The 72,089-nt window shown below is 37.1% G+C and overlaps 2 protein-coding genes and 4 long non-coding RNA genes across 7 annotated transcripts in view; 2 read left to right on the plus strand and 4 right to left on the minus strand.

Annotated features, from left to right (window-relative positions):
- LOC111393452 (ubiquitin carboxyl-terminal hydrolase 14) overlaps positions 1–11,074 on the minus strand; it is an 11,197-nt gene extending 123 nt beyond the window's left edge. Inside the window, exons 1-20 of one of the 2 annotated variants that reach the window (XM_023018987.1) lie at positions 10,826–11,074; positions 10,465–10,636; positions 9,777–9,889; positions 9,364–9,700; positions 8,220–8,314; positions 7,560–7,693; positions 7,429–7,485; positions 7,235–7,312; positions 5,835–5,889; positions 5,719–5,760; positions 5,391–5,471; positions 4,657–4,855; positions 4,511–4,568; positions 4,316–4,438; positions 3,855–3,943; positions 3,679–3,768; positions 2,325–2,483; positions 2,094–2,224; positions 1,855–1,978; positions 1–400 (exon numbers count right to left, since the gene is read on the minus strand). The exon at positions 1–400 is cut by the window's left edge and continues 123 nt beyond it. In XM_023018987.1, the coding sequence (XP_022874755.1) occupies positions 222–400; positions 1,855–1,978; positions 2,094–2,224; positions 2,325–2,483; positions 3,679–3,768; positions 3,855–3,943; positions 4,316–4,438; positions 4,511–4,568; positions 4,657–4,855; positions 5,391–5,471; positions 5,719–5,760; positions 5,835–5,889; positions 7,235–7,312; positions 7,429–7,485; positions 7,560–7,693; positions 8,220–8,314; positions 9,364–9,700; positions 9,777–9,889; positions 10,465–10,636; positions 10,826–10,921 (2,412 nt within the window). In that variant the 5' untranslated portion in view covers positions 10,922–11,074 and the 3' untranslated portion in view covers positions 1–221. Of the gene's footprint in view, positions 401–1,854; positions 1,979–2,093; positions 2,225–2,324; positions 2,484–3,678; positions 3,769–3,854; positions 3,944–4,315; positions 4,448–4,510; positions 4,569–4,656; positions 4,856–5,390; positions 5,472–5,718; positions 5,761–5,834; positions 5,890–7,234; positions 7,313–7,428; positions 7,486–7,559; positions 7,694–8,219; positions 8,315–9,363; positions 9,701–9,776; positions 9,890–10,464; positions 10,637–10,825 lie in introns of both variants that reach the window. The other variant, XM_023018986.1, reaches the window with a different exon arrangement.
- A 6,677-nt stretch (positions 11,075–17,751) lies between these two features.
- On the plus strand, positions 17,752–19,306 carry LOC111392970. Its single transcript, XM_023018381.1, has 4 exons — positions 17,752–17,838; positions 17,957–18,244; positions 18,323–18,601; positions 18,734–19,306. The coding sequence occupies exons 1-4, from the start codon at positions 17,752–17,754 to the stop codon at positions 19,304–19,306; spliced, it is 1,227 nt and encodes a 408-aa protein (XP_022874149.1).
- A 9,986-nt stretch (positions 19,307–29,292) lies between these two features.
- LOC111393453 lies at positions 29,293–30,401 on the plus strand. Its single transcript, XR_002702421.1, has 2 exons — positions 29,293–29,897; positions 30,070–30,401. It is a non-coding gene; the product is annotated as an uncharacterized LOC111393453 (long non-coding RNA).
- LOC111393454 lies at positions 30,146–33,402 on the minus strand. The gene is made up of 3 exons (XR_002702422.1): positions 32,863–33,402; positions 30,665–31,126; positions 30,146–30,284 (listed from the first exon to the last, which is right to left on the minus strand). It is a non-coding gene; the product is annotated as an uncharacterized LOC111393454 (long non-coding RNA).
- A 1,332-nt stretch (positions 33,403–34,734) lies between these two features.
- On the minus strand, positions 34,735–38,319 carry LOC111393455. The gene is made up of 2 exons (XR_002702423.1): positions 35,888–38,319; positions 34,735–35,148 (listed from the first exon to the last, which is right to left on the minus strand). It is a non-coding gene; the product is annotated as an uncharacterized LOC111393455 (long non-coding RNA).
- Positions 38,320–44,391: 6,072 nt separating this feature from the next.
- On the minus strand, positions 44,392–54,076 carry LOC111393456. The gene is made up of 3 exons (XR_002702424.1): positions 52,140–54,076; positions 51,858–51,980; positions 44,392–44,805 (listed from the first exon to the last, which is right to left on the minus strand). It is a non-coding gene; the product is annotated as an uncharacterized LOC111393456 (long non-coding RNA).
- Between the last annotated feature and the right edge of the window lie 18,013 nt (positions 54,077–72,089).

Genomic DNA, 72,089 nt, shown 5'->3' on the forward strand with positions numbered 1-72,089 from the left:
GAACGTCAATACCACCTATTAACTCCTACCTTATATTATACTGTACCACGAACAAACAAGTGATTTTCAAGTGACATGCAGCTAAATTGAAACGGATCAAGTAAAATGAAGAGAATTTTCACATCCCAAGTAGGCTCTAGATTAAATCTGGTCGACAGAACACAGGAGGGCAAGCTAATAAATTCCAGAAAATTTCTTGATCCAGCGGCTGTATCCTAGATTCAACTATCAATTCTCTCGAAAAAGTACAAGTATCCCATGTCAATTGGTGGGTTTTTCGAAGCCCCAACTTTGTCATCATTGAAAATCACCCACCTTCCATCTTTGCGGATATGAGCAACATAATGACCACAGTGGGTAGATGTACCAATGTGGCTCACTAATCCAATAAGCCTGTATCCTGTGCAAGCAATAAGAAAGTTTGTGAGTACAAAATACCAGAAGCACATGCTATCAGCTCCCGTGAATTCCATGAGTATCATCACAAAAAGAGGAAAAATGAGATAGATCTAAGGTTCCGTTTAATTGCAAGAATGAAATTTGGATGGAAAGAAAACGAATTTTAAGGAATTGAATTGCCTAAAACTTGTTTCACTAGGAAATGTCAATTAAATGTGTTCAATTGGTATAATTTTTCACTTGAAAAATGTTGAAATTTTAGATCTTTTAGTTTTCATTTGGCTTTATTTTTTATGAAAATTGTCAATTAAAGGAATAAAATTTGTTTCCATTGCCCTAAAAATAAAAATAAAAATAAAAAGAAAGAAAAGAAAAAAGAATAAAAAAATGGAAAACCCATTTCCCACCAAAACCAAAGGAATTTATTTTCCTTTAAAAGCTAGAAAATGGATCACGTGGGGGGTAGGGCAGAAAAGCAATTCCATGGAAAATTTTGGTCATCAAACAACACATTTGGGGCGGAAAATGGAGATATTAAACAGGCCCTAAGCGTATGTTTGATTGACTTTATCTTACATGGAAAATGTCATTTTTTCCACCCAAAATCCTACTTTCGGGTGTTTGATTGTCAATTTTTTTATGGAAAATATTTCTAACTTTTGGTCACCTGACCATAATTTTCCCAAAAAAAAAAATAATAATAAAATATATATATAATAGGGAGAGTGATTTTTGTTTTTCAGGTAATTTACTCTTTCTCCTTCTCATCTATCTCCTCTCTATCATATGCCCACCAATAAAAAATGGACAAGTATAATATTTTCTAAGTTAAAATCTAAATCAATCAAATACTTCCAAACAATTAAGTTCTAGGAAATTGAATTGGTTATAATTTATTTTCTTTCTATGCAAATGCCACGCTCGCAATCAAACATAACCAAATGTCTTTTCACATTAGAAAAAAACTAGCAATAATAAAGATAACAACAATAATGAAATTTTGATTCAGAAATAAATGCAGATTATTTTTTTTCCTTCTATAATTATGTCAAACTACAAACATTTCTAGATTTGCTGAACCACGTTAAGGTGTTTGAGCCCCATTTTTATGAAAAAAATGCATTTTAGAATAATGTATTGATGGAAATGTGTGGTTGAAAAATAAGAAAAAGTTTTTTGATTTATGTGTAATATTATTTTAATGAATAATGTGTGGATGAAAAGAAGAGAGAAAAAAATACATTTTGGGAAGAATAGGAATCAAACAATGCCTAAATTTTTGTAGTACTTAGAGACTTGTTAAAATTACTTAACTAAAAAATATGTCAAGTATCTAGTTTTGATAAAATGTAACACGAGCACAATCTTTAAAGAAGAGGAGCAGCACAGGTAATATAATAATATCAGGTGCAATAGCGCATTGCAGATCCACAGGAAAGGGTATGAGAAACTTACTCCCATCTCCATCGGGCAGAACTGCATCAACCACAGTAGTACTACTACTCTGACTAGCGTCCATATGAGATGTACCAGTAGGCGGATTAAATATCCATTCAGTAGCTTTTTCAATATCACCATCCTGTAAGAATTCAATGTAATGATCTGAGGTACTCCAGCATTTCAGAAACAAATGAACCTATCTCCTTTTCTCATGTAGTAATATATGGAAAAAGCTCCAGCCACAAGAATTTTACCGAAGCCAGAAGCGCCTTTCGAGCAAGTTCTTCCTCAAAACCAAATGACACCAAAGTATCAACTTTTGTCGGGTCAATATCTGAATGCTGGGGAGCACTCTTAGCTTCTTTTGTGATGGGATCATCAATATCTGGAAACAAAAGTTACAAATCAAGATCATTGTAAGTTCAGAAACCACAAGAAAACTGACATAGATAAACTGCCTTCTACAGCCAAAGGTGACTGAATACCGGGATCATTCATGTGGCTAAGTAACCAATTCATTGCTGCCTCAACTCCAGCATTGGAGGTATTGATAGCAGCCTTTTGGCAGTGAAGATAATTGAATCCCATTGACAAAAGCTGGGTAACAATATCCTCGTTGGCGACAAGTTTAACTCCGCTATCCCCTTCAGATGTACACAAAGAAGAAAATGCCAGACATCAAGTTTCTAAAAGGTGCTTGCAAAGAAGGAAAAAGCAGTGCAATATAGTAGTCGTACAACACTTGAGGAGTTATTATTTTGTTGTTAACTTTTTCCATAGCTTTAAGAAGATTTGATATAATGAACGATGACCTAGCGCACAAAATTTAGAAACAGCTAAGACGACAGCAAATATGAGTAATCTTCGCTAAATTAAAATATCTACGTATTCAAAGCATGTGCTCTCATGGCATTATACCCCCCACCCCACCCCACCCCCCCAAAAAATAATAATAAATAAAAATAAATAAAAAATAGAAAAATAAAAGGTGCTTGTTAACCACTCATAAAAGATTATTCCCATATTGAACGTGGCAGGATTCTGCCTTGGATTAATAATTTGAACCATTGCCATTGAAGTACCAAGTCCAAACAGATATGCAAATAAAGATTGAGAAATTGAAAACAGTGTATACCCAGTAGCATGCAAGATTTAGTCATTCCAGGATGACTAAGAACAATACTATTTTTTCAGAAAATGCAAAATAAAGTCATACTACCAAAAAAGTGAATGCCAAAATGATATCGCAAACAAGCCAAGCCAAGCCAGGTGATTAAAATAGTTACATGTTTGAGATTAAAGAACCCCTCATATTCAGAGCTTAAGCTTGTTTTGATTCAGCATATTACAAGCAGGCATGGCTGTGATAGGCCCCCGATTCAATTCATGTATACAAGGAGGAATGGGAGGAAGACCAAGTCAGCAGCAGGCCCATGTGACGAGGGAGGGTAGTTTGTTGGATAGTTTCAATTAGTTAGGAAGTTGTTAGGAGAGGAGTTAATAAAAAGGGGGAGGGAGGGAACCTTGGGGTACGTTTTTACTCTGAATTTTGGGGATCAATTAGGAGAGATCAGGCCTCTCGAATAGCCTGAATCTTGTGAACTTCATTTCCACTTTGAATAATATACTTAATTCTGTGTTTTGGTTCTTTCATCTTGTGAGGTTCTATCAGGCTGCAGCAAAACTTAGCCTCATTCAAGCTAAGTTACAGGCCAGTATTTACTAAATCCACATATGACATACCTTATCGAAATCAACTACATAACTGAAGCAAAGACAACAAATTTGGCATCAACAGAGAAAAGAGTGAACAAAGAAAAACAGAGAGATATAACATACCTCCTTCTGGCAACAATTCCTCCCCAGGTTGAAGACCCTTACTGCGCATATGACTTATGTCTATGGTATCAGGAACGTCAATGTACACATCTACAAAATCATACCCAAAGAGAGCAGTAATAACTAATACCGTGTCAAGTAAACAGGCAAAGAAATTAAAGCCACATTAATAGTACCGAGTTTTTTTGGAACCCAGCCTTCCTCCATGACAAATTTTCGCATGTGCAACACCAGATAATCAGGAAAGGAAGTCAAACCCGCAGTTCTGCAAACATATATAAGAAATGCGTTGGATAGAAAAGGGTGAATATAAACTAGATGTAAAATCCATTTAAACAATATCCCTAGAGCAGTCTCATCTTTCAACTCTCAAATATTAAAAATTAGTTTTTAGAGTGATTAATGAGCAACTTCAACTTGAAAATCTGATTTAGTACTTTCCACAACATAAACCTGAGTCTCTGAGAGAGTAAGAGAGAGACTAACATTTAATACACAATATCTAAAGTCGGTTTCCAGGATGATGAATTTTCAGTGATAGGCAACTTCATCTTGAAGCCTGATTTAGTACTTTTCATTCTATAAACCTGAGAGTGGGTGTGTGAGCCAGAGAGAGATAGAAGACTAGAGAGCTCACTTTACAGCTGTTGTCCTGGCATCCAGTGCAGTGCTGTAAAAATCGTGCACCTCCTCAGGAGCAGAGAAGCAATCCAGGCAATCCTTCAAGAGCACCCTTGGCCGTACAATTTCATCAGCAGACCTGCCAAAACTTTAACGTATTTAGCAAAATGTTACATGGAAGAGCTTGTGCAATGGCAATGTTTCAACTTACAATTCCTTCCCTTCTGCATCCTTCTCGGCTCGTAATTTTTGGAATTCTTCTAATTCCTCTGAATTTCGAAACATGTGATGTTAGATTGATGTCTACATAATTTACAAAAGCAGAATATTCAGACAATAATAACAAGGTAAACTCACTTTTGTTGGTAGCTTTGTGTAGCGGAATACTCAGTGAAAGAATATAATCATGTCTCTTGTTATAGGCAACTCTGCCAGAGGGACATTGCAATCGCTCTTCAATGCCAAACTTGAAACTCCTTGAAGGATCAAAATTAGGATTCCCAACATTGATCCTCTCAACTTGGTCGATGAAGTGCAGGAAGAACTCTAAAGCATCCTAGACATAACTTCCTGTCAATTATCTATGCAACTAAATCCGGCAATCAAAGTACAAAGAACAACGGACAGAAGAAATAGAAAATTAGCAATGCGGGACAATCCATCCAGCAAGTCATTGTTGTACAACCCCTATGCTGCAGTATCCCAGCCATAAGCTGACAACTCGACATAACCATACAAGAACAGAAACAGTTGCGACTAACATATAGCCGTACTAACACTGTAGCTGACTAACAGTTTAATCAACCTACACTTTCAAACATTTCTTTGTGCATTTTACACATTTCATAGTAAAATAGGAACTATAACTCGCATTTCATAAGACATTCAAATATTTAGTCAACCCACTAACAGATCAGGTTACAACACGTTGCAAAGAATATGCCCATAACATCAAAGATCAGAAATCACCTAACCAAAAAATAATAATTCTGGACAACAAATTTTGGTATCCAACTTTCAAGATTATGATAAAGCTGGCAACAATAACATTCTCGAGCCTTATTGGCAACAATCAAAACATGTAAGCATACCTGTTGTCTCATAGTTGAAAACTCAGGGTGGCTTGCAGCAATTACTGACTTGAACATACGTGGAGGAATGCCCTCTTGCTTCTGAAAGTTTAAGGCAGTCAAGTAGTTAGAAATCGAGAGCCAAAAGACATCTTAATATCACTGGGATTGATGTCTTACATCATCTGAAAGATTTTGATTTACATCAACTTAATAACTGGTCAACGCATTGAAAATATGTAGCGCAATATGCTTCAGCAATCTTACATAAATTATAAGCTTTCATTATGGTTCAATTTGATATATAATAAAGACGACCTATAAATAAGTAGGTAGCATGCTGACTTACAGCAGTTAATGTAGAGTTCGTCATATCCCCAACATCATCTTTCTGGATGACAAAGGCTTGCTGTTACTCGTATGAAAACAGATAAACAAGCATAAAGAAATATATACGCAACATACCTTGGTAGCTGGAAGGGAATATTTACCAGAAAGCAAGCCATGAGCAAGCTTTGCTCTGCCAAGAGAACGAAATGTATTAACCAAGCAATGGAGCAACAATTGGCAAAGTGAAAAGACATTGTTACCTATCACACCCAAACGCCCCTTATATTAACGAAACAAAAGCTTTTAAACTTCAAGTACTACTGCAATAGAAACCATGTGAAACAGATGATAAAAGGAACCTGATAGCTAGAGAAATCACCTGTTGAGATTCAGGATAAGTTACTAAAAGAATTTACCCTGGAAAAAGGCATTACTTTTTTAAGGCATGTCGGCTGGCATATGGCAATTATCACATATAGAGCAGAGGCATCCCCATATTCTAATAATCTTGCAACATAGTGCTTGTCGCATATAATTTAAATGCCCGTCAGTCAACGGCGGCTTCAATTTTCCAATCTGTATCTAGCTTCCAATATCCCCCCAATTACCCACCACCCTACCCCCCCACCCCAAAACCACAAAAAAGGGGGAAAGAATAATAAAGAAAACTGTCCCTAAAAGGTGCAGAGTTTTTTTTTTTTTTTTAGATTGATTCCTTTCTTCATGACTTCCCCTCTTAACATTCAACTTACAAAGCATTCAATATTTTCATTGTATTGCTGTCGTGAGGTCCTCTTTACAAATTTCATTTTTAGGACAACCTAAATCCACAAAGCTTGCAGGAAAAATAACATCCAATAGCAATGATTTTAAGGGGTGGGTTCAACCGACAAGAGTTTTAACACAAGCGCAAAAGTCCCGAGATCAATTACCCTCCCCCATTCTCTCCCAAACCCTTAGGACCAAAGATTTTCACCCCATAGGTAAGAGAACGGAAAAGAAAAATAGAAAGGGAACAACTTTTAACAGAAATCCGTTATCTGACCAATAATTGCTTCCTAGGGCAGTAACCTCGAGTATCTTTGAGAAATACTTGCTGATTACTTCCTCTTCTTAGAGTTCCTAGAGCAAGCAGAAGTTCCATTGATTTTAGGATTCTTGGTTGCTACACAGGCCAACATATTCTCAATCTAGAAAGTTTCTTAATTTGATGTATATTCCTCACGAATAGCTCCAAACGAACAACCATGTTACCATCTACCCATGATAGGACGAAGTATAAAGAGGAAAATTAATGCAATTTCAGAAGGCCACACATGAATTACAGAGAACATAGCATCAACAAGAATTTCAAACAGAATGTAGTGAAATTATTGTCTTCCAGTGGCTAGTTCCCTAATCAGAAAAGAATAATCCGCAAAACAAAAGGGAGACTACAAAAGACTCTTGAAAACTAAAATTCAAGGAGAAGACTGAGAAATGATAATACATATATAACAGCATTGGAGATAAAAGAGTATAATAAGGTTCCTTACAGCTGCATATTTAGGTCTACTGTTGGATCAGCCAGTGCATTGTCAAAAGCCATTTTCAAATTTTGATTCAAGTAGTATCTGAAGGAAAAATCGCATAAAACGTGGATATGGAATTAAGATCATCTGAAACTAACGACTACTCTATTCCATATCAAAATTTAATTATTATAAGACTGCCAGTGTATGGTACTGACCGGGTATAGAAGCCACGAGTCGAAAAGACAACTTGCATAGTTGCTGCCAAATAACAACTGAAAAGAGAACAGTTACAAGAAAGAAAAAATAGCATGACTGCAGCAGCACAACTTTCGGAAACCAAAAATACCTGTTGCCAAGATTCACAAGTCCTGTATAACCTGGTCCAAATAGCGGTTCTACCTCCTGTCCACTTTCTTGAATACGGTTCCAGTCGAAGTTTGTGTTTTGATCAAGTTCCCTCTCAGCAGTTGTCATCTCAGTCTGAAATATTAACCACCATGACACTCATTACCACTTGGCGTCGATGATGATGACTACAATAACGACAACAAATACAGGACAGGTACTGCTATTTTATGTAATTAGTAAAGATATGATAAGTGTGGGAATGAACACGCAAAACTTAATAATAAAGAAATACCCTTGAAGATTTTATCGAACTTTAACCAATTTGAATTGAGTGACAAAAGAAAAGTGCCTGATCACTTAGCAAACAAACTCAACGCGTTCGCATCTCTTTTTTGAATTGGGAACCGAGCAAGGTGTTAATCACCTAGATCATTAGAAAGCGAACCTATGTATTTATTTAAATTTAAAAATCAACTTGCCCCTTCACACTTGTTTTGGATCTATGCAGTGAGAACTCACAATTGATCAAAGAAATTTGTGACAGATTGCTAGGAAACAACTATATAAGCAAGTTCTAAAGAGCACTAACCTAAAATAGAATAGAGCATGCATTTGACAGCGAAACATAATACACACGCCGAAGGTTCTAGTCACAAACCTTTTGCAAGGATGAAAAATCAATGCCAAAATGGAGCAGATGCTGTGCAAGAAGTGGATCCACAACACTTTCATCCTCGTCGTAAGAGTAAACATCTGAGCTGCCAAATTTGGATTTCATGATTGTATTTGAACAAAATAATAGTAGAAACTAACATATTCAAATGCTAAAAAAAGTAAGCCAGGAATTTTATTTCACTGTAGCACATCGTGTTTTAAATACATGCAGATCGCTAAATCCTAAAACCAAATTACAGTAACTTTTTTCACCAAAGAATAATAAAGCACCAAATCTGCGACACATCAATGAAGGAACTTCAACTGTTATGCTATTTCCCAGTGATAATGCTGATAAAGTGTAAACAATAAACAAAGCATCTCATATACATGCACGATAAAACCAATTCAATTCAATTTTCACTCTTCCATGCACATTTTGAAGGCTAAGATATTTTCCAGATACCAATAGAAGAGGAATAAAGGAAACTTGAGATAGATTTTAATGAATATGACTTCTCGTATTACATCATTTGAAAGTTATCCCCCTACACTATGTGGTGTGTTTCTGGTGCAAATTAATTTTAGTCTTAGTTAAAGTGTCAAAGAGTAAATGTCTAGTTTTATGCAAAGTCTTTGTTTCAAATACTTGTGTTTTAAAAGTTGTGTAGTCAAAGAAGTCTATTAGTTTGCCTAGATTAATTTATTTGAAGTTTAGGTATACTAAGAGTCATTACTGGTGTCAAGAAGTCATTTTTACTTTAAATAGAGTCACGAATGTAGCTTTGTGATCAGTTTTATTATCAATATTATTGAAAGTTTATCTAAAACCCTCTTAAAGGCTTTTTCCAGATTTGCATTAAGAAATCTTGGCTCCAATGGTGTTTGGAGTATTTTAATCTTGGTTACTTCGCTTTCAGCTGTCATTAGTTTCTCTATGAAGCAAAAAACCCTACTGCTCATTTTAGGAAATATAGGAGTGATCCTAGTCTGTAGCGTGTCAGAAAATTGACACTACAAGAAAATTTCAGATAATATTCATAATTATTGGAAACCAACACTTTCCTGTAAAAATCACTGGGAAAAGCAGGATAAGTAATGAACAGGATAGAAAGTAATCGTTTGACCTATAAAAAGGAGGGCAATACCTGCTGCCTCTAAATCAGCCGTTATTGTTCCAAGCTTTACAGCCAGAGGATAACCTGTCACATTGTAATGGTTAACGGCATGGTTGTTGCCTCCACTTCCATCCCAATTACTTCTACCGCAGAGTATTGATCCATCAGTCAAATTTAGCCAAAGATTCTCAGTCTTATCACACTTTTCACACTTCCAACCAGATGGAGGAACAATCACCCCATTATCAAGCTGTTTCAAATCCATTGCATGTTTACTAACGAGCTTCTTATCGGCAGTCCAAGCAGAAATTTGCTCTTTTCTCTCGGCACCAGCAGCCATTATAACAGCATCAACAGCCAATCTTACCTGAAAATACAAATAAAAGAGACATTTTAGGACTGACTCTTGATTTTATTAGCCTGTTTACATATAATAATACCACCTTCTCCGGCAACTCTACAGATGGAAAGGGGAGAGTGACATAGTCTGGCAAAATAACTATTTCATAGCTAACTTCATATTCAGGTTCATTGTTGTCAAATCCTCCTTCGATACCTACAAACGTAAAATGAGAGCAGTTCAACATATATATAACTATGAGAATACGAACAAGAAGAATTGCAAAATACTAGCTGGGAGCTACTTAAGAAAAGTAATTACGAAGTCTGACAAAAATTTAAAAGGTAACGAGCAGTCTCACACGAAATCTAACACAAAATCCTTAACCAGCCAGGTAACCTAAATTACAGGGTACACCATGTACATCCCATAGCCAAGGATTGATGAAGGATGCTAGAAAATAATGTGCGCAATTTTTTCACTCCTTTTCTGCCAATGACCCTTTCCTTGTTTCTTGGGTTGGCACGAGATGAGATAATACCCTTATTTATAACACTGAAGATTCTAAGAGCACTGATAATCACCAAATGTGCCAATTAATAGCTTGAGTCAAGTTACTAACACTACATCAAATTCAGTCAAGGGTATCTAGGAGCTATTAAAGTGGCAAATTTACTATTTTGGTTTTTTTCTCGCAAAGTAAAGAAGGTTGAAGAGCAGACATTAAAAATAGTCATTGCACATAGGATGAAAGAGCTTCATATAAATTCTAGGACATTTATAGTCAATACCTATGGCTAAAAGAGTTGGCTTTTTGGAAGGCCTGTCCTCGGAAACTGGCTTTATTGTCTCCTTAATATGCAGATAAACTGGGTTTCCAGTCTTCTCATAGTTCCAACCGACATAATCCTTACCAAATGCAAGAAACGAATTCATATCCACAAACAGTCCACCCTTTGATTTCTGCAAAATCAATATGGCGCTATAAATAAATAACAGTAACCAAAACGCAAAGTTGGGCTAATAAAATTACAGTGAACGTAGTCCATAACAACAATAAATTCAGAAATTCCAGCCTTATCAGCATCAAATAATTATAAAGTCGGTATGAATATTAGTACGAAACATAAAAAATTAAGTGTTAATAATTACTGGCGTCTCGAAGGAAACACAGCATTCTTGCTTGTAGATGCGATTGGTCGGTTCGGGGATCCGAACCCGTGATAGATACGATCGCAGCAGCTCCATGGGGTTTGAGGAAAAATGAAAAAGTATCAGAAATTTAGATTTCAGTGGGAAAAGGGCGATGGAGGAAGAAGACTGATGAGCATATATTCTTTGCCCTAACGTTTTGCAAAAGCTAAAGAAAAGCTCTTGAAATGGTTTTGCTTGAAAGTCCTTATACTCACTCTCACTGACTTTTGTTGCTTCAACTATAGTCGCGTTTAATGAAACTGGACTCTGGTTTAAATGGTAGTCGCGTTTACGGAAAAAAAAACGCGTTCTGCATATAGGCATTATTTTTATGAAAATCTCATAGTAATTAATGGAGTTAAATGTTTAATTGACGATGGAACTTTACAACATATCAGGACTTACTCATTGAACTTTATAAAATCTCCCGTTGGCCACTCAACTTAGCTCCGTCCATCTCCATCACTCACCCGATTCAAACCATTAACGTGGACGACTAAAAAATGAGTTGGCCGATTAAATCCTTCCGACTGGTATTGAATTGCCAAATCATATTTGATGTAATCAAAATTGCATCCAAACTTTACATTTTCCTAATTACACACACGACTTTTACCAATTGAAATGAAGAACCGGTAAGGGTGAAAAATAAATCCAACCCAAGAACCCCTAAGCTACAATCGATTTTCCCCAAATCCACACCCCTAAATCAAACCATTAATCATGAATTCCATTTCCCCCAAATTAGATTTCAACACAAATCTCCCAAGAACCCTAAGTTCACCTCAATGACCATCTACTCGAAGACAATCATTCTTTCAAAACCCTAAGTTCATTTCAAGTGGCTCAGCGAAGAAGATCTTTGGCAATTTGAGGGCCAATCAAGTTCCATATCAGAAATTAAAGAGTTGTCAAGTTTGTTGACGAATGTTGCTAAAATAACCGAAGAAAATGATGTGGATATCTCGGTAAAATTTACATTCTGCGAGGGTAAGGGAGATAAAGATAACGGGAAGAGTTTCGTGAAAATTAGTTTAACCGCTTATGTTATTGTTGAGTTTGTTGTGGCACTTGTTTATTAATCTGTTCGTAGACTTATGGAATGTAACAGGAAATGAAACGGAGGATCTTTGTGAAATGAAAATGTAACCTTTCATGTTGACAGAGTTTGTTGTAGCACTGGTGTCATTATAATGTGTTGACAATGGCTTCAAAATTTGGAACGTTTTGAAAGTATTTTAAACGTGGAGTGACCAACATATCATGTTTTGATATTGATGTTTTAAGTAATTGATATGATGTCAATGGAGTTATTGACACCAAAATGAGATTTTGAAAACATAAAGACAAAGTCGTGTGGGGTGTTGCAAAGAATAGAGTCACTACACTTCAATGCACCTTCTATTTATACAATGTGCATATCTATACAAAGAAGTAAAACATTGAATAAACTTGTCGGTACAAAACAAATTCAAAAACTGTGCCCATCCATTGATATCATTAAGCATCCATCAACACTATCACGAAGGTAACATATTCAACAAAAAAGGACCTTCAAACTCCTCTACCCAACTGCTAAATTATCCCCTCCCCAAAAAAAGTACACCAAGCTGTTGTTCATATTGCAAAGAGTTTACAAGTTATTTACCAGCAACCTAAACCTAAAAACAAAAAAACCACAAAGCCGATTTCACGTTAATTATCGTGGTAATACCCTTTTTGATTTTGCAGATTTTGCCTGACATCGTGCATGTGCCCTGGCCGATCTCAATTTGGCTTATTCGGCCTCTGCTGTGTCCTGCCATTCGTCAACATATTCTTCTTCGAAGTTCACAATTGATGGTTGCCCGTTTGAATGCAAACTGTTGCTGCTGGCTCCCGTTGAAGATGTCGTGGTCACAATTCATGTTCTACCATTGGCGTCAGCATGAATTGGAAAGACTGTACTTCCGTATTAGCTTGTTGAGATGAAGCTGATTTTCCCCTTCTCCACATACCACATTCAATTATTAGTCACACTTTCCAATCAACATGGAGAAGTAAAAAAGTGGAAATTGACATGTACTTACTTTTTTGTCTTGGCCTATGTTGTGATGTGATCCAACTAGTTCCAAATTGCCTTCAAACCAATCCCATTGGCAAGACAACTAGAATTAGAATACTTAAATTAAGTTCCTCCGACAATGGCATTTCCAAATCATCTACCTCGATATCATTCACCTCTTCCATTTTGTCCATTACTTGATCTCCACTGCCATGCAATCCCATTTCAACAACAATCACAAACTAGGAATCCACACATACACACACACACACAATCCACATATATTACGTATCATACACTCCCATGTACGCAAAACCCACAAAGATAAGCATTAATATTCACACATCAGCAACAAAATCCATCTTTTTCTCAATCTTTCTCTTTAGAATTAAACTTGTTACGTGTTCACACACTTGAGCAACCCACCGGGGCCCACAACCAACTCATGCCGAACCACGTGATACTCAATCCGAGGTGATTTGTATAGTCGAGGCCCACAAACAGAGGTCCACAAATGCCTAGGCCCATATACACCGAGGCCCATTTATTATTGTCTCATGAAGAGCTTCCGAAGCCCATATGCCTAAGCCCTTTGAAGGTGGACGAGGCCCTATTTGCCGAAGCTCAGTAGCCAAGGTGACAGCCTCCGAAACACAAAGCAACATCTTCCATAGACACCTCTCTCAAGAGATCTTCTGCACAAAGATCTTATTTGAAGATTGATAGGACGTTTGTTATGAGTGTAAATGTTAAGTCTTGTCACTGGTAGAGACGACTCTGCCAATCAATAAATGTATAACAGACTAGGTGCGGCTGATGCCTACAATTTGACATGTAACTCAACCGGATGAGGCCACGTGTACCCCGAACCAAAGGTCACGATCTAACCAATGACACTATAAATACTCCCCCATGTACCCCATACAAAGGCTAATGCAAGAATCAATACAAGAAACCATACTTTACTCAACTTACTCTCTCTTTCTATTTATCTTGCAACATAAACAAGTTCATACATATTTAGATACACATTAGCTAATATCGATTGGTAATTATTGTACAATCGGTCTACGATCATCTCGTCGAAAGCTGAACGTTCTTGTTCCGCGTCATTGAGCTACCCCCACGTCCTTAATCTGTCACTTTTAGACCGTCCACGTGTCTTTGCATGTTGGACTTTCGCTTACATGAGCGCGGGCAGGTCTGGTATCTGTTGGCAACATTTGTTGGGGTCAACAGATTGACACTGTCTGTGGGAATCATACTATAACCACGAACAACTTTGTGGTGAAAACTTATCAAAGAGGAACATTCGGGCATCCCCCTTGAAAACAGATTTGTTCATAAAAAAGAACAAGAGGAAGTCCCCCAACTTAGCAAAAATCTGAAGGGTAAGATACAAGGAAAATGAGTTCAAACGAAAATACACCCCCAGGAGGGTAAGAGAAAATGCTAATGTGCCCCCTCAAGCAACTGCCCCAGCAACTTGACATAGACCTCACCACAACCACAGAAGAGGTGGAATGCGTGCGACGGCCCGGCTGTTGAGAGAAATGGCCGCCATGACAGCTAATATGAGATACATTGCTAGCCAAAACGTGGCTATGAGAGAACTTATGGCCCAAATGCAGGGCCAAGGAGGCTTCCTTTTTCTCCATACGCCCCTCAAAGGCACTACCAGTAAGAAGATGAAGTTCAAAGTTGTAGGGCTACCTCGCCGGACTATAGCCAAGTGAAAGTCCATTTGAAAGGAAAGTAGAAATTGACGTTTCCATCAACTACGCTTCTGGCCGACCCACCAAGGTCCCTCTGAACCATGATAACTTCTTACCTCCATATGAGCAAGAGCAAAGACGTTGGAGGTCAGGCAGTGTATTTCACAGAATTAGCCCCACTGAATCGAGACTCAGACAACAATAGCATCACGAGGCTTGGACAAGGCCACCGCTTCCACTTCCAATGCCTCAACAGTCGGAGGAAAGGCATGAAAAGCCCCCCGTGTTGCTCCGCCTAGAAATAGGTGCCAAAGGAAGGAGGAAGAGGCTAGGAACCGTCCTAAACTCTCTCACCAACAACCGAGGTATGAGGTTGAAGAAAACGATTCAGATGAGCAGCAGAGGTCCTCTGACTTGGAAGATGATGATGAAAACTTGCCATTCTTAAGGGAACTAAAGAGTGCCCAGGTCCCGAACTACTATGTTATGCCAAATACCCCAAAGTATGATGGAAGAGGCAACCCAGAGACGTACCTGAATGCTTTCAAAACTCACATGAGCCTAAGGGATGCCACCCCAGCTGTGAAATGCAAAGCTTTCCACTTAACACTTAGTGGAGCAGCTGAATTTGGTAAAGTAGGTTACCACCTGGGAGCATAAGAAGTTGGTCCGAATTCAAGACGACTTTCTTGAAGAGGTTTGCTGTGAGCAAAGAGAGAGATGCCCCCATCCAACGTCTCCGAGACATGAGATAGGCACACGGGGAGTCTCTAAAGAGCTTCCTATCAAGTTTCACCGATGAGATGACATATTGTGTGCAAGTCACCTATCGTGAGGCGTTATCTGTGTTGAGAGGAGGTCTGAACATGAACACCCTGTTCTGGAGGGACGTGCAAAATCAAGATCCCACCACCTATGATGCCCTACTCGAGATGATGAGATGGAAAATCATCAACGAAGAATTGATTGAACATAGGAACAGGGCAAATAGAGGCCTCCCACCTCCTCAAAAGTAGCATGTTAGAGGTCCGACCTCCCACTTGATGGACTACCAAATGAACCAAGCTGGTAATGAGAGTTCTGGGCAAGCACTGGCCACCACTACTCTTAACATTGGCGTATGAGGATATCAATCCAACCACCAACACCCAGCAGATGGGAACTCCGCAAGGACCCCGTAGGGGTAGAGGTCGAGGCCGGGGTTCAGGACCTAGAAATAGGTCGAATCAAAACCCGCCTGGATACTGTGTATACCACCGGTCCTATGGACACGACACAGCAGATTGTCGAGACTACGCTCACTACTCCCCACAGAAACTCCCTAGGGACAGAAATGAATCGCCCCATGCAAACAAGCCCTCGCTAAGTACGATAACCGACCTGGGCATGAAGAAGTCGCTCCACATGAAAGGGATGTCTCTCCGCGATGAAGGGAGCGTAATGCAGAAAGGCCCAGGGAAGGGCGCAGACATCGAAGAAATCGACAAACTCAGGATGAGGCCTCTATCCACGAGGTGGATACCATTTTTGGAGGTCTTTATGTAGGCGGTGAAACAAGGAATGCCAAAAGAAATTATGCCCGTGAGGCCAAGTGCCCCCCGCTTACCAGCTATATTGTGGGCAACAACTTTCGGAGGGATCAAGTTCCACGTATTGTCTTCGCCCAGGAGGACACTGAAGGGGTTTACTATCCCCACTGCGATGCACCTATGGTAAGAGCAGTCATAGCCCGGAATGGGCTCAAACAAATGTTAGTTAACAATGGTAGCTCTATCAACATTTTATTCGGATCCACCTTTGACAAGATAATACTGGGCCATGAGTTAACATCCACCACCACTCCTTTGTACTGATTTACCGGAAATAGCATCACTCCGAGAAAAATCACACTCACAGTAGAGATGGGGGAGTCTCCCCAAACCACAATGAACTTCATGGAATTCCTTGTTGTCGACAGTCGATCGGCCTACCACGGAGTATTGGTAGGCTAGCCCTAAAAGAATTAGGTGCCGTCACTTCCATCCACCGCCTATGCATGAAATTTCTTACTGAAAATGGGGTGGCAACGATGAGAGGTGACCAGAGAGGCTCAAGAGAATGTTATCTAAGCTCCATCAAAAAGGTAGAGCCCCAGAACGTCCATGTAATTATTGCCAACGTAGTCATGACCGATGTCTCAGATGATGCTCCCGCCGAACCGAAAGATATCGAAATGATTGACGCACCACCCAATCCGGAGGGATTGGTCATCGATGAGATTGATCCCCGTATAATTGAACACGAACCTCAAGCATCTCCTATTGAGGAACTTGAGAGTCTCTCGGTGGACCCACGAGACCCATCCAAATTGTTGAAGGTGGGCAAGGGCTTGTCTAGTACTGAGAAAGAAAAGCTCAAGGATTTCCTAAGTAGGAACCTCGATATCTTTGCTTGGAGGCATGAGAATATGGTAGGCATAAAGCCCAAGGTGAGTTACCACCACCTGAAAATTGATCCTAAGGTTACCCCGCATAGACAAAAAGGAGAGCCCTCAATCCTGCGAAGCCCTGAAGGAAGAAGTTCAGAAGCTCATTCAAAATGGCTTCATCAGAGAGGCCACCTATCCGAGGTGGGTCTCCAATCCAGTTTTGGTGAAGAAACACAACGACAAGTGGAGGGTGTGCATTGATTTCACTAACCTCAACAGAGCTTGCCCGAAGGACAGCTTTCCACTTCCAAGGATTAACTAACTGGTAGACTTCACGGTTGGGCACGAGTTATTGAGCTTCATGGACGCATACTCCAGCTACAATCAAATCCCCATGTACCCGGCTGATGAGGAACACACATCTTTCATCACAGATCGAGGCCTTTACTACTACAAGATGATGCCATTCAGGTTGAAAAATGCCAGAGCAACATATCAAAGGCTCGTCAACAAAATGTTTGTGGACCTCATCGGCAAGACAATGGAAGTTTACGTAGACGACATGCTGGTAAAGAGTTTGGAAGCTGGGGAACACATAACGTACCTCAGCAGCACCTTCCGAATCTTGAGAAGATATAGGATGAGGCTCAATCCTCTCAAGTGCGCATTCGGAGTGGCCTCTGGCAAATTCTTAGGATACATGGTCAACTGACGTGGTATGGAAGCCAACCCTGAGAAGATTGAAGCCCTATTCAAGATGAGGCCTCCCCAAAAGTCAAAGTTAGTACAAAACTTGACTGGACGAGTAGCCGCGCTTAGCCATTTTTTTCTCCAAAGCTACGGACAAATGCTTCCTATTTTTCAAAGTGTTAAAGGCTGGGAAGAAGTTCCAATGGAATGAAGAATGTGTAGAGGCCTTCCAGAGCCTGAACAGGCATCTAGGGCAGGCCCCCCTCTCCAAACTGAAGCTCAGCAAAATCCTACAGTTGTATCTAGCCGTCTCCAATGAGACCATCAGTGCGGTTCTAATCCGAGAAGAGGGAACCACCCAACTCCCCATTTACTACACAAGTAAAGCACTCCTATCGTCGAAAACACGCTACCTCGATATGGAGAAGCTCGCTTTGGCCTTGATCACGATCTCTAGGAAGTTGAGGCCCTACTTCCAAGCCCACACCATCCATGTGCTGACAAACTTTCCCCTAAGACAGGTACTCCAAAAGCCCGATGCCTGAGGGAGATTATTGAAATGGGCGGTGAAACTAAGTGAATTTGACCTCATGTTTAAGGCTAGGGCAGCCATCAAGGGCCAAGCCTTAGCGAACTTCGTGGCAGAATTCGCCAACTTACCCGAGGTAGATGAAATCATGGAACAAGCCGAGCTTCCTACGTGGAACCTATTCGTTGATGGGTCGGCTAGGGACGCCGGCTTTGGTGCCGAAGTTATCCTCATCAACCCGAAAGGTCACAAGCTAAACTCGACGGTGAGGTTCGGGTTCAAGGCCACCAACAATATAGCAGAATACGAGACACTTCTCGCAGGCCTCAGGCTAGCCAAAGAATTGCAAGTAAAGAGGCTACTCATCAGTAGTGACTCCCAGCTGGTTGTTAGCCAGGTCAACGGTAACTTCTCAGTCAGGGACAAAACAATGGACTCCTACTTGAAAATGGTGATGAACCTCATCCCATCCTTTGAAAAGTTTGAGTTGATTGAGATCTCCCGCATCGAAAACACACATGCGGATGCACTCTCCAAACTTGCAAGAAGCAAGGATTTCGAACTACTTACAGTAGTCCCTATAGAACACCTCCTCATGCCGTCAACCGAGGCCCCTAATGTAATGTGGGTCACTGGGACTCCTACCTGGATGCAGCCCATCGTGGCATACCTCAAGGACCAGGTACTTCCCTCTGACAAGCATGAGGCCTACAAGCTAAGAAGGAGATCAGCCCATTTCCTCTTCATTGATGATGTACTCTATAAGAAGAGCTTCTCCTCTCCACTCTTACGATGCGTCGGAGAAGAAGAAGCTACCTACATCTTAAGAGAAGTCCATGAGGGTGTGTGCGGCAACTACTCTGGAGGTCTGTCTTTGGCACAAAAAATACTGAGGCGGGGGTACTACTGGCCTACCTTGAAAAGGGACGCCCTCGAGTTTGTACGAAAATGTGACAAATGCCAACGATTTTTTTCTGTCCAAAGACAACCATCGCAAGATTTAACCGCGGCTCCAACCCTTGGCCTTTCTCGAAGTGGGGTATGGACCTCATAGGTCCTCTACCAAAAGGTAAAGGAGGTGCGAGCTTCGCAATTATGGTCATTGATTACTTCACGAAGTGGGTTGAAGCTGAACCCCTGGCAAAAATTACAAAAGCTAACACTTCCAAGTTCTTGTGGAAGAATATTATATGCCGATTCGGGATTTCCTACTCGATCGTCTCAGACAATGGTAGATAATTCGACAACAAGAAGGTCAAAAGCTTGTGTGAAGAACTTGGCATCAAGAAAAACTTCTCCATGTCTCACCACCCACAAGCAAATGGCCAGGTTGAGGCTGTGAACAAGACCATCAAACACGTTCTGAAAAGGAAGCTTGATGTATCAAAAGGGGCCTAGGTGGATGAGCTACCACAGGTTCTTCGGGCAATCTGAACCACTGCGAGGACCCCAACGAGGGAAACACCTTTCCTCATGGCATATGGGACTGAGGCGATGAGCCCCATCGAGGTCGAACTTCCATCTCCACGATGTCTGCATTTCAGTAAGATAACAAATGACGAGCTTCGCAGGTGCGACCTCAACTTCATTAAGGAAAAGAGAGATGACGCCCAGCTGAAGCTCGGCACATATCAAAGAAAGATGACGAAGTACTTCAACTCAAAGGTAAAGAAGAGGTAATTTCGAATCAACGACTTGGTCCTTAGATGAGTCTTTCTCTTCTCGAAGGAACCTGGCACCAATTCCCAGGGCCCGAACTGGGAAGGTCCATATGAAATCAAAGAGGAGATCCGACTCGAGACCTACTGGATTACCGACATGAACGGCAAGCACAACCTCGTCTATGGAACATTGAGCACCTCTGAATCTATTATCAATGAATGTACTACCTTACTGGACGATCTTTCCCAACTTATGTAACATTTTCATGATTCAATAAAATTATCCATGATTGAATTCATGTGTCACATTACATCGTCACCTTGGAGGAGAGGTCAGCGTCCCATCTTTGGGCTACCTCATTTGAACTCCAATGCACATGCACTTGCCTCCCTTTGGCGAGGTTGAATGCCACTGGGAGAAGCTTCAGCATGGCTGAACCATCCACCATGTTGGGAAACGTCGTCACCTCGGAGGAGAGGTCAGCGTCCCATCTTTGGGCCACCTCGTTTGAACTTTGAAGCGCACGTACTTGCCTCCCTTTGGCGAGGCTGAACACCGCTGGGAAAAGCCTCAGCATGACTGAACAATTCACCATGTTGGGAAGTGTCGTCACCTCGAAGGAGAGGTCAGCGTTCCATCTTTGAGCCACCTCGTTTGAACTCCGAGGCGCATGCACTTGCCTCCCTTTGGTGAGGCTGAACACCGCTGGGAGAAGCCTCAGCATGACTGAACAATCCACCATGTTGGGAAGCGTCGTCATCTCAGAGGAAAGGTCAATGTCCCATCTTTGGGCCACCTCGTTTGAACTCCGAGGCGCATGCACTTACCTCCATTTGGCAAGGCTGAACGCCACTGGGAGAAGCCTCGGCATGGCTGAATCATCCACCATGTCGGGAAGCGTCGTCGCCTTGGAGGAGAGGTTAGCGTCCCATCTTTAGGCCACCTCGTTTGAACTCCGAGGCGCACGCACTTGCCTCCCTTTGGCGAGACTGAACGTCACTGGGAGAAGTATCAGCATGGTTGAACCATCCACCATATTGTGAAACGTCGTCATCTAGGAGGAGAGGTCAACGTCCCATCTTTGGGCCACCTCGTTTGAACTCCGAGGCGTATGCACTTGCTTCTCTTTGGCGAGGCTGAACGCCACTAAGAGAAGCCTCAGCATGGCTGAACCATCCACCATGTTGGGAAGCGTCGTCACCTCGGAGGAGAGGTCAGCGTCCCATCTTCGGGCTACCTCGTTTGAACTTCGAGACGCATGCACTTGCCTCCCTTTGACGAGACTGAACGCCACTGAGGGAAGTCTCAGCATGGTTGAACCATCCACCATATTAGGAAGCGTTCTCACCTCGAAAGAAAGGCAAGCCTCCCATCTCTGGGCCACCTCGTTCGAATTCTGAGGCGCTCAAGGCTCAACCACTACTAGCTTCACGCAACTACCTTTCAAATCAGATAATATTCCCAGTTCGGCTGAAACACGGTCCATTCAGGATCCATTCAAGTTACAATTATTAAACTTAAATACAGTTTATTTGCTTAAGTCCAATATTGGTCGTGGCTCGTGAGGCTTGCATTCAATTTATTTGCTCAAGTGATTGGAGTTAGGATACCAAGTTAAAGTTATTTAGTTCTTCAATCAACATAAAGTTTAATTGCTTGACGAGACCAATACACTTTGGAAAAAAAAACATTGAATGAAAGAAGATATTGCATTGATTTTTTTATCAAGATTACAAAAGGAGGGCCTGAGGCCAGTACATCAGAAATAATTGAAAAGAAAATTATCCTAAGCCTGTGACGACGATGGAGGTGCTTCAATAGCCGGGGCCTCCGCAGTCTGAGCATTAGAACTTCCTTCTTCTGTCTCTGCTACTTCATTTCCAACTACTTTATCAGCTAGGGTTTGAGGCACTTCATCTACAAACTCCGACCTCAGCTGTGACAGGTCTTGATTTAGGTAAAGCTCCTCAGCCCTCTCCATCATCTCGACATAAGTAAAATTCCTCCAGTAAGTACTGAAACTCTTGTACTCCTCGGTATTGTGGAAGTTGGCGATGTAGTCTTTCACCGCCTCTTCCCTCGTCTCATGGGTCTCTTCCCTGGCCTTAGTCGCATCATCAACGTACCACTTTATCTGGTCCTCCAAGAACTTGTACGCATCTTGGGCCCCTGCTAGCTCCATGTTTGCCTTCTCCAAAGCTTCGGCAGTCACCTTCTGGTCGTCATTGGAAACCTCCATTTTCTTAGTCAAGGAGGCTACCTCACACTGAGACTTATACACTTCCTTCTTCAGCGCCTCGATCTAAGCCAAGGCAGACTCCATCTTGGCCGCATCTTCAAGTTTTTGGGCCCTCACTTCCTCCGCTTCAGCTCTAACCCTCTTCAGCTCCTCTGTAAGAGAGGCCATCTTCTTCTTCGAGGACTGGGTCCTCGTTTGAAAGTCAGTAAAGGCCTCCCCGCACTCCAGTGCGAGGCTAAAGGTCCTCACACTTTGGCTCACGAGGGCTCTTGTCAAGTCTGTGGCGTCACATGAGGAGGCATGCAACTGCCACCGTTCCATCCAGAATTTGTAAAAGCTTTCTGTAGCACTTCGAATCTCAGGTGGCAGAGCCTCCACCAATGCTGGAGCCAGAACCTCCTCCCTTCCGGCAAGGAAGTTTAGAAACTTCCCTTGCACCCTCACAGGCCTCTGTTTGGCGGCCTCCTCCTTCGTCGCCTCAGCTACCCTCCTCGCAGCCTCTTCCTTAGCCTCATCAGCCTCGGCTCGTCAAACCATTTCAATCTTTACCGCTTTTGAGGCGGCTGCAAGGAGCTTCGGTTGAGTAGCTTCTTTGCCTTCATGGGACACAGAGGTCCCGAACTTTCCTGATGAGTTGGTGACGTGCACCAGCTTCCTTTTCTTTGGCTCATCGAGGACCTTCGTCTTCCCCCAAGGCTCCTTAGCCTTCTCCGGCCTCTGAGGTGCCCCCTCTTCTGGAGCCCTTGAACTACCGTCCTTAGAGAGGTGCTCGACCCTACCCCGAACCTCTTTGGCACCACTAGACCCCTGCTTCAGGGGCCTCGCCTTCACAGTAGATGTGGCCCTAAGTATAGAGGCCATATCAGGGGCTAGATATTCCCTCCTCTTGAACTTGTCTACAGAACATGTCAACGCATCAGCATCAAAACAAAAAGCAAGAAATACACTAAGTATAGGAGCTTCTTACCCTTAGAGGCCATCAGTTCGAAATCAAGGAAGTAGCGACTTCGGTCGAAGTGGCGAAGCTTGAGAGATCTCTTGTAAATGTCCTCTATCACTTCGAACTTCTCCTTGCTCAACTCGAACCTCGTACTTCTATCTGTAAACGAAGCCTCAACAGTTAGAGAAAAAAGAAATTTGAATACAGAATGCAAGCTACTTAGGTTGGGAGACTCACGAGCTTCGTAGTACTGGGTCGGTACTGTGCAAGCCAGAGCTGTGTCTTCCTCCACCGCCTACCACCCGTCCCTCACCCTTACCCAGAACCACGACTCCTTTCACCCCTCAATGGAAGAAGGCAGCCCCACCACAAATGGTGCATGAGCCCCCAAGGAGTCAAGTAATACCACATCCTTGACTCCTTACCTATTACCCTAGGCTGGAATAGGGTCATGAAGACGTGGAGAGGCATGTCCTCCCCAAGTGACAGTTCCTTCCATAGGAAGTACGAGCCAACCAACTAGCTCCACCCATTTGGCAGAACCTGAGTTGGCGACAACATGAAGTTCCTTAGTACCGCCCTGAAGAAGGGGTACAGAGGAAGATGCATACCTGCCTTAAACAGGTACTTGCTTACCGCCACGCACCCAGGCCTCGGATAGCAGGCTCGCTCATGGGCCTCGGGTACTAACATCTCTACATAATGAGGTACACAGTACCTTTCCCTAATCTCCCCCAACCTCTTCCCTGTTATATTCGAAGGGACCCTAGACGCCCCCCGCTCCACACTGTAGTCTACTGCCTCCTCGATCATAGCATACTGCTCAATCTCGGAGCCTCCCTGTAACTAGCCCCCTGACCGAATGACGCGACAGTGACTAACTCCCTATCCGAGGTGGACTCCATTTCAAAAAACGACTAAGAATGCAATACAAGTGATTTTCTGTAAAAATACATACGAGAATAACTACGCCGACGGAATGGTATCGGAAAATCAGGGAACAAACAGCTTCAACACGGAAAAACTTAAGCTTTGGAAGAAAAATTGGATTGCAAGGGGTAGAAAATCTAAGACAATGGGGGTCTCTCGCCTTTTATAAAGGGCCAGGAAGAACCCCAACCATCTTATCAAAGCCCATCTAATCTGGACCTTTCATTCTTAATCAAATTCGAGGCATAGAATTCAAATGATTTTTCAAACCTACGCCTCAGATTTAAGCGTGTCTCCCACGCACCTCCTCCAACGCATCTGCTTCTAGAAGCTCCAACTGTTCTCATGATTATGATTTTAATTCGACGACAGCAGGCGCCTTGGAAGTTGTAACGATTCTGTTACTTTTCCTCGAAAATATGTACAAAACATCAAATCATTGACACAGTTGCCGAGGAACAATTATTGTCAATGTGCCTCAGAATTCAGCCATCAAGCCTCGTAGGTTCGATTTTTCAACCAACTCGACTCCCTCTTCATCACTCAGCCAGCAAGCCTCGCAGGTTCAGTTTTCTTAACCACCTCTTCGGCTCCTTCTTCATCATAATTCAGCCATCAAACCTCGTAGGTTCGGTTTCTCAACCACCTCAGCTCTCTCTTCATCACTCTCTCTTCGTCACTCAGCCAGCAAGCCTTGCAGGTTCGGTTTTCTCAACCACCTCGGCTCCCTCTTCATCACTCAGCCAGCAAGCCTCGCAGGTTCAATTTTCTCAACCACCTCGGCTTCCTCTTCATCACTCAACTAGCTAGCCTCGCAGGTACGATTTCTTAACCACCTCGACTTCATCATTCTCATCACTCCTCAAACAACAACGACAAATCTCTAACTCCAACCATGATATAAATATCTATACTTGGACTTGGGGGACTATTATTTGGGGTACAAAAATTTCAAAAATTTCTTTCAACTTAATTGGCTGGCTTTACTTCATCAAAGTCCTCGCATTACATAAATTACTATACTTGGACTTGGGGGACTATTGTTACGTGTTCGCACACTTGGGCAACCCACTGGGGCCCACAGCCAACTCATGCTGAACCACGTGACACTCAATCCGAGGTGATTTGCATAGTTGAGGCCCACAAATCGAGGCCCACAAATGCCTAGGCCCATATATACCGAGGCCTATTTATTATTGCCTCATGAAGAGCTTCCGAAGCCCATATGCCGAGGGCCTTTGAAGGTGGACGATGTCCTATTTGCCAAAGCTCAGTAGCCGAGGTGACAGCCTCCGAAGCACAAAGCAACATCTTCCATAGACACCTCTCCCAAGAGATCTTCTGCACAAAGATCTTACTTGAATGATTGATAGGACGTTTGTCATGAGTGTAAATGTTAAGTCTTGTCACTGGTAGAGACGACTCTGCCAATCAATAAATGTATAATAGGCTAGGTGCGGCTAATGCTTACAATTTGACATGTAACTCAACCGGATGAGGCCACGTATACCCCGAACCAAAGGTCACGATCTAACTAGTGACGCAATAAATACTCCCTCCTGTACGCCATACAAAGGCTAATGCAAGAATCAATACAAGAAATCATATTTTACTCAACTCACTCTCTCTTTCTATTTATCTTGCAATATAAACGAGTTCATACATATTTAGATGCACATTAGCAAACATCGATTGGTAATTATTGTATAATCGGTTTACGATCATTTCGTCGAATTTCGAACGTTCTCGTCCCGCGTCGTTAAGCTATTCTCACGCCCTTGATCTGTCCCTTTTAGACCGTCCACGTGTCTTTGTGTGTTAGACTTTCGCTTACGTGAGCGCGGGTGGATCTGGTATTTGTTGACAACATTTATTGGAGTCAACAAAACTAAAATAAGCCGTAAAAATATATAACTCAGCAGTGTAATGTTCATAGTCAATTAAGGTTCATTAGGAGTGTAATGTTCATAGTCAGATATAATAATACAAATTTAAACTCGGACTCACATGAAAAAATTTAAACAATACAGCCGTACAGGTTATTTAATAAGCCACATAAGAACTTGTTTTGAAAATACCTTAAGGTGAACCATCCATGTGGACGCCTTCCAGAAAGTTCAACAATGATGGTTTTTTTGTTTATAGCGACCAAGTATATTCGTTTAGGGTTCACACCCTCACAACGTAGAACAGTTAAATTTGGGAAAAATAGATTTCACGCTTAATGGTTCGATTTGGGGAAAATGAAATTCACGATTACATGTTCAATTTAGGGATATGAATTAGGGGTAATTGATTGCTGCAAAGGGTTTTCGAGTTGTATTGATTTTCACTCTTACTGGTTCGTCTAATAAATTGGTAAAAAATCGTGTATTTAATTGGCAAAATGTGTTGTTTAGATGTGATTTTGCTTATGATTTGGCTCATCAATAACAATTGGAAGGATTTAACTAGCCAGCTTATTTTTTCGTTGTCCACGTAGGCATTGTACGTTAACAGTTTGAATCATGTGAGTGATGAAGATGGATGGAGCTAAGTTCAGTGGACGGGACAATTCATGAAGTTTAGTGAGTAAATCGTGAGATGGTGTAAGGTTCGGTGCTGTTGAAACGTTTAACTTTAATTACTGTGACCTGATCAAAATCGTAAATAGAAAAATAAATAAATAATAATGATAATTGATTATAAAAAATAAAATAAAATAACCAATAATCTTGTCAAGTAAATAGTTAAATCTTAACTAAAATACTGCAACTATTAATTTTTTAACCCTTTCTAATTTTATGGGAGCCTAAAAAGAGCAAAGCACAATTCAAAACCAATTCGAATGGCCCACAATTGCCGTGCGTTTTAATGTTCGAGATTACTATTTTCCATGATTTTGGACCGATTTCTAGTCAACACATAAGATTTGATATGATCCCCAGTTCTTTTATTCATCGTCCACGTCCTTAATATCATTATGCCTTCTTGTAGTAATGGTTCGATTACGCGAACAGTTATAGTGCTTTATTTTGCCATTTGGACAACGTTTGGTGAGATGAGCCTTCTCATTCTCGTTCAAAAAATCCTCCCTTGTTTGATTGACAGGAATTAGAAGTTGGGCTCCCATTCTTATTTGTATCACTTTCGTACCACCATCTTTTCCTGCAAAATTCTCTTTTTCCAGCCACTTTAGAAACTCATTCTTGAATTCTACTGATAACGGAGGCAGTGTTTTCAAAGATTACTAATCCTTAACTTTTCAAAGAATCCTTCATCAATTGTCGAGGGGGCAGCGCCTCCTGTGGGGGCTCGGGGGCAACGCCCCCGAAAGAGAATTTTGATTTCTCTGCATGTATTGAAGGGTATATTTGGCATTTCGAAAAATCAATATCGGATGAATGAGAAATTACGAAAAAGGACAAAAATCAGGTCAAAATATTTGACCGTGCGACTGGTGAATAGACACCTTTTCATAAAGGTGCATTGTTTGGAAAGGGTGCATGATTTGGCCTCAACAATTTCGTCCACACCCTTTTATGGTCTATAAATAGGACCCTTTGGGTGTCTTATTCCTCACAATTTGATATGCAAAACATCTCTCATCCTCTCTTCTATCCAAAATCAAAATCATTTCATTTATTTTGATTTTCCTTCATCCTTGGAGTACATAAGCCTAAATTTGGTTCGTTGTACTTGTGTTTTGGAGTGCTACAAACACAAGTGTAGCCGTTATATCTTGAGATTCGATTGCCGAAATCCGTAGGCACCATTGCGGGACAAATTCGACTTAAGGACAAAGAGTCCAACTCTTGCCTCGGCTTTGTCCCTACTTTCTTCTTCTTGTTGTTTGTGTTTTCTTCGCCATTACTCTGTCCAATTTCCGGCACGGATTTAAAAACCATCATTATACTTATTTTGACGTCAGTATTCACAAAATTCTTCCAACAGGTAATACTCATTTTCTTACATATTTTCGTCACTTGATCTACAACTGGAGGCAGTGCACTCCATTTATTAGAGAGTTTATAGGTACCATTCATATCTTTCAAAGTTAACTTCCTCATCACGATTTTGTTTTCTACATCTCAATGAAAATATGTAAAAGAAAAATTTGAAGAAATGAGTTTACAAAAAAAATGTCTTGTAACCAAGAATTATGAGGAATCCAATCAATATGGTGGATATTTACTTACATATATATGTATATATATAAACATACGAGATCTCAAGTTTTATTCTATGCACTAAATGAATGTCCTATACGTTGATGCTAAGTGGGAGCTCTCATTAATTAAGTTCATCGTGATATAGAAAGGATAGTGTGATATGTGTCACATTACAATGCTAGTTCTGATTTATTAGGATGTAAAAAGATAAATATTTATCTATTTCTCTTAAATTAGAAATATAAATTTATGCTTTTAATTGAATTTTGATCATGTGTAGTATCAGGTTGTAGTGATTGACCATGGGCGGGCTGTCTAGTCCGGGAAAATTCTAATGTTGAACGTGTCATTAAAACCCCTAAACCTATAAAAGAATGGAAAAAAACTCTAAATTAATATTAATGATGGTACATTCGAACTACAAGATAGATTCTAAAATATACTAAGTCCATGTTGGAGCCTCATTTTTAAAATTTATTTTCGTGGAACTCATTTAGAACTACACACATTTTTCGAATAAGATAATTTTATACGTAAATTTCATATATTTTTTTTTTAATCACACATTCGTAAAAAATTATTTTTTATAAAATATATTCTCAAACGTTGGGCTAAAAAGGAGCTACACATAAATGTGAAGAACAGATTAAGCCCCTATTTGACCCTCTTTTTCTTTCAATTTTTTCTTCTCATTCTTATTTTCAACCACACAGTCTTCCATAAAATAATATTACACGTAAATCGAAAATTTTTCCTTCTTTTTCAACCACACATTCTGAAAAAAAAAACTATTCCACACATTAAAAATTTTTAAAAAAAAAGGGGAGTCCAAACGGGGGCTAAAACTCATGCTACCTTAGGCATGTAAGAAGGCCCGTCGTGGTTATCTACAAGTGATGTGATATGAGGTATTTTCTTGGAATAAAAAAAAAAAAAAACCTTGATCTCCTATCCTTGGAATATTATGATTTTGACTGATGTTAAAGTAGATTTCATTATAGAATGTTGAATAAGAGAAAGTGTATTATGAATGGAGAGCTCTGAAATACTGCATGACATCAAGAAGTAGTACGATCAGAAATTTATAACATTCAGTGCTAGCGAATTCCCTCAAAACAAAGGGGGGGCCACGAAGAATAAAAAAATCGTGGACCCCCCTATTGCGAGGGGTCAGTTAACCCCGGTGTACCAGTAGCATGGTCTTAATCTATTCAAGATCAACTAAAATTTATCACTCTTAGTTCTATAATTCAATGGACGACGGCTAAATTATATGAAAAATCCCGCTTATTGGGCTTTATGGATGAGTCTCACCTTTCTTGAGTTTTTTCATAAATGAGACTGCTTGTCCTGATAAAATGTCTTGAAATAAGAGCAATGCTGGGTGAACAATCCCCTAGGCGTCCAGGGGATTGTTCAAATTCCTTTACCCCTGAAATAATGTAATAGAAAGTGGTGGATAAATGAAAAATAGTCACAAATCCTATAAAATGTGTCACTAAAATTAATGTTTGACATCAACCATTAAACTTTAAGAAAACTATAATGTTTCCAAAACATGAACTAAGATGTACAATGGGTGCAAATGATAAGTCATTCTGTCATTGTCTGCTTGACTAGAGCCTGTGTTCTTTTGCAGTTTGTGATTGTCTCTCTCTCTGGATGGGGCTTGCTCCTTTTCGGAGGTTACAAATTCTTTAGCAAGAAAGAGAAGAAAGAAGAGGTATAACTATATTGCTGCCAATACTGATTCTACGTTTGGACATGTCTAGATCATCAAACCGGCAAACATTCTATGTTTGTTTTGAAGGGTTTTAATTTTCTTTCAATGACGTATGGATCGTTATTCTTTTTCAACATGTTATCATCGTGATTTTCTTTTCCCGTATTGGCAGAAAGTTGACGGCGCTCATTAGGTTGGGTCTGTCTCGACACTTTTGGAATAAAGTGGTTTACTTTGGGTATCACTCTTTAGATTCTAGATCGGATGCAGATTATGATCTCTTTGAGATGTCACTTGTTGTTGATAACCTCGGATCAGGGTGGAAGTGTTAGAAGCTCCTTTTCTTCATTTTTCTTTATAATTGTATGTTGAGATTCCAGTAGTAACCTGGCATTTCCATAAATAAAAGGGACTTATATCTTGCTTGCCATTTCCTATTGTAAATTGAAGAGATGAAATGATATACATCGGGAGGAGCGTTCTTCCTACACATGGATTTGACAAGTATTTTTGATAAATAATCGTGACCTTTAGATTAAGCAAATTCAATAGTCACTATGTATTTTATTAGGATCATGAGAGAGTTAATTATAACTATTTGAGATTCATGAGATAATAACCGTTGAATTTGCTTCATCTAAAGATCACGATTATTTGTCAAAAATACTTGTCAAATCCACGTGTAGGATGAACGCTTTCCATACATCGGCACACATTTATCAAGTCATAGATGTGACGTCTCGTTTTGAAAATTTTACATCTCTCACCTTGTGTTGACTGGAACGAGCGCAATTGACCCTCGTTTAGTTCATAACAACTAAAAAACTCAATCTGCATCTCTTATTTCTGCTTCAACGTCAATAACTTAAAACAGATGAATGCTTCCCTGGATGACAACGAAAGTTAGAATCTTGATAAATTTTGGGTTTTATTGCCAAACTTTAAGGCAAAAATTTCGTGACCTCATTCTGTAATCAATCTGATGTACAGAGTTGAAGCAAATCTTTCTTTGTAAAAGGAGAGAAGTCACTGAATGCTTGGTCGAATATTGTGGATTCATTGGAGAACTTGACCTGCTACAAACTCATCACCTACCACTACAAGAAGTAAAAGAACGATGCGAGGCACATACAAATCGGATATGGTTGGCCTAAATCTACATCTCTTACCTGAGAATGGCTGACTACAAAAAGGACACAGCTGCAACAAGTAAACTGGGAATTAACCAGCTGAAAGGAGAATTCACAGTGAATTATTTGTACATGAAGCAACAATAATAAATCACATATAAGTACGAGAATAAAGCAGTAATGCTGTAAAGGTTGCTCATATGCACTTCATATAAGAATTCACTAACAAAAAAATTTATCTGATTAAAGAATAACAATCTGAATCAACCAGAATTAGGAACAATTTGATTTAGCACTTCTATTTCTTGTAGAAGAGCTTTCTGATAAACTTACTTTAATTAGTGTTTGAAAGAACTTTCTCTTCCAGATGAGCTTTTAAAGGAAGTCACATTAGGTTAACATCATTTTTTAAACGCTTTTAAAATTAATCAAATAGTTCAAAAGTAGCTTTTTAGTCTCAAAAGTCATGTCAAATTGGCCCTTGCTCTTTTTTGAGATGTATACTAACAACAGTCTTAGGAGACACTAGTTTTTCAACATATGCAAAGGATCAAATATTACATAAGTTGCTTAATGCATTATAACACGAAGAGTAGACAGTCCTAACAATTTGAAAGAAAGTTGTATGAAATTGAAATAGCTTAACTTTGGGTAGAAATAGCAACGGGTCGGGGAAGTCTTGTTTATTTTATCTTTCATGTCTTTGGTTAATGAGTTTTTTTGCAATCCCTAACTTTGGACTATTTGATCGAGTAAACTTTATGAATTTCATAACATTTCAATATTGTTATCCTAAGGGTTTCTTAGCCTATGTTTGTTACCATTCTCCAAAAACTCTCTTTTCTCAAACTCATTAAACCACACGTTCTCACAATAAAATATTTCATACGTTAGCCTACAACTTTTTCTTACATTTTAGCTATACATTCTTCAAAAATTCACTATACCAAAACAAATTCCCCCCCCCCCCCCAACAACAAATACATTTTTTAAACAATATCAAACAGGCGCTTAATATAATCCTCATAGATAGTGGTTTAAAAGTGATAAAATCACTAAATTTGTTTACAGTATGAGCATCAAATCCTGTTTCAAATGAGTATAAAGACTGAAGTTAAATATCCTTACACTGCCTTGAACAAGATTGATATAGACAGTATGATAGCTGCTATCACTCAGCAGTGATACACGGACGACCTACTTGGTGTACAACGTTGTAAAATTAACCGAAAGGCTAGAATCCATTGAAAAACACAAAGGATAAAACGTCATATCATGGAGATACGTCACGACTATAATTAGCTTAATTGCAGCTATTAAAATACTTCGTGCTGATGAATGATTGGCATACCATTTTGCATTTGCACCAAGAAAATCAAGATAGAATGATTTGCAACGGTGATTAGCATGCCAAATGCTTTTGTGTTTTTTTTTCCATTCTTATTTTTCAAAAATAGCTCTTAAAAAAAGTTTTACAAAATCAAACACAACTTCTCAAAATCTGAGGCAGAATCACAATTCACGACGGCCTCTACTTTCAGCTCCTTTAACATCGCGAAAAATTCAAAAGCTCTACATTGCATCTCTATCCACCCAAGGGATAGAAGGGCAGAGAATGTTGGTATCCAATCCGGTCAAGAATATAACATTCCATGTATACAACGAAATGATAACAAAAATTATAGTTTTGATTGTAAGGTGAAACCATATCCATGATAGAATATAAAGCCAGTATACTTTGCACTTGGATACGTGGAAGGAAAAATCACACTGAGCCACACATCTGATACAAGAAAAGAATACATATCTGAGATAAGAAAAAGAGAGAGCAATACCCAGAGGGCCACAATAGCATCGAGAAGCCAACCCACTTGCCCAATCATAAAGAGATATGTCAAGAGAATTGCCAAAGCATGATTCCCCAAAACTCGCGCAATTTCACTTTTAACCTTCCCACAACTGCTGCCGCCACCTCCTCCTACACCAATACCGTTAAAGCATTTTTCGAATCTCACCGTAGCCACCCTTCCCGTCCTCTATAGAGTCCCATTTTTACCCCTCCTTGACTCCCAAGAATGACACACTCTCCCTCAAAGCTCCTATCTGTAACCTGCCTTTATTCAAAGACTCAATATTTGTTCTAAAAAGAAGATAATAATTTACTGGCTGTGGAAATTTGAACTTATATATTCTATGTATTGGGTTTAAATCATTGTGGAGAGGGTTTAAGGCAGAGAAATTGATGGAAATTGTACAAATGATTGCATGACAGTCTTATTATAGTTGAAAAAGTAGAAATTCTTTAGTGTGTTTGCTTGGAGATACAGGACTCCATTTGATGGCTTTTAAAATATCCAAGAAAGGATAATTTTTTTCGTATGCCTCGATGTTTGTCTCAGTATCTCTAGCTTTTGTGTCGTTCATTATTTTTCCCCAATAAACCATCTTGATTGAACCAAATCCAACTCGAGCCATTTCTTAAGTACCACAACTTTCTCAATGCAAGTGTTTTGTTATAAAATATCCAAGAAAAAATAAATATAACTGCATCTCGATGTTTGTCTGTCTCAGTATCCTAACTTTTGTATCGTTCATTATTTTTTCCAATAAACATCTTGACTGGACCAAATCCAACTCGAGCCACTTCCGACGTACTAAAACTTGCTTAGTGCAAGTGTGTTGTTATAAAATATTCAAGAAAAGATAAATTTGCCAGTACCTTAGTGTTTGTTAGTGTTTGTTTGTCTCAGTATCTCTAACTTTTGTGTCATTCATTATTTTTTCCCAATAAACATCTTGACCAGACCAAATCCAACTCAAACAATTTCTTAAGTTCCACAACTTTCTCAGTGTATGCATTTTGTTAATCGTGTAGTAACCCACTAATTTAGTAATAAGATTGATATTGTTTTAAGCTATGTTAGTTGTGTGTCTCGCCAAAGTGTTCCACTCTTTACGATGCCACATGATAAAGATCGAGCATCAAAACGTACAAGAACGGACCTTTTCAAGGTACTTTATTGATACTACAGGGTTAGGTAGAATCCTAAGAGAAAGGGAAGACATTCGAAAAATATAATTCATGCACTGTATTGTAGTAGTTGAGGATTCAGTGTACGACATCACAAGANCAGAAGTAATCATGAAAAATACACATGAAACTATAACTTTTCCTTCTCATGTTTTTTTCCCATTTCAGATTGACCTGCAACATTGATGAGGAACTAGAATACCAAATGGTGAGTAGACCAACCAAGATCTGCAAAATGCGTGGGCAGCATTATGTGTTTTCTCAGGTTGTAACATGTGTTAGTTTGAAGATTGCACATGTCAAACATGTTTCGATTTCATACAGAACATATGATTTTATTCTTAGCATTGGCTTTAAGTAACTTGTGACACAGAAAATCCAACTGGATCCATGAGTCCCCACATCTTTCCCGTTGTGTGGTTCTGTTCATTACCAGTTTAATATAGTTGTAAGATTTAGGCTGTTTGATCTGTGGTATCTGCGTGTCTCCCCTAAATATCAAAGTGACGTGACATTAACATGCCAAATGATGAAGAGCAAGAGTTAAAGATGTAGAAGATACACATCTTTCAAGGTACTAACTACTATGGGATAAGTTAGGGTAACAAAGGAAAGGAGTTTGGGAAATACAGTTTGTGCACTGAATTCTAATGGTTGAAGATTCAAGGCGTGATAGTACAGGAATTAGAAAACTATGATGGCAACTTTAAGAATCAGCAATCATGAAAAAGTACAATTATGTTCAACAGATTAACCACGCGTAGATGCAAAGTTTAATGGACATAGAAAAGTAGTTGCACCTTATATCCCTCTAGCTACCATGATTTCAGCAATAAGCTAGCTTCCCCAGTAACAATAAAAATATATATATAATGACGCTAAAAATAGTTATTGAATAAGATGACAACGACGACGACGACGATAATAATAATAAATGGCCACCTTTATGGATTCCCCAACCATTTGCAAACAAAGGACCGAACCCTCGAAAATCTTCGTGTCATTTCTCAAGGAGTCTAGCTACGAAAAATTCCCTGACCTGGAGCAGAGAGATGAGCAAGTGCTGCTTCTACCAATTTGGGTTCTGAAACTGTATGAACACACACATGCACAGTCAGTTTACTAGCATGATCAATTCAAGAAAGCAACGCAGTAAACAATGACTGCACGAGTACTTGAGAGAAGCTGGTGATTTAGAAGAAACATAAATTAAAAAGCAACATAGTTCACAGTGACAAGTTCTACCAAATATGCTTAACAAAGATTTCAAAGCAGACACCACTTCCAGCCGAAAACTGGATCTAAGAACTAGGAATATGGGCTACCGAGAATGTCAGTTCTAGATAGGAAGGGAATTCTATCACTAGGTTAAGGCATGGTTTGAAAAGGCAGTACTGAATTGTGACTCAAGGCGCACCTAGATTTGACATGCAAGATTCTGCCTTGAGGTGCTACTTTAATTGCATTTTTCGGGTGGCAGACAACTCAATGCCCAAGCCTCATCAACCACCAAATCCCATGATATAGTAAAAGCAAATAACAGCTGCTCCTTCAACAACTCCATTGGCTGGTGGTACCTATAGCACCACCAGCAGCTCCGATATCAAATTTTCTGACATTTGGTTCTTTTTTCTTCTCTTTCTTTCTTCTTATGTCTTCAGCTTTTACTTTTCATTAATGCCTCCATATGCTTCTTTAAGTGCATGGGAGGAAACTAATGTGTATGCAATTAAAACTTTTAAAAGCTGAAGATTATTTTAACAACATTCTTAAAAAATGAGAAGATTATTTTTTACCGTGAGGCTTACTCAAATTGCATCGAGGCTAACCTTCATGTAATTAACCTGAACCTCTTCAACTATTTCGAGCAGTCAAACCCCTTAGGCGAGCCCTTTGCATGGGCGACTCGTGTGGTTGGCCTTGAACCTCTTCAACTTGTTTGTGACCCTTTCTTGGTCAGATCTCCTCTTACTGCTTGGTCACATTTCCTCTCTGTGGATGCAAAAATCCTAGCTTGGTGGTTGTGAGTATCCTATTTTTGTAATTACTAAAAAGTAAACCTTAGTTGCCAAGATTAGGGCTGGGAAAAAAAAATCAAAAATCCGACAAAACCAATCAAACCGAACCAACTCGAACTGGTTCGGATCAGTTTGACACAAGTTATTGGTTTGATTTGATTTTCTTTTAAACAAAACCATGGTGGGTCGGTTCAGTCATTGTTTGAAATCTCAAACCACTCAAACCACTGGTTAACCAACCAACCCAACACACTTACATACCATTTTAAAAAAAATAAAAAAATCAAAAGATAAACCCTAATCTCATAACTCTATCTCAATTCCCTTCCATTTACGATGTTGCCGATAAGTAATAGTACTGAAAATTTCTTATCAGAAGCTTATTATGTTATACTTAGCATTTTTTCCCTATTTCAAGTTGTCAGGCTACATAATAGATAAAAGAGCAACAAAATTCTTACATTTTCTGTTCATCCGTCTCTATTAACCCGATTTTATTTGTTATTCAATAATTCTTGTAATATGAAGTTATTTAGTTATTTTAGTCTTTGTAAACTAAGTCAGCCCAAAACTAGGACAATTTTTTAAAGAAAAAATCAATTTGGACTAAAAGTCCAAACCGACCAACCGAATCCAACTAATTTGGTTCGGTTCGATTTAAGAACTAGAGCGAGTTAGTTTGTGTTGAAATTCACCTAAATTGACTAATTTGGTTTTGGTTTCAGGTTGTAGTCGAAACCGACTCAAACCAAACCGTGCTCATACCTAGCCAAGATGACTGACACAACTAGTACGAGATGCATATTGTGGGTTGGAAGAAAAAGGGTTACATCATGTGATGAAAAGATGCATCTGCTAATGATGAACCGCAGTATGAAGAATGGGAGGTTGAAGATGCTTTAGTCATCTCTTCGCTCATAAATTCCATTTGATGTTGCATTTTGTATAATGTGGAATGGCTTAGGAACTTTTGGATAAGATAAAAAGGAGATATCTCGATGTTTATGACTCTTTAATGGAAGTATAAAGGAATCATTCCGATCGAGTTAAGGTGGTTGGCCTCTTACTGAATCCTACAACTGAATTCCATATTAATGGAACTAAGTGGGCCCAAAACTAGGACAATTTTTTTTAAAAAAAATCAATTTGGACTAAAAGTCCAAACCGACTAACCAAACCTAACCGATTTGGTTCGATTCGATTTAAGAACTAGAGTGGGTTGATTTGTGTTGAAATTCACCTAAATTAACTAATTTGGTTTTGGTTTCAGGTTGGAGTCGAAACCGACCCAAACCGAACTGTGCCCATGCCTAGCCAAGATGATTGACATAACTAGTACGAAGTCTTCTAACATCAAGGTTGTCTCTCTTGTGACTGTTCATGACACTTCCTCTCCAATTTCAGTAAATTAGATGGTGCTAATTATTGGATTTTGTCCACGATTTTGGAGATCCATATTGTGGGTCGGAAGAAAAAGAGTTATATCATGTGATGAAATGCTGCATCTGCTAATGATGATCCATAGTATAAAGAATGGGAGGTTGAAAATGCTTTAGTCATCTCTTCGCTCATGAATTCCATTTGATGTTGCATTTTGTATACTGTGGAATGACTTAGGAAGTTTTGGAGAAGATATAAAGGAGATATCTAGATTTTTGTGACTCTTTTAATGGAAGTATAAAGGAATCATTCCGATCGAGTTAGGGTGGTTGGCCTCTTGCTGAATACTACAACTGAACTCCATATTAATGGAACTAAATTGTCAGAGGCCTAACGACATGACACATGCTGTGAGAAACAAAGGAAGCCTATTGTTGAAGATTGGGTCTACGTGTTTCTAGCAGGTCTTAACCACATCCTCATTCATGTTAGCAGTAGTGTTTTGGCTACTTCCCATCTTCCAAATCTCGTAAAGGCCTAATTACTAGTCCATTGTCAAAAAAAGAGACAAGTTACATAAGTCCACTCAAACGCTTCAACTTTGACCAGCAATAACCTTTGGCCCACTACTTCAGCTAATTCTGTCAAGCTCTGTGCTTACTAACACAAAACTAGACACACAAACAATCTTTGTTGGAAGCTACGTGTAGGGTGAGCAAATTCTACATAATTCTTAAAAGAAAACAAGACTACTTAGAATATGTTATGTTGAATTTCTCTAAACAATCATAAATTAAATAAGAAATTACTCCTAGATAATACGAATCTAGCATCAGGATTAATGTCTAAACGATGATAAATTAAATAAGAAATTACTCCTAGATAATACGAATCTAGCATCAGGATTAATGTCTAAACGATGATAAATTAAATAAGAAATTACTCCTAGATAATACGAATCTAGCATCAGGATTAATGTCTAAACGATGATAAATTAAATAAGAAATTACTCCTAGATAATAAGAATCTAGCATCATGATTATTGTCAACATGCTTACAAAATATGTATTTATCACTTATTTTAGAATTGTCTTTAATGATTATGAGAATCCAAGTCATATTATTTCATTAATTATTTTACGCCATTGAAATTTCAAAAAGGAAATATACACTAATGAACATTGTTTGAATTGGTGTTGAATCATATTATTTCATTTATAGTTTTATGCTGTTGGAATATTGAAAATTAAAAAACCCTAAGGGGTAGCTCAGTGGTCAGGCATTGGGTTTGCTCCCCAATGGTCACCAATTGGAATCCCCTCGGGATCATTAAGGTGAATACCCGACTGTAAACTTTAGGATCCCATGGAATTAGTCTAAATGCGTGTAAGCTGGCCCGGACACCCATAATTATCAAAAAATAATAATAATAATAATACACTGTTGCATAGTGCAAAACTCTGGACGCATTTTTTCAGTTGTTTAATGTTGGCAAAAATCTTTTATTTTAGTAGCTTTTTGATTAAGGGGTCAAGTTCTATATAGCTTTAGTTCCTTGATTCTATAAATTATTGGGTCCAACTTCAAACTAGAATTTTAGCTTTTTAGGGATTTTGATTCAATTTTGTGTGGGTTTCGGAGCATGTAATATAAAGTGAGGGTATATTAGCTGATCCAAGTATAGTCCTATCCTTTCGATTCCATATGGTGCTCTTCACTTTATGCTTTATAGTGTTGCTTCTAAAAATGGTCTAGGATGTTGTTGATACAAAATAGTAAAGTTATTGCATGTGCATTTAGGCAACTTAACGAATATAAAATGAATTATCCTACACATGACTTGGAGCTTGTCTCAATTACATTTGCACTTAAAATATGAGGCATTATTTATGTGGGTACGGTGCTAGATTTATACCAATCATAAAATTTTGAAATATTTATTCACATAAAAGGAGTTGAATATGAGACAAAGTAGGTGGCTAGAGTTGGTAAAAGATTATGATTGTGTTATCAATTGTCACCCTTTTAAGGCTAACTTAGTAGCTGATGCATTGAGTAGAAAATCGATATCTTGGGTTGCAACTATAATTGAGACTCAAAAATTAGATTTGGTAGACTTATAGGAAATGGATATTACTGAATTGTATCGCAAGGATCCATGAAGGAAAAACTTCCAGCATGGATACTGTAGTCAACTTTATGGAATAAAATCCAACAAGGGCAACAAGAAGATGATTATTGTTCGAAGGTCATTGATATACATGCTGGAAAAGTTTCAGACTTTTATATATCGAATAATGCTATGTTACAATTTACAGGACAATTGTATGTGCCTGATAAAGAAAATATCCAAAGAGATATTCAATCTGAATCACACACAACCCCTTATTCTATTCATTTGGGAGCTACTAAAATTTTTAACATGTCAACCGATAAAGGCATTCTATCAAAGGCTAATAGGAACCTTGTAACCATTACCTATCCCAGAATGGAAGTGAGAAAGAATCACAATGGATTTTGTAGTGAAATTATCGAAAACAACTAGGATACGATAGTATTTGGGTTATTGATAGGTTGACTAAATCAACTCACTTCATCCCAGTTTGCTCCACTTATTCCATGGACCGATATGCACAACTTTACAAGAAATAGTTAGACTTCATGGTGTACCACTATCTATTATTTTTTATAGAGATTCTAAGTTCTTATCTCTCTTTCGGAAAAGCTTAAGGCTTTGGGAGCACATTTATCTTTTAGCACAACACAAACAATCAGAAAAAACAATACAAATAACAGAAGATATGTTGAGCTGTGTATTGGATTTCCAGGGCCCGTGTTGGAATTTGCATACAAAAATAGTTATCAGGCTGTTATTGGAATGTGGTAGAAAAATGTAGATCTCCAACTTATTGGGATGAGATTGGAGAAATGAAATTTTTAGGTCAAAATACGATTTGTGAATTAGTTGAAGTTGTGCCACTAAGGATGCAAACTACTCAAAATTGACCAAAAAATTATGCAGACCAAAGAAGCAGAGTTCTAATTCACAATCGAAGACCAAATATTAAGGTAACACTGTTGAAGGGTGTTATACGGTTTAGAAAGGAAGAATAATTGAGCCCAAGATTCATTGTCCATTTTTTATTACTGAGAGAATTGGAAATGTTGCTTACAAGTTTGATCTTCCCTCTTCAAGGTGCACAATGTATTTCATGTATCCATGTTGAGAAAGTACATTGGAAATCCGTCTCAAATGCTGAAGAATGAACTGATAGAGATAAAACCAGATTTGACTTATGAAGAAAAACAAGTAGAGATTCTTCAACAAGAAGAAAAGCAACTTAGAAACAAGAAAATTCCACTAGTTTAAGTATTGTGGCGGAATCAGACAACAGACGAAGCCACTTGGAAAACGAAAGATGAAATGCAGGTTAAATATCCCGAACTTTTTGGTAAAGCAAATTTCAAGGATGAAATTTTTATACGGAGGGGAAGATGCAATACCCCCCCCCCCCCCCCAACAACAAATACATTTTTTAAACAATATCAAACAGGCGCTTAATATAATCCTCATAGATAGTGATTTAAAAGTGATAAAATCACTAAATTTGTTTACAGTATGAGCATCAAATCCTGTTTCAAATGAGTATAAATACTGAAGTTAAATATCCTTACACTGCCTTGAACAAGATTGATATAGACAGTATGATAGCTGCTATCACTCAGCAGTGATACACGGATGACCTACTTGGTGTACAACGTTGTAAAATTAACCGAAAGGCTAGAATCCATTGAAAAACACAAAGGATAAAACGTCATATCATGGAGATACGTCACGACTATAATTAGCTTAATTGCAGCTATTAAAATACTTCGTGCTGATGAATGATTGGCATACCATTTTGCATTTGCACCAAGAAAATCAAGATAGAATGATTTGCAACGGTGATTAGCATGCCAAATGCTTTTGTGTTTTTTTTTCCATTCTTATTTTTCAAAAATAGCTCTTAAAAAAAGTTTTACAAAATCAAACACAACTTCTCAAAATCTGAGGCAGAATCACAATTCACGACGGCCTCTACTTTCAGCTCCTTTAACATCGCGAAAAATTCAAAAGCTCTACATTGCATCTCTATCCACCCAAGGGATAGAAGGGCAGAGAATGTTGGTATCCAATCCGGTCAAGAATATAACATTCCATGTATACAACGAAATGATAACAAAAATTATAGTTTTGATTGTAAGGTGAAACCATATCCATGATAGAATATAAAGCCAGTATACTTTGCACTTGGATACGTGGAAGGAAAAATGACACTGAGCCACACATCTGATACAAGAAAAGAATACATATCTGAGATAAGAAAAAGAGAGAGCAATACCCAGAGGGCCACAATAGCATCGAGAAGCCAACCCACTTGCCCAATCATAAAGAGATATGTCAAGAGAATTGCCAAAGCATGATTCCCCAAAACTCGCGCAATTTCACTTTTAACCTTCCCACAACTGCTGCCGCCACCTCCTCCTACACCAATACCGTTAAAGCATTTTTCGAATCTCACCGTAGCCACCCTTCCCGTCCTCTATAGAGTCCCATTTTTACCCCTCCTTGACTCCCAAGAATGACACACTCTCCCTCAAAGCTCCTATCTGTAACCTGCCTTTATTCAAAGACTCAATATTTGTTCTAAAAAGAAGATAATAATTTACTGGCTGTGGAAATTTGAACTTATATATTCTATGTATTGGGTTTAAATCATTGTGGAGAGGGTTTAAGGCAGAGAAATTGATGGAAATTGTACAAATGATTGCATGACAGTCTTATTATAGTTGAAAAAGTAGAAATTCTTTAGTGTGTTTGCTTGGAGATACAGGACTCCATTTGATGGCTTTTAAAATATCCAAGAAAGGATAATTTTTTTCGTATGCCTCGATGTTTGTCTCAGTATCTCTAGCTTTTGTGTTGTTCATTATTTTTCCCCAATAAACATCTTGACTGAACCAAATCCAACTCGAGCCATTTCTTAAGTACCACAACTTTCTCAATGCAAGTGTTTTGTTATAAAATATCCAAGAAAAAATAAATATAACTGCATCTCGATGTTTGTCTGTCTCAGTATCCTAACTTTTGTATCGTTCATTATTTTTTCCAATAAACATCTTGACTGGACCAAATCCAACTCGAGCCACTTCCGACGTACTAAAACTTGCTTAGTGCAAGTGTGTTGTTATAAAATATTCAAGAAAAGATAAATTTGCCAGTACCTTAGTGTTTGTTTGTCTCAGTATTTCTAATTTTTGTGTCATTCATTATTTTTTCCCAATAAACATCTTGACCAGACCAAATCCAACTCAAACAATTTCTTAAGTTCCACAACTTTCTCAGTGTATGCATTTTGTTAATCGTGTAGTAACCCACTAATTTAGTAATAAGATTGATATTGTTTTAAGCTATGTTAGTTGTGTGTCTCGCCAAAGTGTTCCACTCTTTACGATGCCACATGATAAAGATCGAGCATCAAAACGTACAAGAACGGACCTTTTCAAGGTACTTTATTGATACTACAGGGTTAGGTAGAATCCTAAGAGAAAGGGAAGACATTCGAAAAATATAATTCATGCACTGTATTGTAGTAGTTGAGGATTCAGTGTACGACATCACAAGAACTACTAAAAACATGATATTATGGGCAACTTCAAGAAAACACACTTTCATTGAACCAGCAATCTTTCATAACTGCAATTATATACTAACAGAATAAACATGTGGAGATGCTAAGTTTTATGAATAAACATGGACAAAATTGAGACATGGAACACCGAAAACAACAGATTAATTGCTCTTTTATCACCTAGCTGCCGTGACTTCAGCAATCAGAAAGCTTGCCCAAAATTTGTAGCAGCAAAAGCTTTTCAAAATGTCTATAAGCAAAGCTTCAAGTTTTTCAGACAGATAACGGAAGAGTATTATTTCTCAATTATAGGTTTGTATGATTGTATCAAACTAATCATGGGATTGTACACCATACCTCTAGAGTAGATACACCTCAACAAAAAGGAATAAATGGGAGGAAATATATGCAACCTGTGATTATGAAATTCACTCTAGGAGTGGAGTTTAACACAATGCACGAGGAATATGTGAGTGGATGTTGTTAAAGACATTGCTCTCAAAGAATTATAAGTTGCTGAGATGGAAACAACAGAGCTCAAGTCTCATAATTAAGCTACCATCAACATTGCTCACAATTCTGTTCAGCATGACAAAACTGAGAATATTGAAATTGACATACACTTCACCGAGGAGATGGTTGAAAGCGGTCAGATTCCCTCTCCATATCAAGAAGCTCAATTTATAACAGAAGTAATCATGAAAAATACACATGAAACTATAACTTTTCCTTCTCATGTTTTTTTCCCATTTCAGATTGACCTGCAACATTGATGAGGAACTAGAATACCAAATGGTGAGTAGACCAACCAAGATCTGCAAAATGCGTGGGCAGCATTATGTGTTTTCTCAGGTTGTAACATGTGTTAGTTTGAAGATTGCACATGTCAAACATGTTTCGATTTCATACAGAACATATGATTTTATTCTTAGCATTGGCTTTAAGTAACTTGTGACACAGAAAATCCAACTGGATCCATGAGTCCCCACATCTTTCCCGTTGTGTGGTTCTGTTCATTACCAGTTTAATATAGTTGTAAGATTTAGGCTGTTTGATCTGTGGTATCTGCGTGTCTCCCCTAAATATCAAAGTGACGTGACATTAACATGCCAAATGATGAAGAGCAAGAGTTAAAGATGTAGAAGATACACATCTTTCAAGGTACTAACTACTATGGGATAAGTTAGGGTAACAAAGGAAAGGAGTTTGGGAAATACAGTTTGTGCACTGAATTCTAATGGTTGAAGATTCAAGGCGTGATAGTACAGGAATTAGAAAACTATGATGGCAACTTTAAGAATCAGCAATCATGAAAAAGTACAATTATGTTCAACAGATTAACCACGCGTAGATGCAAAGTTTAATGGACATAGAAAAGTAGTTGCACCTTATATCCCTCTAGCTACCATGATTTCAGCAATAAGCTAGCTTCCCCAGTAACAATAAAAATATATATATAATGACGCTAAAAATAGTTATTGAATAAGATGACGACGACGACGATGATGATAATAATAATAAATGGCCACCTTTATGGATTCCCCAACCATTTGCAAACAAAGGACCGAACCCTCGAAAATCTTCGTGTCATTTCTCAAGGAGTCTAGCTACGAAAAATTCCCTGACCTGGAGCAGAGAGATGAGCAAGTGCTGCTTCTACCAATTTGGGTTCTGAAACTGTATGAACACACACATGCACAGTCAGTTTACTAGCATGATCAATTCAAGAAAGCAACGCAGTAAACAATGACTGCACGAGTACTTGAGAGAAGCTGGTGATTTAGAAGAAACATAAATTAAAAAGCAACATAGTTCACAGTGACAAGTTCTACCAAATATGCTTAACAAAGATTTCAAAGCAGACACCACTTCCAGCCGAAAACTGGATCTAAGAACTAGGAATATGGGCTACCGAGAATGTCAGTTCTAGATAGGAAGGGAATTCTATCACTAGGTTAAGGTATGGTTTAAAAAGGCAGTACTGAATTGTGACTCAAGGCGCACCTAGATTTGACATGCAAGATTCTGCCTTGAGGTGCTACTTTAATTGCATTTTTCGGGTGGCAGACAACTCAATGCCCAAGCCTCATCAACCACCAAATCCCATGATATAGTAAAAGCAAATAACAGCTGCTCCTTCAACAACTCCATTGGCTGGTGGTACCTATAGCACCACCAGCAGCTCCGATATCAAATTTTCTGACCTTTGCTTCTTTTTTCTTCTCTTTCTTTCTTCTTATGTCTTCAGCTTTTACTTTTCATTAATGCCTCCATATGCTTCTTTAAGTGCATGGGAGGAAACTAATGTGTATGCAATTAAAACTTTTAAAAGCTGAAGATTATTTTAACAACATTCTTAAAAAATGAGAAGATTATTTTTTACCGTGAGGCTTACTCAAATTGCATCGAGGCTAACCTTCATGTAATTAACCTGAACCTCTTCAACTATTTCGAGCAGTCAAACCCCTTAGGCGAGCCCTTTGCATGGGCGACTCGTGTGGTTGGCCTTGAACCTCTTCAACTTGTTTGTGACCCTTTCTTGGTCAGATCTCCTCTTACTGCTTGGTCACATTTCCTCTCTGTGGATGCAAAAATCCTAGCTTGGTGGTTGTGAGTATCCTATTTTTGTAATTACTAAAAAGTAAACCTTAGTTGCCAAGATTAGGGCTGGGAAAAAAAAATCAAAAATCCGACAAAACCAATCAAACCGAACCAACTCGAACTGGTTCGGATCAGTTTGACACAAGTTATTGGTTTGATTTGATTTTCTTTTAAACAAAACCATGGTGGGTCGGTTCAGTCATTGTTTGAAATCTCAAACCACTGGTTAACCAACCAACCCAATACACTTACATACCATTTTAAAAAAAATAAAAAAATCAAAAGATAAACCCTAATCTCATAACTCTATCTCGATTCCCTTCCATTTACGATGTTGCCGATAAGTAATAGTACTGAAAATTTCTTATCAGAAGCTTATTATGTTATACTTAGCATTTTTTCCCTATTTCAAGTTGTCAGGCTACATAATATATAAAAGAGCAACAAAATTCTTACATTTTCTGTTCATCCGTCTCTATTAACCCGATTTTATTTGTTATTCAATAATTCTTGTAATATGAAGTTATTTAGTTATTTTAGTCTTTGTAAACTAAGTCAGCCCAAAACTAGGACAATTTTTTAAAGAAAAAATCAATTTGGACTAAAAGTCCAAACCGACCAACCGAATCCAACTAATTTGGTTCGGTTCGATTTAAGAACTAGAGCGAGTTAGTTTGTGTTGAAATTCACCTAAATTGACTAATTTGGTTTTGGTTTCAGGTTGTAGTCGAAACCGACTCAAACCAAACCGTGCTCATACCTAGCCAAGATGACTGATACAACTAGTACGAGATGCATATTGTGGGTTGGAAGAAAAAGGGTTACATCATGTGATGAAAAGATGCATCTGCTAATGATGAACCGCAGTATGAAGAATGGGAGGTTGAAGATGCTTTAGTCATCTCTTCGCTCATAAATTCCATTTGATGTTGCATTTTGTATAATGTGGAATGGCTTAGGAACTTTTGGATAAGATAAAAAGGAGATATCTCGATGTTTATGACTCTTTAATGGAAGTATAAAGGAATCATTCCGATCGAGTTAAGGTGGTTGGCCTCTTACTGAATCCTACAACTGAATTCCATATTAATGGAACTAAGTGGGCCCAAAACTAGGACAATTTTTTTAAAAAAAAATCAATTTGGACTAAAAGTCCAAACCGACTAACCGAACCTAACCGATTTGGTTCGATTCGATTTAAGAACTAGAGTGGGTTGATTTGTGTTGAAATTCACCTAAATTGACTAATTTGGTTTTGGTTTCAGGTTGGAGTCGAAACCGACCCAAACCGAACTGTGCCCATGCCTAGCCAAGATGATTGACATAACTAGTACGAAGTCTTCTAACATCAAGGTTGTCTCTCTTGTGACTGTTCATGACACTTCCTCTCCAATTTCAGTAAATTAGATGGTGCTAATTATTGGATTTTGTCCACGATTTTGGAGATCCATATTGTGGGTCGGAAGAAAAAGAGTTATATCATGTGATGAAATGCTGCATCTGCTAATGATGATCCATAGTATAAAGAATGGGAGGTTGAAAATGCTTTAGTCATCTCTTCGCTCATGAATTCCATTTGATGTTGCATTTTGTATACTGTGGAATGACTTAGGAAGTTTTGGAGAAGATATAAAGGAGATATCTAGATTTTTGTGACTCTTTTAATGGAAGTATAAAGGAATCATTCCGATCGAGTTAGGGTGGTTGGCCTCTTGCTGAATACTACAACTGAACTCCATATTAATGGAACTAAATTGTCAGAGGCCTAACGACATGACACATGCTGTGAGAAACAAAGGAAGCCTATTGTTGAAGATTGGGTCTACGTGTTTCTAGCAGGTCTTAACCACATCCTCATTCATGTTAGCAGTAGTGTTTTGGCTACTTCCCATCTTCCAAATCTCGTAAAGGCCTAATTACTAGTCCATTGTCAAAAAAAGAGACAAGTTACATAAGTCCACTCAAACGCTTCAACTTTGACCAGCAATAACCTTTGGCCCACTACTTCAGCTAATTCTGTCAAGCTCTGTGCTTACTAACACAAAACTAGACACACAAACAATCTTTGTTGGAAGCTACGTGTAGGGTGAGCAAATTCTACATAATTCTTAAAAGAAAACAAGACTACTTAGAATATGTTATGTTGAATTTCTCTAAACAATCATAAATTAAATAAGAAATTACTCCTAGATAATACGAATCTAGCATCAGGATTAATGTCTAAACGATGATAAATTAAATAAGAAATTACTCCTAGATAATAAGAATCTAGCATCATGATTATTGTCAACATGCTTACAAAATATGTATTTATCACTTATTTTAGAATTGTCTTTAATGATTATGAGAATCCAAGTCATATTATTTCATTAATTATTTTACGCCATTGAAATTTCAAAAAGGAAATATACACTAATGAACATTGTTTGAATTGGTGTTGAATCATATTATTTCATTTATAGTTTTATGCTGTTGGAATATTGAAAATTAAAAAACCCTAAGGGGTAGCTCAGTGGTCAGGCATTGGGTTTGCTCCCCAATGGTCACCAATTGGAATCCCCTCGGGATCATTAAGGTGAATACCCGACTGTAAACTTTAGGATCCCATGGAATTAGTCTAAATGCGTGTAAACTGGCCCGGACACCCATAATTATCAAAAAATAATAATAATAATAATAATAATAATGAATTAGAGATAGATCTTATTTGAATTAGAGATAGATCTTATTATTTCATTGATTGTTTTATACCATTGGAATGTTGAAAAATAAAGGAAGTAATGTACATTATTTCATTTTATGTTGAGCCGTGTTATTCATTAATTGTTTTATGCTGTTGCAACGTTGGAAATGTATATAAATTAATGTGCATTGTTTGACCTATAATTGAGTCATATTTCTTCATTTATTGTTTTAAGCCGTTGTAATCTCAAAAGGGAAAAATAAATTAATGTATGTCGTTTGAATTAATGTTGTGGATAAGTGATGACACACACTCAATAAGATGAACGTTGACTTCTCAACACTCTCTCTATAAATAAGGTCTGAAAATTGAAGGCTCTCATCAAATTATTTCACAAATACAAAGCATAGTCATTGTAAAGAATTCAAGTAAGCTTTCTTTACATCTCTTTTTTTTCCTTTCTTTTTTCTCTCTTTTTTTCTTTTTTTTTTTTCTTTTGTGATTGCATATGATCATTCCAATATATTTTTTGTTTCAACATCTTAAAAAACCTTATATGCAAAATTTTATGGTGTTAATTGAAATTTAATATTTTCTAATTTAACCATTTTTCTTAGTAAATATTTTATGGAGACAAAAAAACTATTTTTACATCACATTGAAGTGATTTGAATGTTGGCAAAATTTGTAGGCATGTTCACTGACAAGGAGGTAGCTGGTCTTCACGGAGTGTTTAAGAGAACGGAGTACATTGAGATTCAATGTGGTTGCACCATTCCAAGGTATGGTGACACGCCAGGGAATCTTAGAGTTTATGTCAACGGAAAACTCGAGATCGACTGCAATTGCGCCCAAAATTGTTCCAAAGGTACTCTCTCTAGCTTCAAATCAATATGCTTATTTTGTTTTCATAGGCTTACATTAATTATTCAAATTGTTTTAATACCAGAAAGTTGGAGATCATATTTTACATCTACAAATTTTTTTTCAACCCCTTTAATTTCATTTGTACACAACTAAACTCCTTTTTATATAATCACCGTCGATTCTTAAGTTATTTCACAAAAAATGTAAATGATAAAGTTTTTATCGTATAATAACTTCTTTAACCGAAACTTAGAATTAGAAAGACGTAGTGATTTATACTAAACATCAAGAAAATCAGGAATTGTGTTTGAAATTTTAAATATTTTTTTGCAGTAGCGGACTAGTTTCTTTTGACTTGGATGTGTTTTCTCATTAAATTACAGATTAAGTTTTTGAATATGAAAATATTTTTGCAGTGAACTTGCACCCAATTGAATTTGCAAAACATGCTGGGAAAACCAACTCTCATAACAAGTGGAAGAATCAGATTTGGGTCACTAATAGTGACGGGAAAAGAGTTTCCTTGAAGAAAACCCCTTTGCTGAAATATCACACCGAGACTTATCAAAGACCTCGACGTCAAATAAGTCATCGTGATGAGTTTTTACGTTGTTCAAGCTGTCACAAAGAGCGTCGATTTTATCTTCGAAACAAGGAGGATTGCATGATTTACCATGAAGCTCTCACCAATGAAAACTGGAAATGCTCAGACATGCCAAACCTCCAGTACGTATAAATCTAATTTCCAAGAATACAAACATATTTGTTTGAATAGTTTCGTGTAGAATAATACCAGCATAACAATCTAACACAAGAACAGATTTGCACATAGTAATGCAATACAACATTAACCATACATTATATAACACGTACGCATTTCAGTAAAATTAAAAATATCCCATTTTCAAATATAGATATAATCAAAGATTCACTCTAAATATCATTAAGCTACGTATAACATAGAAGAATCTACAAAAAATAAACAAGAAACAATAATCTATCTCATTATTTCTTTTGTCTTTCAGATTGACCTGCAATGATGAAGAGGAACGAGAATGTCGATTGGTGCGTAGAGGTTGTCCAAGAACTGCTAAATGCAAGGGCTGCGTTAAATGCGTTTGTTTAGGTTGTAACATGTGTCGGTTTGAAGATTGCACTTGTCAACAATGTGTTGAATACATTCAAAACATGTGACTTTGGTTTCTAATTACTGCGGCTTTTAGTGTCTTACGAGACCACAAATAATTGAGCAATGCATTATGTCATTTTATTTCAATCTAATAAATGAGATCTCCATTTTTTTATTTTTTTTTTTTTATTTTTTTTTTTTAACCATGGGTGTCCAGGCAAGTTTACGCGCATCTCGACTAATCCCATGGGGCTCTGAACTTTATAGTCGGATACTCACCTCAGTGGCCTTGAGGGGATTCGAACTGATGACCATTGGGGAAAATGAGATCTTTTTCTATTTTTCTTTTCATATTATTTGGATTTGACCTAAATTTTCACCTGTGAACTAATTTTCTTTTTCTATTTAATCTCAATAACATGCCTCAATTTTTTCTTGCTTTTAAATGTTTAAATTATGAGAATTGAAAAGTTAAAAATTAAAGATAATAAGTTACTAGAAATAACTCTTACCTTTAAGAGTAACTTCAATTCAAGATATTCAAATATTTCTTCTGAATCTCGTTTCAACTTTAAAGCTATCTTCAATTATGATCCCTTTCTTCTGTCAATTGTTAAAGATGTCTCTTCAAAATTGATAATGAATTTGAATTCTGCTCATGCACTTAATCTTCGGTAAAACAGTGAAAAAAAAGTAAATTATTTGGCATATCTAGGATAGTTTACATGTAGTAACTGTGATTTTTCTTTTTTCTTTTTTTTTTTTAAACAGGTAATTGTGATTTATTTTTTTTATTTTTTTTATTTTTTTTAATTCTTGAAGTGGAAAAATTCAGTTTTCTTCCATATTGGAAGCTGATAATTCAAAAGCAGGGATACTTTCTTATCGAAATGGATGGCATTGTTTTATCTTTGGAGTAAATGGATCCCTCTTAGATCAATTGTATATAAACTTTATTTACATATGATAAGCTTCATTATATAACCCATGTTTGATTCAACTAAAAATGTATATTAAAATCTAAGTCAAAGTCAACAATTAGTATTAATGACACATTTAATGGAATCCACAACTTTTCAACCACACATTTCTTCAATTTTTATCAAATCTACAAAAAATCTAATTTTTATCGAGACCAAATAGGGACATAGTATCACATTTCGAAAACAATAGCAATATTTTCTTCTGTGGACTTCGTAAATCAGTTTAGTGTTATTAATTCCACAGCGAGTACAGTTTTATGATCAAAACATCAAACCATCCCATGTAATATTATAAAGCATTGGAATTGACGACTCAAACAAATCAACATGAAGTATTGTCTCAAAAAATTTGGCTGAGTAAAAAAAAAAAAAAGTCAAATATGCCAGTAATTTTTAAACGTGATCATTTTGTCTAGATTAAAGTATATGGATGAGACCAAAACACTAGTTCGAAAGTATATCTTACCTGTTACCAAATAATAGCACTCTGATATGTGAATATGAACCACAAGAAAGAGGATCGTTTCCCCATCTAGTACACATGGCTTGTAAAGAATTAGACACTTGATGCCCATCCAACTATGTACACCTGCAAAAATTGCCATGTTGAAAGCAACTAAGAAGGCTCACTAGAAGTTCACATGAGGAAGAACATAAATAACAAGGTGCAAAAAGGAAAGGAAAGAAAAATATGAAATAAGTAGTAATCAACTTAATAAAAAAGCCTACTTTTACAGATGTATGGTACCTTCTAGAATGCTCGAAACAAGGTGCAGTCGAAAAGTCCAAATGTATACAAGCCTTTCCCCTTGAAAATTATGAGGGAACTTCACGGGGACTTTCACTTAGCAACCAAAACAGCAGTCTTTCTAATGCTGCATTCTTTTAGATAAATCTTTCAAATCTAATTTCTCATAGTTTAAGGAATAAAATGGGAGTGCAGCACAGGATAATATCTGCTTGAAAATCTTGGTTTCCTGAAACAACCTGGATTCCTTCACTTCAATAGCTTATGGTCTAAATGGTAGTCGTACAGACAAATCAAGTGCTTTAAGAATTACTCTAATTAATCTCCAGGTCCCACCTGTGAGAGAACAACAATTTCATTCCCAATCTATAAGGATCTTACTGATCCCCATGACCCCATCAACAGCAGACAGGGTTGAAACGCTTCTAGATTTGGCATATCCCAAGTTTCTTGATAAAATCATCCATGCCTAGGTGAGGGGTTGGCCCTCACTACTACTCATACACTGATAATAAATTGATTACAGACAGAAGAGGGACTTAGTTCCTTAGACACAAAAGTACTTGGTGTGCTCCGAGTTAGCAAAATACAAATCAAAAAAGTTCTTTCCTCACTACAACTAGCCGCAACATATAATTGCGGAACTATCTCTAAAACAGAACGTAAAGTAGTATCACTAGCAAATTGACCCATTATTTCTTAGAAATGATGACTTTAGAGAACTCAACCATAGAATCAAGTCCGTTAACATGTGTTCAATACAGCTTGTACAGAAGCCATTAATTGTTCACCATGCCAAGAGGAATTATAAGTTGTCTCGAAAAAATGCAAAGCTTCACCATAATTTCTGTTTGTCAGCCTCCTGAAGGATGAGCATTAATACCAGTTATAACACTGCCACCAAGATCAGTAGCTGTGTAGTTACCTTATCGACACATCTTTCCGAGTATAAACTCCTCCCACATATCAGTTACCTTCAAATATCATACTTAGGGACCAGAAAAGTGAAAACGTCAGCCATCTCACTGCGTTCAACTTGGCATTTCCTGCACCAACAATCATTGCTGATACTTCCATAACATTTATTATCCCTCGTCATCAATTGTCCACATTCGTTACCCACGGTTTTCTTTCTCTACCCTTTGGAAATCCATCATGCACACTGTCTCGACACTTTGCAAGTATGTGGTTTCAAACAACAAAATAATCATTGAGCCCTTGTCCACCCAATTAGCTCGTGAACCGGGCTTTATTTTCAACTCGACCAACTCATCTGAGTGGAAATCCCAGAGATGATACATTTACTACACGAGTCTCAGTTTCTTTCTCGAAATCCTCCGGCAATCCATTCTTCCTCAAATAAGCCGCGGGATGCTTCTTCTATCAACTCATCATCAGTTTCTCATCATTATTCCTTGATCACATTTCCTTCTCAATGAAACCTGAATTATCCAACACCAGTGTTCCCCACTCTCCTCCATTGGTTACCGTTTCCTTACTTTAGTAACTCAAGTTCAAATATTTATTTCCAGATACAATCCCCCATTTTACAATCCCCAGATGCTATAGAAAACTAATTACCATCAAAATTGTGTTTTCTTCATCAAATTTCTTGAAACAACCAAATAATATTTTTACAATTTTTTTTCTTAAACGACTCACCTCCAATCAAATTGACGCTCACGGACAAAGAACGTTTCATTTCCACTCCAGGCCCATATTCACTTGCACGCTAACTATCGATCCTATAAAACCATTTCCTTTCGCTACAAAAGGGCTCAACGGCAACAGAAAATTAATGTTATGACTCAAATTTATATCATGTACTGAAATCTTCAACTTGCAGAAATTCGATGCAACAGGTGGGTAGTTGTTGGAGGGATGCAGTAAAACTAGGGCTTCCAACATATTAGCGAGTTGACTTGGTAAAATTGGAGGGGTGGAGGGAAATTACCAGTTTGGTGGGGAACTTAACTTGGCCCATTTCTTAAAGGCACATTGTTTTTTAATTGGGCTAATTAGGCCCAATATCCTTAAAAAATTAACTAGTTTGATAAATGGGAAGAAATCATATCTCAATTGTTAAGTATGCACCAAATCAATTTTCAGAGATTAAGTTTCAAAATACAAAATTCAGATTTTTATTTTGTTTTAGTTTTAAATAATAATATCATCAAATTAAATTAATCTACCCACTCCAACCATTCCCATTTTACTTGTCGGCATCTATTTGCTATTGACATCTCCCAACTTTCATCCCATCGGTGACTTCTTTCGACAGTAAACTAATCGATGCTTAGCGACAACTGATTTCGTCGGTGATTGAAACTGACTAGTGTTGGTATAATTTAAAATGCTTTTTAAAACATAAAATTTGAAAAACAGCTCCTTGTGTAATTTACAGAGTATTTACTGGAGTGAAATAGCTTAAATTCTCATGGTTGAAATTTGGTTAATTGAATTTGAACCCAGTCCCATCAACTGAGGTCAGAGAAATCAATAACATGTGATCAGATCTCTTGAATTTGTCATATGTGAATTATACACTTTGACATATAACATGTGACATGATCCAATAGCTTATAACCAAATCTTTTGGATAGGTGAAATGTGAACTGAGCTAATGGCCTGTGACCAAATCTTTTAAGTCCATAGCATGTGACCTATGCACTTTACATGTGACCTGTGACTCGATCTGATAACCAGTGAACAAATCTCTTGGGTTTATTGTCAAATCTCCTAAATCCATGATCTGTGACCTACGCACTTTGACATATGCCATGTTATATGTGAATGTGACCTGATCCAATAGGAGGTGAACAAATCTCTTGAATATATGATGTAGTAGTCGAGAAAAATAAAATGGAATTATGCTAATATTTTGTGATGATTTAGCACCACGAGCCTAACCCATTTGTGAAACAACCTATGGAAGCTCAACTCATGTAAGATTACGAAAGCCCAAGTCATAAGTTAATTAAAAGCCCAACAATTTAAGAGATTAAATTTAAGTAAAATTGATTACAAAGATTTAATAAATAACTGGGTTACCACAATGGTTATCTACATGGTATTTCATATAGGTAACCTAAGTTCGAATCACCATGTAGATATTTTTTATAAAACTTTCATATGAATTATTTTTATGGTTTAGAGACTATTCAAATTCTTAGTTAAAGACTAAATTTAATGATAATACAATTCCCCCACTTAATTTTTCATTAAAAAGAAATGTTATAGAAGTGGAAGGTCACTTTTTCACTACACTCCTCTTCAAATCCGAATTTCATCTCATTTTCTTTCAAAAAATATATTTCATATCAAGTTAAAATTAAGGTATAACAAGGGTGAGAAGAAGGAAGGCTTTCTATACATCTTGTTCTTTTATCCAAGAAAATTCAAAGTAGGTAGAGGTGCAAGTGTTCATTCGTTTTCAAATTTGATTTTTCGATAAATGTTTAAATGAAATGATACCTTCGGGTACGGTGCTTCGACACTACAACAGTTTGAACGATCATTCTCCGGCTATACGTGTTATGATAATGCTATAGTAATTGGATTTTGCCGAAAATCTATCTACGTGCAACGGTATGAATCTATAATTCGGAATTTCTAATTTGATAACGAATCGCACCGATAATATCTATTGAGTTTCAAATTCATGGGTTAATTCCTTTCCTACAGGTTAAATGGATTTTCCTTGGGACGTAGATGACGGTAAAGGATGATGCAACATGTCATGGAGAAACCGGTGATTTACATCTTTAGTTGATTTTGAAATGTTTATACTTTTTTAAATTCGATTCCTATGAATATTGTGTGGATCTATTTTACGAACACTCGTTATGAATAAACTATGTTTGAAAGTAGATATACGTCATAGGCATACATTTACAAATCACCATATACAAAAAAAAAAAAAAAAAAAAAAAAAAAAAAAAGTTAGCAACTTAAAGTTTTGATGTCTCTTCAAAAATTTCAATTTCTGCCTCATCTTTGAAAAAATCATAACTCTTTCATTACTTGGTATTTTTATACGAAACTAATTGGATTGAATAGCCTAATAAGTTAGATACTAAATAAAATTGGAATCATGTCAATCCAATATCAATAAAAGGTTATATGTCACATAAAGTAAACTGTGCTGGGTGCTATCTCTGTTTTTCAGCTTCTACCATTGTTTTCAAAAATTCATAACTCACTCGTTACTTGGAATTTTTGGATGAAACCAATTGGATTTGATAGTATCATGGATTAACTACTGAATAAATTTAAAATCATGTGGTTTTGATGTCGGTGGAATTTTATATGTCATTTTAAGTGAACTGCACCGGTTACCTTTCAACCAGGTCGCTGCTGAGTTTTGAAAAATATTTTAATACCCCATATGATGTCGACGAAAGCTAATTTTTGACTATGTCATATTATAAGGAGTTTACTACCTTACATTAAAATTTTAAGAAGTTTCAAGGTCGATAGTTATGAAAACAAATTTATTTTGACAATTACTGTTTGAGACAAAAAAAAACTGGAACAACAACATTATTTTTTTAAGTTTTGTCAAAATTTCACGTTAATAGTCGATACATGCATGGAACCCATTCTAAAAGTATTTTTGAAATTATTTTCTTTTAGAATTTGATTATTGTTTAAATAAAAAAAGAAAATTCTTTAATTAAGTTCTAAAATTTAGTCTTTATACCTTCTACTAAAAATATATTGAACTAACTTTATGGATAAGGTACAATGGTTTGAGTAATATTTTCGTCCATGCGGGTCGGGGCGTTACAACGTGGTATCAGAGCACGAGTTTAGTCAATTCTATAGACTTAGTGTATTTTGTTTATGAGATGAAAAAAATAAAACATTTAAGGCACTCCATGACATCTTGCATCTATCAGTTGACCTCATTCGACGAACCCAAGGTATGGAATAAAATATCATGTTCCACATTATTTTTTCGAGCATGATTTTGATTTTTTTTAATCATTTAAGCTTGAATCTATGAAAATGCTTATGATATTTTGAATGAAATATGCTATGTACATTATATTTTGTTTAAATATACGTGAAGAAATGATGATTGGCCATCATATTAGAACCTCAAGAGCATAATGTATAAGTTGATATCACTAATGAAGATAACACATAATTGGACACTTATGTGACAGACATGGCTAGAACTTATCAAACCGCTAGAAAGGCCACAGTTTGTATAGCAGTATTGAACCGTAGGGCCATCATCCAGTCCTATGAGAACTATGTGACTGACCCATCTCATCCACTTGTTGAATACGTACATGACATCTACGAGAGATGTATGGCAGCTGTAGATACAGGACTGGAGATCATGCATATCGAGGCTATGAATAACCTTATACATTCACTTCCACCTCAGTGGGGAAACATGAGAGTCATTGTTAGAGATGAAATGCTAGAGGGTAACCATCCAGAGCACCCAAATACGATTGAATTTGGTATATATTGTCAGACCTTTCTAGACAAATGGAGTGAAAGTTTAGAACCCCAACCGGAGATAGTAATTAAGCCCAATAATGAGGCTGAGCCTAAGCTCGAGCCCGAACCTCAGTTTGAATCAGACCCAGAGGAAGATCCCGAATGGGAACATGATGATGACTTTGGGTTGGACTTAAAGAATGATCTTGAGCATGAACCTGAGCCACAGGTTGAGATGGACCTAGAGTCGGGGCCTGAGACAGAAGACTCCTCCGAAGATGAGGCTCCAACGAAGAAGATTCGCAAGATTCATAGGGATTAGAAATTTAGATTTCCATTTCCTTGTGATATCTTTTCCTTTATGTTTTTGAAAAAAAAAATAAAATTTGTTGACCTACTGTATGTCCTGATTGCAATGAGTACTATTAATAAAGGAAAATTATAATCAATTTGAGGACTAGCTTATTTTTTTAAGTATTTTGGTATTGACAAACGAAGTTAATGTAAGATATTATATCTTATCTCTAGGAAAATGTCTAGAGCGAACCAGAATAACTTGATAAGGGATCTCCTGCAAGCGGTTCAAGATCTTGCCAGGCAGAATCAAAATCCCGCTCCACCTACACCACCAGCTCCTATTACTCTTCCGACTCACGCCTCGGTAGTTGAGTTATTTCGAAGGTATAAACCCCCTACCTTTGATGGAGCATCTGGTCCACTAGTAGTTGAGGAATGATTTCGTAAACTCGAACGAATTTTTCGGCTTATAGATTACACTGATGCCCAAAGGGTTCAATGTGAGGAATTTATATTTACCAGTGATGTAAGTCACTGGTGGGATTCGATGTCCCTAACTAGGACTCCGGGACAGCAATTGGCAATAACTTGGGAACAATTCAAGGAGGAAGTGATGGACAAATATTTTCCTCAATCTCTAAGGGATTTCAAGGAGAACAAATTCCTTCAACTCAAGCAGGGTAATATGTCCCTAACGGATTACGAGCGAAACTTCGATCAACTCGCAAGGTATGCTCCACATCTGGTTGACACGAAAATTAAGAAAACTCGAAGGTTCGAGCAAGGGTTAAACCCAGACCTAAGTATGATCCTTATGTCACATCGCTTCACGTCGTACCATGAGATGTTGGAACGAGCTCACGCTATCTGGTATCAAAAGGCTAATGCAGAGCAACATCGTCAATTGTACAACCAGCAGGATAAAGGACAAATTGGAAAGAGAAAGTGGAATGGTCAAGACAAAGGAAAAGAAAGTTAATATCGGATCTAGCGCCAGTAAGGCCATGGTAGCTGCAGTAGTGCCATGCCCTAAGTGGTAAGCCTCATCGTGGTGAATACTTGTATGGGAAGAATGCCTATTTTCGGTGTGGCAAATCAGGACATATTGCTAGGGATTGTCCCACATTTGCTCAGAGGAAGGATATAACAATGATCAAAAGAAGAAGGGAAAAGCACGAGTTTGTACATTGACTCAAAAAGATGCAGAGGGGAACTCAAACATAATAACAGGTATTATACTGGTAGCCAATACACCTGCTTATATACTTTTTGATTCAGGAGCTACTCACTCTTTTGTATCAACATCTTTCATTGCTAAATCTAGTATTAATTGTAAAAAGTCAAAGAATACACTAGAAGTTAGCCTCCTCTCAGGCAGGACATTGAACACAGACAAGTTAGCTAAGTCAGTAAAATTTGATATTGAGGGAAAAACCTTAGAAGCTAATTTGTATATGATAGATATGAAGGACTTTGATGTGATTTTGGGCATGGATTGGTTATGATGTAATTATGCGACCATTCGTTGTAGAACAAGGGAAGTGTCTTTTCAAAAAACTTGAGAAGAACAATTTTCTCTCCCGGAATAAAGACCAAACCCCATCTCCAACTGGTTTCGACCTTACAAGCCAAGAAAATGTTGAGAAAAGAAACATCTTAAGGGTTTCTAGTTAATATCTTTGGAGAAAAACTGGCAACGACAAAGATTGAGGATGTACCAGTAGTACAAGAATTTATAGATATGTTTCCAAAAGATCTACTGGGTATTCCACCAGATAGACAAGTGGAATTCACAATAGATATGGTTCCCAGAGCGGCGCCAGTATCTAAAGCCTTATACAGAATGGCCCCAAAGGAACTTCAGGAGTTGAAAATCCAGTTACAAGAATTGTTAGACCTTGGTTTTATTCGACCAAGTGTATTACCATGGGGCGCACCGGTATTGTTTGTAAAGAATAAAGATGGAAGTATGAGGATATGTATCGACTATCGGGAGTTGAACCGTTTGATTGTCAAGACTAGGTATCCTCTCTCGAGAATCGAGGATTTGTTTGATCAATTGAAAGGGGTTAAGGCATTTTCTAAGATCGATTTACGATCTGGATATCATCAATTGAAGGTTAAGGCAGATGATATACCTAAGACAGCTTTCAGAACTCATTATAGACATTACAAGTTCACAGTTATGCCATTCGGATTGACAAATACTCCGACAGTGTTCATGGATCTAATGAATCGAGTATTTCATCAGTATTTGGATCAATTTGTTATAGTCTTCATTGATGACATTTTGATATACTCCAAGAGTAAATATTAACATGTGGAACATCTTAGAATAGCGTTAGAGATACTATGAAAGGGAAAGTTATACGCCAAATTCAAAAAGTGCGAGTTTTGGCTTGAACGAGTTGGATTTCTCGGTCATATAGTTACTGCCCAAGGAATTGAAGTGGACCCAGTAAAGATGGAAATAAAGAAGGAATTGAATATGAGACAGAGACGATGGTTGGAGCTAGTGAAAGATTATGATTGTACTATTCATTATCATCCGGGTAAGGCTAATGCTGTTGCTGATGCTCTAGCAGAAAGTCGACAGTTGACATCATTACCTACTATTTCGATGGAATTGATCAAATACTTGGAAAAGTTGCAAATTGAAGTGATTACCACACCAGAACAAGTCACTGCTCATTTAGCAACTTTGGTGGTTCGACATACTCTTAGAGATCGGATCATAGAAGCACAGGATAAAGACTCATTCTTGCAGAAGATCAAGAACGAGATTGGTACTGATAAGAGAAAAGATTTTGGAATAGCTTCGGATCATGCACTAATGTTTAAAGGAAAAATTTGTTTACCAAATGATGAAGTTTTGAGGAAGGAGATATTGGAGGAGGCTCATTCCACCCCGTACGCCACACATCCTGTCGTACAAAAATGTATCGAGACCTTCGAAATACATTTTGGTGGAGGAATATGAAAAGAAGTATATGTTCATTTGTGGCAAAATGCATAGTATGCCAACAAGTTAAAGCGGAACATCGTTAAAGCGGAACATCAAAGACCGTCAGGGTTATTAAATCCATTAGACATACCTGAATGGAAGTGAGAGAATATCGCAATGGACTTTATGGTTGGATTTCCAAGATCAGCAAGAGGATAGAATGCTATATGGGTAATAGTGGATCGTCTAACAAAGTTCGCTCATTTTCTTCCAGTAAAAATGACATTCAGTCTAGATTAGCTGGCGCAGTTGTACATTAGAGAGATTGTAAGATTGCATGGTGTCCCCGTGTCCATTGTATCTGATAGAGATCCGAGATTTATGTCAAAATTTTGGAAGAGCTTACAAGGAGCTATGGGAACGAAATTGAATTTCAGTACATCATATCACGCTCAATCTGATGGTTAGTCTGAAAGGACCATTCAAACTTTGGAAGATATGCTAAAGGCTTGTGTTCTGGATCTAGGAGGCAGTTGGAAATCGTATATACCTCTGATAGAATTTGCATATAATAACAGTTTCCAAGCAACTATTGGAATGACACCGTATGAAGCTCTTTATGGTAGAAAATGTAGATTACGTGTTCATTGGGACGAAATTGGAGAAAAGAGAGTTTTGAGACCAGAAATCATTGAAAGAACAATTGAAGCCATTGATAAGATCCGTACCAAGATAAAGGCCGTGCAAGATAGACAAAAGAGCTATGCAGATACCAGGAGAAAAGACTTGAAATTTGAAGTTGGGGAGAAAGTCTTTCTAAAGGTGGCACCAATAAAGGGTATACTTAAGTTCAGCAAGAAAGGCAAACTACGACCTCGTTATATCGGACCTTTTGAAATACTTGACAGGGTTGGAAATGTGGCTTATCGATTGGCGTTGCCACCTGAACTATCGATAGTTCACAATGTGTTTCATGTATCGATGATCAGAAAGTATATGCATGATCCTAATCATGTGGTCAACTACCAATCCTTGGAAGTACAAAAAGACTTATCTTATGAGGAATTATCGATCAAGATACTGGATTGAAACGTACATAAATTACGGAACAAGGAGATTCAACTAGTCAAGATGCAATGAAATAATCATGAAGTAGAAGAAGCTACTTAGGAAAGAGAAGAAGAAGTTAAAGACAAATACCCAACACTCTTTGTCCAACCATAAGGTAAATTTCGAGGATGAAATTTTATTTAAGGTGTAAGGGTTGTAGTAGCCGAGAAAAATAAAATGGAATTATGCTAATATTTTGTGATGATCTAGCTCCACGAGCCTAACCCATTTTTGAAACGACCTATGGAAGCTCAACCCATGTAAGATTACGAAAACCCAAGTCATAAGTTAATTAAGAGCCCAGTAATTTAAGAGATTAAGTTTAAGTAAAATTGATTACAAAGATTTAATGAATAACTGGGTTGTCACAATGGTCATCTACATGGTATTTTATATAGGTAACCCAGGTTCAAATCACCATGTAGATGTTTTTCATAAAACTTTCATATGAATTATTTTTATGACTTAGAGACTCTTCAAATTCTTAGTTAAAAACTAAATTTAATGATAATACAACTCCCCCACTTAATTTTTCATTAAAAAGAAATGTTATAGAAGTGGAAGGTCACTTTTTCACTACACTTCTCTTCAAATCCGAATTTCATCTCATTTTCTCTCAAAAAAATATATTTCATATCAAGTTAAGCTTAAGGTATAACGAAGGTGAGAAGAAGGAAGGCTTTCTATACATTTTGTTCTTTTATCCAAGAAAATTCAAGGTAGGTAGAGGTGTAAGTGTTCATTCGTTTTAAAATCTGATTTTTCGACAAATGTTTAATGAAACGGTACCTTCGGGTACGGTGCTTCAGCACTACAACAGTTTGAATGATCATTCTTCGGGGCTAGGTGTTATGATAATGCTATAGTAATTGGATTTTGCGGGAAATCCATTTACGTGCGACGGTATGAATCTATAGTTCGGAATTTCTAATTTGATAACGAATCGCACTGATGATATCTATTGAGTTTCAAACTCATGGGTTAATTCCCTTCCTACAGATTGAATAAATTTTCCTTGGGGCGTAGATAATGGTAAAGGATGATGCAACATGTCATGGAGAAATCGATGATTACATCTTTAGTTGATTTTGAGATGTTTACACTTTCTTTAAATTCGATTCTTATGAATATTGTGTGGGTCTATTTTACGAATACTCATTATGAATAAACTATGTTTAAAAGTAGATATCCGTCATAGGAATAAATTTACAAATCACCGTATACAAAAAAAAAAAAAAAGTTAGCGACTTAAAGTTTTGATATCTCTTCAAAAATTTCAGTTTCTGCCTCATCTTTAAAAAAATCATAACTCTTTCATTACTTGGTATTTTTATACGAAAGCAATTGGATTAGATAGCCTAATAAATTAGATACTAAATAAAATTGGAATCATGTAAATTCAATATCGGTAAAAGGTTATATGTCACATAAAGTAAACCGTGCTGGGTGCTGTCTCTATTTTTCAGCTTTTACCCTTGTTTTCAAAAATTTATAACTCACTCGTTACTTGAAATTTTTGGATGAAACCAATTGGATTTGATATTCTCATGGATTGGCTACTAAATAAATTTGAAATTATGTTGTTTTGACGTCGTTGGAATTTTATATGCCATTTTAAGTGAACTGCACCGGTCACCTTTCAACCTAGTCATTGCTGAGTTTTGAAATTTTTTTTAATAACTCATATGATGTCGACGGAAGCTAATTTTTGACTATGTCATATTAAAATTTGATGAAGTTTCAAGGTCAGTAGTTATGAAAACAAATTTATTTTGACAATTACTGTTCGAGACAAAAAAAACTAGAATAGCAAATTACTTTTTAAATTTTGCCAAAATTTCACGTCAATAGTCGTTACATGCATAGAACCTATTCTAAAAATATTTTTGAAATTGTTTTCTTTTAGAATTGGATTATTGTTTAAATAAAAAAAGAAAATTCTTTAATTAAATTCTAAAATTTAATATTTTTACCTTCTACTAAAAATATATTGAACTAACTTTACGGCTAAAGTACAATGGTTTGAGTGACGTTTCCGTCCATGCGGGTCGGGGCGTCACATATGACTTGTGACCTGATCTAATGGCCCGTGACCAAATCTTTTGAATTTGTGACGTGTGGCCCTTGCAACTCGACGGGTCACATATTCAATAAACTTTGTCATACAAACTCAATTGATTGAGACATAAATACCGCCACCATCACTACCTATGGACATTGATCCACCATACCCACCATTATAACACTTCACCACAACTACCATTATCGCTCTACCACTATCACTACTAACAACCCAACAACCAAGTAAATCACCAACGTCAAACTCTGGTAACGCATCAAATCGGAGGCACATGGTTGCAATCAAAAGTTGTGGTCACCGTGAAAGGCGATAGTGGTGTAGCAGCGACAACAGCACCGCTCACGCTGCCTTACTATGACGAACCTAAAGCCAAATCCCAATTACCCAATGCTAAATCTAAAGTCTGACAAATTGGGGGCATTGGTGGCTTCTCCTTGATCGAGCTCATCTAAAACTAAGTTGGAATCTCGATTTTCTGATTGGGTTAGCCTGGGATGGATCTCATCAGAATCGCCACTGCAAGGCACTTAGATCGTCATGCGCTGCTGTGCTGACCTTATCGGCTGGAGCTTCAGTGATGAAAAGGAAAAATCATAACTAAGGCGCTAATGGTGCAAGAGTAGTCGAAGAGAGAGAGCACGAACGAGAGATATAGATGAGAGAGATTATTTTTAATTTTGACGAATACCTGATTTATGCCCAAGTAAACTTAATACCTAATTTTAGAATTTTCATCTTTAAATATCTAGTGCGGTGTAATTCTCCCCTCGATAAATACCATATTTACTAATTAAAATATTTAAAAACGTAATAAGTAATTTGTAAAAACTCCCAACACCCCTGAACTTCTAAACACATGCACACACAGAAATCTCAAGCCCGAATTAAGAATCTATTGCTCTTCGTGTTCATAAAACTTGTGCAAAGTTCAAAGCTCAAGTCGTAGAGCCCCATTAAATATTTATGTTCTTTAATTTCTATTTTCTTGGAAAAAGTTATATCCACAATTCCAATTGGGTCTTTCGATTAGGTTTTTAGGGTTAAAGATGAATTAAATCAATGGTATTTGTGTATTGCATGAATGGGTTTACATTTTTTATTCAATTGGATTACTGTAGAACTGATGGTGTAAGATTTTGCTTGGACTTTCCATTGCCAAATAGAACTACTCAGGTCAGGATTATTATTAGATGGAAAGCTTCTATCTTCTTCCTTTTTAGGAGAGATAACATAGAAAATGGAGAAGATGAGTATGATGAAAATGGGGAAGAGGAGTATGATGGAATATAGACACATCTAAAAATATGAAAAAATGGGTTATTCCAAAATTTCCCAAGAATTTTAGGAATAGATGCATTGATATGCTGTAGAAACATAATGGCCCAAATGAAATGAATTCTTTTTATACCCGTGTAGTTCCTTCCCAGAATCATCCAGATTTCATTATGTTTATAGGTTTTCCATCTGTTCGAACCTTTTGTACTGTACGTTGCCATAGTCTAGTGACACATTTTTCCTCTTACAGAGTTGACACGAATCCACAAAGTGTAAATCCTTGTGCAGTTCAATTTGTGAAACCCACATGGATCATTGAGAATGTGAAATATGAAGCTAATGCTGCATGAATTATTCAATAATTGCTTTTCGTGATTCTGAATATTATGGCCGTTGACTTCTGACTAGGTCCTGAATCTTGCCATGCAAACAAAGAGTACCATGTTATGATTAGGGTTTTTGATTGGCGTTTGTGACACTTTTGTGAGTGCTTGTCATTTTTTTAAATTTCTGCCACTTTTTTATTGTTAGTTACTTTTTCTGATTTTTGTAACTTTTTTGAGTGACAAACATAGATTTTGATGGAATTTCTATCACATTTTTTTAGTGTATGTTACTTTCTTAATTTTTTTTTCATTTTTTTGAGTACTTATCACTTTTTTAAATTTTTGTTACTTTTTTTTTGGTGTTTGTCAATTTCCTTAATTTATGTCATTTATTTTAGTGTTTGTCACTTTTTTTTGGGAATTTCTTTCACTTTTTTAGTGTGTCAATTTTTTTGCCACTTTTTTTTATTGTTTATTACTTTTTTTAAGTTTCTATTATTTTTTTTGAGTGACAAACTCATAAAAAGTGACAATCAACTTTAAAAAGCGATATTCAGCTTTAAAAGGTGACATTTAGTATTTAGTAAGTAGATCAAGTTCTAGTTAATACTTAATTTGACCATGTTCTTGAGTGGGTAAACTATGTGACACTTTTTAATAAAAAGTGACATTGTCACTTTGTATTTTTTGAGTGTTTGTCACTTTTTTTAATTTGTTACATTTTTTGAATTTTTATCATTTTTTTTTTTGAATGACAAACATTAATTTTTTAATTTGTATGTCACTTGTTATTAAAAAGTTATTAACTTTTTAATAAAAAAGTGACACTTAAATTTACAAAGTATTTTTTACTTCAATATATGTTTTATATGATTTTTCAAAAGACATCTACTTTTAGGGGTATTTTTCTAAGTTACCCTTTATAATTTTGGAAATTAGGCTCACTAATTTATCTATGTTTTAAAACTCAAAAATAAGGAATTTCAATAAGAATTTCTTGTATTGAGATTACAATCACACTAGAAAGAGACCAATAAATTCATTTTCCTACGGCCCGTAGGCTAAAGGATAGAAAAATGCAAGTAGAATGAAGGGATTTATCCATGGATAGAGCTAATGAAGAAAGCGAGCTTCAAAAGCAACAAATGAAATTGTTCATGACTTCATCTTAACAGTTATACTAAGATGCTCTTAAAGTCTATATGCGATGGATAAACTCATGTAACCATGACATATTTGTTATTGTGTCACAATTTATTTTTCAAATAAATGAGGTAATGCTGAAAAGACCATAACTTATGTCCTCCTCTCTTTCTATTGTTCCTTTCTCTTTCACTCTTTCAACAACATTGCCACCATTGCCATCTCTCGCACCAAATAAGGATTTGATTACTTTATCTCGTTAGATGCATGGGCGGGGTGGGAGCTCGGGGCTGAATTGAGTGGACTATCCTCTATTTCTTCGTGTGTGGTTCCCAATAATAGGGATTTACATGTCGAGCAATTGTTTGAAACAAAGAAAAATTTGTAGTAAATTGTGTACTGGATGACATTAAAATACAACTTTGAGTTTAAGGTAAAGAAAATCGAACAAGTCATTGTTGACAATTATCTGCATCGGCAATAGCTGTTGTTGGCGTTTGCAAATAATTAAGATGACAAAAATGAGTTATTTGTAGTTCCTAAGTATATATGGGAATATAGCACGAGTGCATGAGCTTCGAGCTGGTGACCATTAGGCTCTCATGCAGCCCACAAAAGACTGAAAATTTTTGTGTCAATGGTTCGAATTCGCTTCTAAGCGAGCGAAGGGTCCAAAGGACACATAGTCGGGAGCGAGCCGAATTTGGAAATTCAGAGTGAAAATTTGTCGAAACGATCACAGGCAAACTTGAGCATGGTTTATTGGTAGATAGATAGTGCACAAGTTTCAAAATCCACGGACGATTTACAAATCTTCGGACATCATTAACGATGTTCGTTGAGAATACGAAGTGTTCATGAGCTACCAAAAGACCTGAAAGGTCAAATAATGCATGTTGGGAAATTTAATGGGGTTGATCGAGGAGAGCTATCACTGTAGCCAGTATTGCCATAATATAGGGACAACTAATCATGGCTCAACATTTTTTATTGAGATGGTAAGTTTTTCTTCATGGCTCTTGGACAATGCATTTGGAGATTTTGAAATGTGATGTGACCCGTAATGCTAGTCAATAACACGGCACTGAAAGCTAGATACCAAGGTGAGTTGATAATTGCTACATGTCAATATGCCAACATCCAAAATTATCCTCTTGCATTTGACATAGCTGACAGTGAGAATAGTCCGTCGATGCATTGGTTCTTTACAAAGTTAAAAAAGTGATAGAGGAAGTCGAGGAACTTGCCTTTATAATTGATCGGGGACCGTCTATAATAAATGGTATTACTGAAGTTTTTTTCCGAGGCACATCATCAGTATTGCATATATCATATATAAGGCAATCTGAAACTAGGTATCGAGACAAAGATATTATTTTATTGTTCAAAAGAGCAATCGAAGATTACAGTGTTAAAGACTGTAATAAGTTTGTGGTCAAAATAGGAAGTAAATCATTCTCGACATGAGATTATCTAACAAAAATGGGGATTGAACATTGAACATTGGGTGCAGTCACTTTTCCAGGATGTCGATATAATATGATAACATCAAACAACACGGAGTTTCTCAATACATAGTTCATAAAGTATCAAAAGCTACTAATTCTTGCAATGATTGAGAATATTTATAACAAACTGCAACAATGATTTTATGACTGACGTGCGGAATCATAGAGTTTGCACGAGGGTACTAGCCTCGGCTCAAGACGATAAACTCTTCAAGGTTGTAGAGGCTGCGAGAAAGTTGAATGTGAAACCATTGGATGAGTTGCGCTTCTCCTTAAAATGTACACATACTATGGCATACATAGTGGATTTAATTGATAACACATGCACTTGTAGTCGATTTCAGTTGAAGTATTTTCCATGTGAGCATACAATCGCGTTGACTATGTATAGAGGCTTTGCAGCGAGAACATTACGTTCTCCTGATTACAAAGCTGAATATTAGAAAGCAATGTATGCTGAGACGATATTTTCAATGAAGCCGAATGGAAAGTTCTCGACCATATTTTCCCACTTAACAGTTTGTTGCCATCAGAAATTGAATCGCATGGTCCTAGATATCTAAGTACGTCTAAAGTATCAGCTACCGAAGAGTTTCCTCGATTGTATAGGTACGAGAGGTGCAGAGCAATATGGCATACTCACTAATTTTGTACAAGTCGAATTTTCCTAAATAACAGTTAGACTGATGTGTAATAATATCACTGTTAAATGAACAATATTTAAATTTATTACAATATTTAAAGTTATTTCATAATCAAATAAATAGTTGAATAAACAATGTTTTACATAAAATTTTGCAATATGTACAGTTATTTCATAATTAAATAAACAATTACATTGTACAATGTACACATAAGTTTAACAATGTTTAAATTTAGTTCATAATTAAATAAACATCTTCGACCCTCACGTATTCCTTAGGTTTCGAGTGTGATCTGATAAAGACGTGTACGGCATCTTCAAAACATCTCCAGCTTACGGATAGTTGTTGAAGGCATCGATATCATCAACAACTTTCAAATGAAAAGGTTGATCGTAGTCTTCTTGTGATGATATCGCATCACACTCTCAAGAATATAGACCAGTCTTAATTTTAGTTTGTCTAACATTTGGTCGCACTCCTTGATTGCGCCAATCAGCTACGGTAGAAACACCGACCACTGTCCTTGGAAATATACATCGTGCACATATTACTTCTTTGAGTACTATCACGAGCTGCTTTATCACTCGTAATATTCAGTCCAGTCATCAGAGCAAACTCAAACATGAAGAAAGTAGCAACCTTATTTCCAAGGTTGAAGTGGAAGGCATCGTTGTCAACTGGTCTAAGCAACCTATATAGTAGTGCATCGATGATCGGTATTGCACCCTATCAACTGATACAGGCCAGAGGAAGGATTGGCCTAGAATATTCGCACGTCGATCATCCAGCAACTCTAGTACGGAAGTGAAACTATTAAAGTTACTGTTCCAAGTGACTTTTCCTGCCATCCGTTTCAACTCCACATCTAAATGATATTCTATCCTAAAAAAAATTCAAATGTTAGTATATTGAACAAAAGATAATGAAATAAAATATAATTTTAGAAAATTAAGCGAACCGAATTGTAACTACCATACACAAAACATAGATCCATTTTACACAAATGCTCATAAAAAAATAAATGATTTAATAAATTTAAAGAGAAGAACAAGAAAAGAATTATAGACAAAAATTTTAAAATAAGTTATTATAAAAATTTTTTAATTAAAATTAAAATTTAATATTATTTAATTAAAGTTGAAAAAATTACTTTTTATCATAAAAGAAAAAAATTTTAAATTAAACAAAAATTATTTATAATATCAAGGAAAAAATAGAAATTTTAAAACTATTTCCAAAAAATTATAATAAAAACGAAACAAATTGAACAAAAGAAAGTTACGAAAATTAAATAAAAAATATATGAATACTATTTAGTTAAAATTGAAAAAAATTAAGTTTTATCATAAAGAGAAAAAAATTGAAAAGAATTTTAAAATAAAAAAATTATTTATAATTTGAACAAAACAATTAAGAAATTTAAAAACTATTTAAAAAATTTATAATTAAAAAAACAAAAAAAAAATAAATGAGGAAAAAAATAAAAAAAGAAGAAGAAAAAGGGGCGAACTTTTCAACCCAAATGAGAGCTAAGCCGAACAGTCGGCTCAGACGGATAAATAAAGGGTTTCACCGACTGTGAGCACGGTCGGTGATGAATTTTAAATGCTTGTTTTTGCAAAAATTTATTCTAAACCTAGCCCCCGTTTGATTCCCATTTTCATAAGAATGAGAATGAAAAATATAATCGTTATGGATTTCACACAAGAGATAGAAAGTCAAATATGGTGGTTTGATGGGATGGATAACGGTCATATTTTTCATTTTTGTGACAAAAAAAAGGAATCAAACGAGACCCTAGTAATCTACCTAAATAATGAAGAATAAATATTATAAATAACAATTTAATACACAAATTCACAAAACATGCAAATGAAAAAACTATCTCTTAAACCCATAAAAAAATAACCTTATTTAAAATAATAAGCGAGTTTTGTAGTAGTCGGTGTTGGATAAACTGTGAGGATGACAATTTCGAATGGATCCCAACTGTAAAGATTGTGGGAATTTTTTCCTTTTTTTCTTCTTTTCTCTCCTCTCATTTCTTTGTTAATATATAAATTTCTATTTTAACTTTTAACTTTTTTTTTCTTTAAATGGTTAAAGACCATTGTAAAAATATGGGGTCAAATGACCATTTTCATGCATTTCCTCGAAGTGGTGAGGATATTGGACTCTGAACCCGTAACCCGAATTCAAATCTCGGTGGGACCTTATTCTCTTTTCCATTTTTTAATTTAAGCAATAATTCTCCACTCCATTTTCATTAATTCCGTCTTAAATTGCACCATCTCTTGAGGGGTTGAAATTTTCTATTGGTCCCTTAGTTATGAATTTGCTACTAATTAGTCGCTGTACTTTTAAAATGGTTTCCAATCAATTCATTACGCTAGTCTCTAACTATAAATTGATGCATAATTTTGTATCGCAGTCTGGCTTTCGTGGAACCTCCTCAGATGTTACATTATCTCTCCACCTAAATCGCTCCATTGTAACTTTCCTCTAAGTCAAATTATAAAATAGATTTTTTAATTAATAATTTTGCTTACTTCTGTCTATAAATTCTCATACGCCTTTATCATGAAGGAGGAATAATGTTAAATGACAATTGATAATGTTACCCGTACACCATGTCCTTTGCATGCAAGTTTATGCATTAATTATGAATTAATTAACCTTTCATGGGTTGGTTGACTTGATAGAGTAGGTGAGCGCGGAGGTCTTAGGTCACGAGTTCGATTCTCTTACCAACACTTTTTCGATCGAGTCTGACATACCGAACTTATCTAGTGTGGTTTACATGGTTAGCATGGTTTGCAGACTATTGCGTTAGTTCGAGAGTTTACCCAGTACGCACTCGAATAGTAGCGACTATGGATCCCTCCGTCATAAAAAGTTTATGCATTAATTTTACCATCACAACTAGCGTAAGAATATATTGGATACAAATTTTCAATTACAAACTACTTCGAAACAAATTAAAATTTTAATAAATTAGATCATAAGCTTAGCCGACTTATCTAAAATCTAACAAACCACATGTAAAATTGACACGTAAGACGTAGAATAATACGACAAATCCTCTTATCTTCGAACTTGTTATTGAGAATCGTCTTAAAATTGAAAACTACCTTAGCCATAGAAAATAACAAAATAATGAAGAAAA

This window comes from Olea europaea, chromosome 4 (assembly GCF_002742605.1).
Source record: "Olea europaea var. sylvestris chromosome 4, O_europaea_v1, whole genome shotgun sequence".
Taxonomy (NCBI): Eukaryota; Viridiplantae; Streptophyta; class Magnoliopsida; order Lamiales; family Oleaceae; genus Olea; species Olea europaea.

What these genes read in the sequence shown, in the direction of transcription:
- LOC111392970 (XM_023018381.1), top strand. Translation starts at nt 17,752, where the DNA reads ATGGAAGCCAACCCTGAGAAGATTGAAGCCCTATTCAAGATGAGGCCT. An exon ending in TACAAAACTTGACTGGACGA is followed by an intron (nt 17,839 to 17,956) that starts GTAGCCGCGCTT and finishes GAGGCCTTCCAG; the next exon opens with AGCCTGAACAGGCATCTAGG. An exon ending in GGCTAGCCAAAGAATTGCAA is followed by an intron (nt 18,602 to 18,733) that starts GTAAAGAGGCTA and finishes TCCTTTGAAAAG; the next exon opens with TTTGAGTTGATTGAGATCTC.